Genomic DNA, 72,089 nt, shown 5'->3' with positions numbered 1-72,089 from the left:
CAGTGAGGGGATCATTTCCCCCTCGTTGGGAACGACGCCAGACAGTACGTATTACAAACGGTAAACCTCGGATTAACCATTGTCGAGGAGCCAGGGGTCACTTATCGGTAAACCTTGGATTGTTGTCAAGGAACCGGTAAGGGGATTGAGCTTGCTACTCTGCCCTTGCGTGCTGTCGGAGTTTAGACTGTTCCCCCAGGTGTATTTGTTACTGTTGGTGACCTTAGTGACCATAATCTTTAGGGTTCTACCGAGGTGACGGTGGAGGGAAGGTCCCACTGTACCTGGAGCAGACGTCGGTTATACTCACTTGGATTTTCCGGGGGGTTCACTTCACTTCGAGACGGTTAAAGTGGAGGAACTTGTGCCGGTCTATTCATTAAGCAGGTTGCCGGGGTAACTGTTCCACCCGCCATTTCTGTACTGAATTCTGCGAGGTTGGGCTTCATCACCAACTAGTGTTTTCGGTCCGGAGAGCTTACTGTTTGTGTGTGGTTTGACTCCTAGATTTGATAGCGCGTGTTAATTTGTTTGTTTTTACTTTTAGAGACCATAGGTGTGAATTGTGAATTTTAGTTGTTAAGTGTGAATTGTGAATTGTTAATTTTAGTTTTAAATTGTTAATAAAATTCACTGAAGTTGAATATAATGGCAAATGTTCCGGAATTTATCAACCTAGGAACCCCTCCTAATGAGAATCCTAGTACTTTTCCTTACTTTGGAAATGTTGGTCCTCCTTATATGGCTACTTTGTCATTACCTGGATTTACAATAGGATTACCAATATGGTTATTTTCAACTTCGTTGGCCCAAAGTTCTCCAATTGTTCCACCTCAACCGGATGCTTCACCTCAACAGAGTTCACCATCTCAACATCACCAACCTTCTGTTGACCCTTTACCTTCTTCGCCTAATTTTTCTTCCTCCATTTCTTCCTCTTCGCCTGGTAAAAGCCTTGATGCTAGTAACCAGGAGGTGAAGAAGAAGAAGAAAGGGAAGAAGAAGAAGAAGAAGAAGAAGAAGCAAGATAAGAAAGAAGTCAACCAACCAACCATGGCTGTAAGTGTTAGTTGTGTTGAGGAAAATTCCGACATGCATCGTAAACCCAAATACCCTTGCAGGCTTTGTAAGGGTGAACACTTCCTTGTCAATTGTCCTGGTATTCCAAAGGTCTTGGAAGTATGGTCAGAAAAATCTCATCAACTTTCCATTGATCCATCAACCAGTGATAGTCAGGTTCCTGGGAAAAAGGGTAAAGTTAGGTTTCCTTGTAAGTTATGCAAAGGGAGTCATCAAACTCACATTTGCCCTCACATGGATGAAGCCTCAACATTGTTGGAAAACCTTACTGTTCCACAGCAAGAATTTCCAACTGGTTACCGTAAACTTTCTCCCAACCTACCGTCAACTGACGGAGTGATTGATCTAAATTCAAGTACAGTCGATCACACTCTCCCATTGGAGAGTGAAACTCATGTCACTCAGGTTGATGATCCATTAGTTGATCAAGTGGTCGATTCAATTTCACATTCGGTCGATCACACTCTCCTTTTCGAGAGTAAATTTCATACCGTTGATGTTCTTCTTGTTACATCGGATTCTTCTATGCCGGGGGGCATTTCACCTATTTCTACAGAACCCCCTCCAAGTACTGAGGTCTTTTCCTTTGATTGGAATAGACTGACAGAACCTCATCTTCCTTCCTCCATCCCTTTCCAAATCATTGTCAAGGCTGGTGGTAGGGACATACATCGCACTCAGGTAGATGAAGGTGCTTCTGTTAGTATTTTATCCTCAGCTGTTTGGAAAGCTTTAGGTTCCCCTCAGCTTGCGCCTATTATGCAGAATCTGAAAGCTTTTAACAAAACCATTAGTGAACCTTTAGGGATCCTTCCTAAGTTTTCCATTACATTGGAAGGTAAAACTGTCTGTATTGATCTTATGGTAGTTCGAGGTCCCTTGGATTTCAATTTACTCCTTGGGCGAGACTATGTTTATGCAATGAAAGCTGTCGTATCGACACTCTTTCGCGTGATGTCTTTCCCTCACAATGGCAGTATTGTGACTGTAGACCAGCTTTCGTTCCATAGTCTTGTTTCAACTACCAATAATATGACACCCCTAACTGTTCCTGATTCTAAAGTGGTATCTACCCTGCCACGGGTTAATTATGTGGCAACTGATCCCATGCTTTCAGTCACCGATGTAAGTGCGCCTCTCACTGTTGATTTAGATCCGGTAATTGACATGGAAAACTCTATGGGATTACTTGAACACGATGTTCTTATCCCTTTTGAGTCCCTTGACATGTGTTCCTTCCAGAGAACTATTCTTCCTTCTGATGAAGACCTCTTGGAAGCCATGATCAAGGTGTGTCCATTGACATGTCTTTCTTCCAGTTGGAAGCCATGATCAGTGAGTACGAGGATAGTTTGTTCCTCTCTCAACCTCGTTAAAAAATGAAATTGGATGTAACGAGGAAATTTCCTTTTACTGTGTCAACCTCGTTAAAAAATGAATCAGTGTGTGTGAGGATAGTTCCTTTTACTGTGTCAACCTCGTTAAAAAATGAATCAGTGAGTGTGAGGAAAGTTCCTTTTACTGTGTCAACCTCGTTAAAAAATGAATCAGTGAGTGTGAGGAAAGTTCCTTTTACTGTGTCAACCTCGTTAAAAAATGAATCAGTGTGTGCGAGGATAGTTTTTTCTTGTATCAACCTCGTTAAAAAATGAGACAAGGAGAACGAGGATAGTTTGTTCCTTTTTCAACCTCGTTAAAAAATAAAATTGGATGGTCAGAGGAAAGTTCCTTTTACTGTGTCAACCTCGTTAAAAAATGAATCAGTGAGGACGAGGAAAGTTCCTTTTACTGTGTCGACCTCGTTAAAAAATGAATCAGTGAGTACGAGGATAGTTTTTTCCTATATCAACCTCGTTAAAAAATGAAATAGGCTAGCATGAGGATAGTTCTTTTTACTGAGTCAACCTCGTTAAAAAAATGAATCAGGAACGAGGATAGTTCTTTTCCTGTGCCAACCTCGTTAAAAAATGAAACAGGCTAGTATGAGGATAGTTCTTTTACTGAGTCAACCTCATTAAAAAATGAATCAGCTAGATTTTAGGCTAGGTAGATTGTAGAAAGTAGCGTTTTGAGGACAGTTCCTGTTACTGAGTCAACCTCATTAAAAAATCAATCAGGTTTGAGGATAGTTCCTGTTACTGAGTCAACCTTGTTAAAAAATGAATCAGGTATGAGGATAGTTCTTTTCTTGTGTCAACCTCTTTAAAAATGAAACAACTCCCTTTTCAAGTTAAATATTGAAAGTAAACCTTCATTTCATCCAGCCGGTTGAATGCAATGAAGCCTGGGGGGCATGTACCTCGCTTTGCATCATTACGCTGGGGGACATGCGAACTTTTTGAGGATAGTTCCTTGTCTTGTGTCAAGCTCGTTAAAAAATGAAACAAGGGTAGGTTAAGTAGGTAGATTGTAGAGCGTAGTCATGAGCATAGTTCCTTGTCTTGTGTCAAGCTCATTAAAAAATGAATCAAGGATTTTAGAGCATAGTTCCTTGTCTTGTGTCAAGCTCGTTAAAAAATGAATCAAGGTTTTAGAGTAGAGTTTTTGTTAGGTAGATTGTAGAGTAGTTACGAGCATAGTTCCTTATCTTGTGTCAAGCTCGTTTAAAAAATGAAACAAGGGTTTTGAGGATAGTTCTTTTCCTGTGTCAACCTCACTAAAAAATGAAACAACTCCCACAAGTCTTTCCAAGATCTTGAAAGTAAAGCTTCATTCCATCCACCTCATTGAATGCAATGAAGCTTGGAGGGCATGTACCTTGGTTTGCATCTTTATGCTGGGGGCATGTGAACTTATAACAAGCATAGTTTTTCGTTTCAAGCTTGCATAAACATGAAACTGAATCCGAGCATAGTTCTTTTCCTGTGTCAAGCTCGTTAAAAAATGAAACAAATCCTCCTCTAATTGAGTCAAGAGATTGACTAGATCTCGTAAATGTTAAGTGTTTAGGTTAGTTATTTCAGTTTTTTGCATAATTTTCTTACAGTTTTAGGTCAAGTCTTTCAAATGATCTCGTACTTGAACCTTCATTTCATCCTAATGGTTGAATGAAATGAAGCTAGGGGGGCATGCACTCTAGCGGTTATGCTTAGGGGGCATCAAGCATAGTTTTATCTCTGTTTCAAGCTTGTGAAAAAATGAAACTACTTTAAAGCATAGTTTTTATCTGTTTCAAGCTTTTGTAAAAATGAAACCTATCTCGAGTCACTTTCAGTTATTTTCAAGACTCGTTAAACTCATGAAAATCTCGAGATTATTTTGCTATCTTTCATTCTCGTAAAATAAATGAAAATGCCGAGTTCTTTCCGTCTTTTCTTGCTCGTAAATTAAATTGAAAGTCGGCCATATGAGTAAATTTTTATCATTTTTTCGAACTCATTAAAATTTACGAAAAAGTGAAAACCATGAGTACATTTTTATCCCTTTTTTGAACTCGTTAAAACTTACGAAAAAGTGAAACCTTGGAGTCATCTTTTAAGCCCTTTTCTGACTCCTAAAACATGAAAAGATTGCCGAGCGTTTCTTTTACACTCGTTAAAACGGAATTAAAAGACGGTCCCCTTTTAGCTCTTTTCTGACCGTAAAATCAGGAAAAGATTGCCGGGTTTTTGTCGTTTCAAACTCGATAAGGAAATAAAACGACGTGTCCTTGATCGCTTTTTACTTTTCAGGTCGACGACACTATTATGAAAGTACTCCTTCGTCGCAAGATCAAGCGGTTCCCCCAGGTATTATTTTATACTTTTTCGGGCTTGAGGGACACAAATTTACGAAAGAGTTCAACGTGGAGTTTCCTTATGTTTTTCAGACTCTCTAAAATTGAAAAACGCCGAGTTTCTCCTATACTGGGCTCGTTAAACTTTTACAGTAAAGGACCTGTTCAATTACAAACAGGAACGAACCACTCCTTCCTAGGGTTCGAATTTAAACTAGGTTGGACTCGTCCGAAGGATGAGCTTATAATCAAGCATATGTTATCCTCCTCAAGCTTGTTAAAAATAAAGAGGTACTTGCCAGAAATGGTGGGGGAAAAGAGAGAAGAATGAACCTGTTTGTTACCTTTTGTCTCAAAAGAAACTTTATTACCACTCTTGGACACGACACTTTTCATTCACCTGGGTTGGGAAATCTTTCACCTCACAGTTGATCAAACCACATTGAAAGTCTTCAGCCGGGTTCCGGGGATTAACTTTGAGTCATTTATCACCAAGCCATCTGTCGTGTCGTTATGTTTTCAAGAGGTCTGCAAGCAAAACTTTCATCTGCAAAATACTTGTCATCCATTTGACCATCCCTGAGTCAGTCCTTACAGCAACATTTCTTCAACTTGAACAATGATTTCGTGTTGCGGGCTTGCTTGCAACGGGTCGCTTTCTATCGACATCAGCACATTATCTAGAAAGATGACTTAGGAATCGACAGTACCTTGAAGTCTGCATGCATCAATGGCAGGTTTCTCGCCTTTGACGTCAGTTTACATCATTGACTTTCGATCAAAGGATTCCGTGAAGTGTTCGACATCAAAACATCTATTCACATTTCACGGGTTGTGCTTGGTACTTTGAGAACCATTGACATTACTGGTGGTCTCTCTCACGCTTGTTAACAGTTTACATCATCGACTGGTAATCAAGTGGTTTCTAACATGTTCGACATCAAATCATTTAATCACATGGCTAGAATCGTACCAATTCGGGAAGTAGAAGTGAAGACCCTGGATCTAGTTTCCACCATCCACGCTGCGAGGAGTTTTGTATTCATTATCTAAGTAGACTAATCATAAACAGATGGCTGCGTCCATACTGTGTCTACAAAAGTCTATGATTGTGATGTACTGCAAGATCATTCCTGTATCAGAGTAGTTAGTCTGTTAGTTAAAGTTTTGATCTGAGTATGGGAATGCCTACCTCAGTGATGATATAATCTTATACATGTATTTTGTGTTGAAAATTGCAGGTTCCAACCAGGTCATCCACAAGACAATCCTTGAAATGATAAAGCGCTTCACCCTTCCTAGAATTACAAACCCTAATCTATTCCAGGCTTCGCACTTTAGGGGGCAATCTGTTACACTAAAAAATGTCACCATGACTACTTACAGTTAGTATGGCTCAAATCAACAGTCATGCTACCCTCTTAGGCAAGTCTTATGCCTCTGCTATCCATCTCAAACTAGTCTTATGCCTCTGCTATCCATCTCAAACTCAAAGAAGAGAGAAAGTCTTGTAAAAAATTTGTTTATCTCTGGGGTCGCAGGTTCTCTCTAGCCTTACCTGCGGGGACGCTCACAATGTTCACAAAAGCTGCGTCCTTGGACGCTCTGTATGTTAAGGGACAGGTGCGTCCTTCTGTAAAAGGCAAAATGCGCGAGTTTCATCTTAAAAAAGTTACTTGTGGTTACTTCTAGAACTTTCTAGAGGTCGGTTTGATGAAATGGATGCGCCTCCAGTTGGTTCATGTATCCCTATTAAGGAGGAACTTATCCCATCAATAAGGGAGCTATCCCACCCAAAGAGGGGGATTATCCCATTGATGGTGGACCTGAATAACCTCTTTACAGCACTATAAATAAAGGCATTGAGCCAGAGGGAGGAGAGGTTGGAGCTATACATTTTCTTTGGGTAAATGCTGCAGGATTTAGGTCTTCCATTAGAGCCTTTGTGAGGAGAGATTGTCTTTACTTGATTCTACTTGGAAGAGGGTGAGCTTTGTCAAAGTAGAGGAAAACCCTTGATGGACCCTGGGAGGAACTTGCACAACACCAAGGCCAGGTTGTAAGAGTTTCTTTGTTTCGTTATTAATACAAACTGGTTTATTTTTCTCAATAGCTTGTGTTAATGAGTTATTTCATGTGTTCCTTGGTCTGGATGTTGAATATATGTTTTATTATATGAAATGCAAGTGCTTGGTAATTGTTTGATTGTTTGTGGTTGCAGGAATTGACTTGAAGGAGGAGCTCATCCGGATCGTCAAGAACGGACTTCAACAATAGCGTTTTGGAATAAGGTAAGCCTAAACACTTGTAGTTTTCATGTTGTAAAAGGTGTATTTAGAGAAAGATCACTCCATTTTGTCTTGTTTGTCATTAGAATGTCTTAGACTTCTAGGAAGGTCAGCTGTGTCTGCACCCTTGACCAATTCCGTGTGACAAGGACAAGCACCCCCCCGCCACCCCCTCTTCATGGATGGGTGTAAAGTCTTCATGGGATATACACCCAGCTGAAACAACAACAATATCCCACTTGGACACTAATTATAACAATTTCATCGATGTTTCATTTGCTGGACAATGCTTCCAATTTGGACCTGGTTGTTTCTCATATTCATCTTCATACTTGAAGACCAATTGAAACTGAGTAGAATCTCATTTTATCCCTGGTTACAACTTTTGTTAACGTATCTTCAGGATTCTAGCTAGTGTGTATATTTTCCATATTCAATTGTCCAACTTCCAACAACCACCATATGAAATGGTACTTTTACTTTATATCTTTAGTATTGGAATAGAATGTTGATGTCTTTGAAAGATGAATGGCACTTTAACTATCATTGTATAACCTACCCATCCCTTGCTTCTTGCCTAATTCATCCAGAAACCTTTGTAACAAAATCATTTCTTTACTAGCCTCTAAAGCAACAACGTACTCCACTTCCATTGTTGAAAGTGCAACAATGTTTTGCAATTTTGAAATCCAAATGAAAGTTGTTCCACATACAGTAAGCACATACCCTATGGTTCTCTTCCTGTTATCTCTATCACCTTCCATATTTGCATCAAATATCCCTACAGAGAAATGTTTGAACCACCAAAGCATAATGCTTGATTTGTGGTACTTTTCAAGTACCTGAGGATCCATTTCACTGCCATCCAATGCTCTTTTCCTGGATTTTTCATATACCTACTTACACCTCCCACTACATGTGAAATATGAAACCGTGTGAGACCATTACATACATTAAGATTCCAACTACTAATGCATACAGAACTTTACACATATAATCCATCTCTTCTTGAAACATGGGACACATCTCCTTACACAGTTTGAAATGGCTAGCCAAAGGTGTACTAACTGGTTTTGCATTCTGCATATTAAATATTTCCAGCATGTTTTCTATGTACTCACTCAGAGACAATGTTAATTTGTGATTTTTTCCTGTCTCTAGTTATTCTAATACCAAGGATTTGTTTTGCAACACCCAAATCCTTCATTGTGGATGAATTTTTCATTTTTCCTTTGAGAAAATTTATTTCCTGCATGTTAGACCTTGCAACAAGCATATCATCTACATACAATAACAATATAATATAACTCCCATCAATTTTCTTTTTAATATAAACACAGTGATCTAAATGACATCTAGTATAACCTTGTTCAGACATAAACCTATCAAATTTTAGATACCATTGCCTTGGAGTCTAATTTAAGCCATACAAGCTCTTCCTCAATTTTCACAATAATTTCTCCTTCCCTTTGAACTCATACCATTGTGGCTACTGCATATACATTTCTTCCTCCAAATCCCCATGGAGAATGGTTATCTTTACATCTAACTGCTCAAGATGCAAATCTTCTGTTGCCACTAGAATTAAAATAGTTTTAATTGAAGGAATTTTAACATTAGGAGAAAAAAATTCATCAATGTCTATACCCTTCTTTTGTGCAAACCCCTTCACCATAATTCTAGCCTTATAGCTTTGTTTACCTCCATCGTATTCCTTCAACTTGTAAACCCATTTATTCTGCAATGTTCTTTTACCTACAGGCAACTTGACTAAGTCCCAATTTTGGTTATGCATTGAGGAGTTAGTGTCTTCTTCCATGTATTAATCCCACTTCTTCCTGGTTTGTACCTACATTATTTCTTCATCTCTTTTTAGTTCATTAGAATCAATCAACAATACATAATAAAATGAAGGAGATTATCATTCAGGGGGTCTACTTATCCTGGTATTTCTTCTAACACCACTTTTTGGTGTCTGAGGTGCCTCTTTCCATTGTAGATTTTGTTGTTCTTGTTGTTATGGCTACTGATCATTATGATTTTCAGGCACCTTTACTTTTTTTGTGATCTCATCAAGCACTATGTATTATTTGTTTTCCTTTTCTTGTTTCTTTTACTACATCTGATCCTTATGCAAAACATTTTCATTGAATATGACATCTCCGCTCCTAATCATTTTGTGATAAGAACATTTCTTTGATTTTTCCTCAAGCTTTGTTCTATTATTTTTTATTAATGTGGACAAATGTTTCAAAACCAAAGGTCTTTAAAAATGAGTAGTTTACATTTTTACCTATCCATGCCTCCGCTGGAAGACCACCATCCAAGGAACTTGAAGGTCCTATGTATAGTAGATAAACATCAATATCAACAACATTTTCCCAAAACTGTAAGGGAGATCATGCATGCAATTTCATGGACCTTGCATACTCCATGATTGTCTTGTTCATCCTTTCTGACACACCATTTTCCTATGGTGTCCCTCGAACTGTTTTCTCTTTGTGAATTCCATGCTATAAATAGTAGTTATCAAAATTTTTGTTGCAATATTTACCTCCTTTTTTTGATCTGAGACACTTCAACTTATTTCCTATCACATTCTCAACCAAAGCTTTCCATTGCCTAAAAGTATTAAAGACATCAGATTTGTTTCGAATACAATAAATCCAAGTTTTCCTAGTTGCATCATTAATAAAAGTAACATAATAGTGAGAGACACCTAGAGATGATACTTGATCAGGTCCCCATACATCTGTATGCACAAGCTCTAGTTTTTCTCTCATATTTTCCTTTCCAACTCTGATAAATAAGATTATCTTATGTATTCCATAAAAAACAATTTTCACAGAAGTCTGCATCAATATGCTTCAAACCTGGCAATAAATTTCTTGAGTTAAGAACATGGATCCCCTTCTCACTCATGTGCCTAATCCTATGATGCCATGAGTGTTGTATCTACTCCTGTGGAGGTTAAGGCATTAAAAAAATTATAAATACTATTGCATAATTTCAACGTACCAACCTTTTCTCCTTTTGCTATTACCATGGCTCCTTTAGTGACCTTCCAGGTTTTCTCTGTAAAAGTAGTTACATAGCCTTCACCTCCCAACTTTTCTATTGAAATTAGATTTTTCTTCAAATATGGAACATGCCTTACCTATTTCAATAGCCACTAGTTTCTATTTTGTTTCTTTATAAAAACCTTACCCACTCCAAGGATTTTAAAGGGTTTATCGTCACGTCGACAAACCTATCCAAAATCTCCTTGAACATAGTCATGAAAATTTTTCCTATCAGGTGTGGCATGGAATAAGACCCCTGAATCTACCACGCAGGGATGAAAAAAAATATCTAACGAAAGAATCAAAACATCTTGCAACACATCACCTGTCAAATTCACTTCATTATTGTTCTCTTGTTGTCCATCTCCTACTTATCCCTTCTGAGATTTATAGTCTTTCTTCAGGAGTTCTCTCTTCCCACATTTCCATCACATTATCTCTAATATCAATTTGGATCTTCATTTTCTTAACTTACTCTGATTTTCTATACTTCTTCCTCTTTCCATTTTTCTTCCCCTAGTCTCTATAATCAAAGCGTTATTATGTCTCACCGAAGATTTTCCATTTCACTTCCTTGCTAAGGATGGCACCAACAACATCATCAAACTTTAAAGTACTATATCCAAAGACATAGTTACTAATAGCCATAATCGGGCCATTCCAACTTTCTAGAAATGAGCACATAAATAACAGAGCCCTAACTTCATTATAAAAATTTACCCCTACAAAAATAAGATGACTGGTAATCATGTTTAATTCATCTAAATAATTAGCAACAAGTCCACCTTCTAACATCTTCCTATTAAATAGATGCTTCATAAGAAATAACTTATTTGAGGCTGAGGATTTCTCATATAGTTTGGCCAATTCCATCATTAAACCTTATGTTGTTGTTTCCTTTGAAATGTTGAATGCTACCGACATTTCCAGACAAAACCATATTGTTCCTAGTGCCTTTCTGTCAAGAATCTCCCATTTTACATCTGTCATACTCATAAGATTCTTTGATTTTCTGCTCAATGGTAGGTATATGCATTTCTGATACAATTAATCTTCCATCTACATCTTGCACAGCTGGTAATTTTGGTCGTTAAGTTTCTAGACCCTAAACCTACCATCTTCTACAATTGCTCCCACTCGAAATTAATTAGGAATATAGTCAGGTTCCATAACCAGCACGCTGTGATCACTATTTTCTCACACCATACCATATAGTCAAAATGATCATTTACACCTCCCTGCATGTCTTACCAACTTCAAGGGAACCTACTTAGCAATATTATTTTCACGGTTGTCACTTGCATTAATGCTCCAAACTCAGACATGTGTTCTCTATCCTTAACGTACTGTTAATTCTCTCCATCATATATGTAGAACCATCCTATTGCAAATATTTGTGCAAAATTCTCATGGATTTCCTGGAACCATTTTTCATATGGTTGGTAATTCACTCTGTCGACATCAATACCATCTTCCAGAATCAAATTAGTACCTTGTTTACTCCAACCCTATAGGGATAATCTTAGGTGGCACAATGGGAACCATTATTTTCCCACTGATTTCATCGATGTCCCTGACATTCAACCTCAACCTAATTTTTCATGTTAGGCCAGTATCATACTTTGTAACCATTGCATTTTATTTCATTTAGTTGGAGACCCATGCATCCCATCACACCCCCTTTCAGTAGTTCCTTACATCAGATTCATGATCAACTTATTTTTAAGAGATTCCCTTGAGGGTGAAATCAGTTATCTTCATCAACTAGCAACATGGAAACTATCTTAACAATGATGTTAGAGTGAAAATTCTTGGAAGGTGTGCCAACAATCCTCACTTAATTCACTAGGCGACAAGTGACCCTAAAAAAAGTTTGATGGTTGTTGGAATTCTAGATCTGCAATACAAATGGGTAGTAAAAGAAAATTAGATCTAAAAAAAATAGTAGCAAAATAATGTATCCGTAATAACAACCCAATTGGAAATACAATTTTAAATGAATAAATCTTTATTGACAACATTTGGTGAAGGAGATCTACAGATTGGTCTGTAATTCCCCCTCCATGGGATGGGTCCTTTAATATCCTTGATGCTTTAGAAATAAAATTCCCTCTGTCAATCATGTGAAAAACCCAAAAAAATGAAGAACTCAAATGGGAGCTCAAGAAAATGATGATAATGTTGACGATGCTAATGATCATAGTGAGGAATGAATGAAAAACCCTCTTTATATAGTAAAGCATGGAGTTAATCTAAAAAATGTAGAATAATAAAATATTATTGACCAAATTCAGATGTAACTACTTGGAATAATTTATTATATTTATTGGAGAGGGAAAATGAATTTAAAATGGTTAAATTCCTTTATTTAGAAATAATTAACAAATAAAATGACTTATTAACTATTTCGTGAGAAACAAGAAAGGTGTGAAATCAAAATAATTATTAATTAGTGTTTTAATAATTATTCTAATAATAGAAATAAGGAAATTTAAATGAATAATGATTTATTTAAATATTCCTAAGGGATTTAGTCAATGTGACAATGAATAATTATTAAATAATTATTTAATAATAATTGCTAGAGAAAATTAAATAAATAATGATTTATCTAATTATTCTCATGGGGTTTTTTTATTTAAATCGGAAAATAATTTAATAAAAGTGGTTTACTAAATTATTTTTCATAGTGAAAGTGATTTTACTATGGTAAAATTAAATCCACATGGTGTATTATAATCCACCTTTTTAGAAATGACTAGGTGATCATTTTTTGGTGATAAAAAATTTCCCCCACATGTATGAGTATTAGGAGAAAATCGTAAGACCAAAATACGTTGTAGATTGCACTTCCACAAGACACCAAAAGGGGAGTCTAAGAGAGAGAGATAGAGATATCTAAAGCAAGTCAAGGATGGTCAAATAATGGAGGGGGCAAGACTTACAATACTGATAGAAGTCTCCTTTTATGTGGTAGTACCAGATCACAAATGAGGCGGGTGAGGCATACCCATACCCACTGAGATAACTGAGTACAAAGAATAATGGTAAGCCCAGCAATGTGGGACTAAGATACAAAGTACATGATATATGATACATTGGCATCAATGGGTCATAAAATAATATAATGCATCCCATATACATAATGTGCTTGGAAAAACATAAGCCAAGACTGAATATAATAATATATGAGTACATGAGATATAATGCCCCTCAAACTGACATGGCGAGGGGGGACCACAACTAAGGAAGCCTTGTTGAATAGGAAAGGGCTCTAAAAATATGAATGGATCATCTGGAGGAGACATGCAAGTGATGTAAACCAAACCCGTAAAATCTGTGGAACTGTATTTAAGGCTGAATCAACATCTATAGTCATCCGAGCATGTGGGAGGCTACCTGAAGGGATACCGCCTCATGAGGTCTGAAACATCTCACACACAAAGGGGAATCACTAGGACAATCGTATGGGTCACAAGCCGTCAAGTGTATGATTCTCAATTGTGTGATAAGGAGATGGGGTCAAGCATGTGAGAAAAAACCATGTCCAAGGGAAATAATGAGTCCCTTTTCCCGATTTGAGGCACCGAAAAAGAATGGAAGCTAGAAACAAGGTACACTACCCTCTAGACTACTCTTATCAAATAAATGTGTCGAGGTCGACAGAAGAGAGCCAGCTAGAGTTAAGGCAATGAGGAATCCTTAATAGAGGCACAAGGGAACATAACAGAGTGACTAATGGACTGACACTAGGGATGATGATGGAAGGAAACATGATGGATGGCAGACTAACAACTTCCCTTGTCAGAGGATAATAAAAATTGTTGACATGGTACCAACTGACTCAAATCTAGAGGGGATGGTCAATGACTCAAATGGGTGTTCAACAAAAATGGAGTGAAAGGAATCGAGGCCAAATATAAGTATAATAGAAGAAATGTGGCATGACGATGAATGAAACAGTATAACAAGACACAATATGGACTCAGAAGACTCCATAAGTACAAAGGTGACACATATCAGGTGCTCTGAACAAGGGTGACTTGATGATGCTACCACATGGGGGGAGACCTAGTGGGGACCAAAAACACATGAGTAAATGATGGTTACTCAAGATGAAAATTGACACGAGAGTTAACCAATGCAAAGGTAAAGTGGTACTAGAGAACGGGTGACTCAAATGAAGAGATTTGATTTTAAAGGGTGACAAAGTGAAACTTCGTTGGAAAAATGGCTTCTGGGTGAATTGTCAAATTACAAAAATAAGGGATACCCATTATAGAACTCGTTGATAACTTTCCAATGGTGCTAACGGTTCATCAAACAGAGCTATGGTTTGGTCGCAATGGGTGATAGAAAAAACAAGGGTTTTTCCTATAAAAGGAATTTTTGCCTCTAGATCCAATTCATTTGCATAGTGATCCGTGGAGAATTTGGAGAGGAGGATAAGGCCCTAAATATTATGGAGATTGTAGCGAGTAAACTGATCGTCAAAATTAGGATTTGTGAGTTGGAGGTAGGTGGACTAACCATGCTCATCAATTCAGTAGTTTAGATTTTCAGATTAGGTCCTCTATTTTTGCTCGGAGATCCATGCCTTATCTTATGGTCACAACATACTATTTTGGGCTAGATTTGTGCTCTAGAGCATAGAAATGGGACCAAAAAGTGCGTTCAGTGTAGTTTTTGAGGCAAAAACTACACTTTGGACTAATAAGGTGGGTATAATTGTGGTTTGCTAGTAACTAACGTTAAGTGCATCCATGACTGCCTTTTGTACTCTGAACTAAAAAAACTTAGTGGTGTCTTGCAGATATGGCAGAGTTTAAGATATCATGGCAAGAAAGAGAGTTGTATACCCTCTATGCTAAGATTCAGGGGTATCAAGCAGTGAGAGGGATACTGGAATGATGTTGCATGCTAAAGTTCTTGGAGAATCCACTAATGAGGGATGGTGATCCCTTTCTATCAAGGATAGTGAGCTATTGGGATCTAGATCAAGAAGCCTTTGTAGCACAAGAGCATCAGGTCGAGCTCACGATCCAGGACATATAATTTTTGGTAGTACTACTCCCCTTGGGGGTGCTAGGGGAGATACATGTAGTGCTGCCTCGTGGGAGGCATATTAAGGAATTTTATAAGCATCATTGTATAAGGGGTAGTCATGCGACAGGAAAGACCATCCGAGCTGTTGACATGGAGATATTGGAGACTTGAGCTATATCCACATCGGTGCTATGAATTTTTGGTAGCCACACCTTCCACCATATTAGTATAGGGCAGATGATGCTAGTGGAGAGTGTTTTGGGGGGGACCTACTATGGGTGGGCCCAGATGATGCTATCATCATTGAAACAACAATTGACATTGTGTAGATGGCGAGCTAATGATAACTGTTCATTTGGGACAATTTTGTGCTCTCTCTTCTTTGAGGAGATCCCCACGATACGAAGTCATGTACAGATCCGAAATGGGGACTCATAGGAGCCCAGGATGCGCCACCAGGGGAAACTACTGAAACAAGGAGGTGGCGAGGGAGTTGGATGTGTGTTTTGACCCAAGTTTTTTTTTCATTGAGACCATATGCTGATATATATAGACGACTATCCATATAGGGGTATGAACTATCCGGGGGATCCTGACTTGCCACTTCCACTAGGACAAGCATGGGGCCCAAATGGTAAGTGAAAGTTGCTATAGGTTTGATGCATTTATAGTTTAAGAAATATGTGTATGTGGTACTAATTTCTAAACTTTGTGGTATGCAGATATAGCACCGGTGAGGCTGGCAGGATATGCGGACGAGTTGCAGTGCCTAGGGCTGTAGATCATGTGAAACCTCATCACAAAAAAGACTAGATGATAGGGCTTTAATAGAGGATATCCAACGTACATGTGATGTACTATTGTCTGGGGTGATGGAGCATCGATGGCATGAGTTAGAAGATCGGTACACAGATCAGTGTACTATTCTACCCTCGGAATCGCGAGGGACCATGAGGTGCATGGCGATGGCTGGATAAGGTATACGAGATCTATGGGCTGGTGGGATGGAGCCGTTGGCTCGGAAATGTCCAGATGATAGTAAGTGGGAATAGGGACACTTGGGTCCCCATTTTTGTTTTTTGATAACATGCGAGTGGGAACGTTAGATGTGTTTAGAGTAGTGGACTCAAAACATTGTATGATGATACCTATATATATGATTATGAATCTTTTTGTGATATCTATGGTTCACCATTTGTTTCATGGATGTCATCTTACATGTGATAAATTCGAATTTAGATGTTATTACCAATGGTATCTACATAGTGATTTTGGGCTCTAGGTACATGATTGAATGAAATGGATTCAAATTAACGCATCAAAAGATTAACTCAGATATTTTCTAAATAGGTCAGGATTGTGCACACGATAAACACCATTCAGTTGCATGACAAGTAGCAAGGAATCTAGACAAACATGAAGGTGGAGGATGTGATGATCAAGGGCATCGACTAAAAAACCTATCACTGCATCATATTTGGCATGGTTATTGGTGGAAGGTCCAATGAAAATGCCACTGGAGTGGACTAATGAATGCATGGGGGTAAAAATGGCCCAAAATGCCGAGGCAATATTCTTGGTGAAGCGACTCACACCATTGGAAAAACTGATATAAGTTGTGGTTGATAGATCCATCTGAAAGATACGAGAAGACAATGTGTAAGAAAGTGGGGGATTCAAGCTACCTAAATGAAGGAATAAAGACAAAGATACACACACTTTGATGGGAAATGCTATGGGTAAAATTTCTTGAGGTATAGCGCATTCCAAGTATTAGGAAGGATTTGGCCCTCTGGATCCTCTAATATCTATGTCCCCATGCCCAAAACCTATGGATGATATAAGGCCCTAGCCATAAAGGTTCAAAATTTCCACATCCTAGGAAATCATGAGGTTGGTCATACATGAAAACAAGGTCGCCTTCATGGAAGGTATGAGGGTGGACTTTGCGGTCATACTGAGATTTGGTATGTTTCTTTGCCACCTCAGTGGTTTTCAATGCAACATGAAGTTCTTCATAAGCACGCTCAAGCATGATGATTCATTGTTCTAAGGGTTGGGTGTCTGGGAGGAGTTCAACGATAAGATGAAGGGAAGGGATTCCAAACTCGATTGGTAAAATCGCTTCCTCTCCAAAAATGAGATGGAAAGGACTGAACCCAATGGCAGTCTTGACAGATGTTCTATAGGCCCATAGAGTAGGGAAGAGAATTAAATGCGAGTTGGTCTTATGTTTATTCACCATCCGTTGAAGCATAGTCTTAAGGATCTTGTTGACAACTTTAACTTGGCCATTTCCTTGGGGATAATAATACGATGAATATTGGTGTTCAAAGCCCAAGAAAGAGGATAACTTGTGCCATATCTCATATTCAAAGTGTCGGCCATGGTCAGAGACCAATTGTTTCGGAACCCCAAATTGAGTGATAACATGGTTGAGAAATAAGTGGGTAGCAGTAGCTGCAGTATTAGTGAATGTTGGCATCGCTTCAACCCACTTGGTAAAATAGTCGAAAACCACGATAAAATACTTGTGGTTATTAGTGGATGGGGGTCGACACTCCATAAAGTCAATATCCCATTTACAAAGAGGACCGACTGTGACAACTAGATGGAGGGGAGTAGGTGGAGCTGTCGCCTTAGGGGCATATAACTGACAATTGGGATAATGTTTGATTGTTGCAATGTAGTCACTGAGGAGAGAAGGCCACTATGGCAAGAATTGAGCACTTTCTTAGCTTCAAGATGGGTGAGACAATGACAAAGGACAACATCAACACTATGACGATAGTGATCATCACAGATGAGGAGGTGGCAGGGGGCTTGATGTTGAATCTGTCATCGATCATCACGAGTGAGATGGGGGGTGAATTCCTGGGTATTCATATATGTGAGGATGTCACCATACCATGGGTCATAAGAGGTTATAACAAACAAGTGTTCATCTAGGAGATCGCCATTAACTGGCAGATCATGCGCAACGGTGGGGAATTCAGAAATAAGTTCGGTAAGGGCCAAATGTTTCTTCCTTGTGGGGGTGAAAAACTCAAGATCATATTCTTGGAGGAAGACAATCTAATGGGCATACTTCCTGTTGATGATTTGTCAACTCAGTAGGAAAGACATTGGGTTGGAGTTTTTCACAACTTTAGTGGTACGAGTGGGGATGTAATGGAAAAGTTTCTCGATGGAGAACACAACATACAGTGCTATATTTTATTCATGTGAATAGGACATAGGGGGACTATTGAGGCTCTTATTGACATAATAGATGATGTGTTCTATTCCTGTTGAATCTTCCTGTATTAGGACCCCAGCAATCGAGTAGGTGGATGTAGAGATGTACAAGATGAAATCCATTTCAAATTTTGGTGGAATAATCAAGGGATCACAAGTTAGAGCACATTTTAGGGTCGAAAGACTGTTGAGCTTTGTCATCCCATACAAATGGAATGGTATATCTAAGGAGTCTGAGGAGCCCATGAGCCATGGTGGCATAATGAAGGATGAATCGATAGAGGAAGTTAGCCTTGCCTTGAAGGATTTGTAGCTAGTGGAGAGTATGGGGGGGGGGTTCAAGGATGGATTGAAATTTTAAAGGATTAAGAGTAATACCATACTTGGAAAAAATGAAGCCCAATAGGAGGAAAAAGGGGATGAAAAAGACACACTTTAGGGGATTAAGGCAAATGTTATACTTGCAACATCGTAAGAATACAATTCCAAAATCATGGAGGTGTTGCGACCAAACTCTAGAATGAGTGGTGAGGTCGTCGATATACACAAGGCTAATGTGGGACAAGTATTGAAAGAAATAGGACATGGCTAACTAAAAAGTGGCCCCAACATTATTTAAGCCGAATGGAATGACCTTGTATGCAAAGGTTCCCCATGGATTAGTGAAGGCAGTTTTTAACTGATTTTCATTATGGATACGAATCTGATTGTACCTGAAGAATCCATCCCTAAAGGAAATAATCTCATGCCCCACACAGTCATGAATGACCTGGTCAAGAAAGGGTGTGGGAAATTTTTCTTTGGGACAATCTTTGTTCAGATCACATGGATGGTGCCTTGTTTTTTAAGGATAGGAACTAGATTGGACATCCATGTGGTGTATTCAATAGGATAAATGAAGCCTTCCTGCTTCAGCTTATCAATTTCGGCTTTTATGGAATCGCGCTTGGAAGGGTGAATAGGTCATTTCTTTTGATAGATAGGTATGGCATTGGACCAAGTGTTTATGTGATGTTCGACAGTGATGGGATCAAGTCCTAGAATTTCAAAATAGGACAAGGAGAAAACATCACAGAATTCCTTGAAGAGCTTGGTGTAAGCCTCAATTTCTTCCGGGGTGTAAAGTGCCCCCAAGACAATGTTTTCTTCAACCCCTAGTTTATTTGAAATGATTATTTTTATGGTGGGGGAAATGTCGGACATATTTCCTTCTTCGAAAGCATCAGGCATGAGAATGGGGTTTTTTAACCAATTGACTTCACCATGAATGAAGTCTTTGGATTCCATAGCATATTGGTCATGGGTCTACTGTGGGAGGAAGTACGCACGATGGTGCATATCATCCCAAGGGTAATCGGGAGTGGTCATGGCTTCCATGATGTCTTCTTCAGAGTGGAAGATGGGTGGATTGGAGGAAGAAAGATCACATGGCAAGGAAGAGATACTTGAAGCATCTTCATGAGAAATGAGGTTCACATACGCATCGTCACAACTGGGAGACATATGACTAGTAGAGGGGACATCTACCGATGTTGAGACCGATGTGTCTACTGAAGGAGGTTCAACAGAATCATGAGAGGATATATCTAGGGAGTTCTTAGGGAGAAATCTCATGAATGATGATAGGTAGAGGATGAGAGAAAAATTGTTTGTCATTTCGACATGAGGGGGAGAGATCACGATGGGTGGTTGGAAGACTTCCTATTCTGGAGTAGGGGTGGGACCAAACTCCACAGGTAAAGGAGAAGTGGACTCATTACGAGCAACCACTATTTTGCGAAGTACTTGAAGTGTATCATGAAAATATTCAAGACAAGGACAATGATGGGAATAATGGATGTAGTCATCACACAAAGCGCATGGGTGGTTTGTGCATAATGAGCAGATTCTCTTAGCCGATTCAGGCAAGGTTACTTGGACCTCAAGGATGTTAGGATCAAGAAAGGTGTCAATGACAATATTTTTAATGTGAGGGAGTTCAAGACATTTATTGGTGCAATGACTGACAACATCACACAAAGCGCAAGGAGGAAGAGGCTTTGGGGGCTTAGGGGCAGCTGGAGTTGCTAGGGGAGGCTTGTATTGAGATACCTTCTTTCGAGATTTTCCCCCCCACTAGATGATTTCACAGTAGGAGTAGGCTCCTGCTGAGTTTGTTGTGGAATTGAAGTAAAGGTAGGGGTAGGAATGACCATTTGACCGGGGTCAAAGCAATGTAAGGTTTCAACTAATGAGGTGGAGTGTTTGAAGGGGGGTTAATGTAACAGAATGAGATCCCTAGGGTGATATTGGTAGACTTAGTGTAGCCATGGAAGGTGTAGAATAAAAGCGAGGAGGTGGAAACAAGAATGATATCTAACCAAAAGGGTAATGACTTGGAGGAACAACTCCCGCATGGTTAAGGGCTGGGGGAACGAAACTGGGCGAAAAGATATTAGGAGAGACGCGAGAAAAAAGGAGGTGGTACTTAATTAGTTGTACTGTTAGGCATGGTTCAGTCAGGTACAATAGGTTGGGAAGGTGCAGACTGCTGGAAAGGCATAGCGTCCCATTTGTGGGTGGCCCACAATGCTTGGAGCATGCAAACAGTTGATGAGCTAGGCTCAGAAGGAGTAGTCGAGGGGCCATAGGAAGCACCAAATAAAGAGAAAACTTTATAGAATCTTGGAGAAACAGACAAGAGGGTATTATTGTTAGCCATGGAAGAAATGTTGGTCTGAGTAAAAGTCTAGGATTTTGGATCATAATATGTCAACTGATTGATGATGATGATCTTTCCATTGTGGGGAAAGTACATCTTACGGTGAACTGAAAATGCGATGATTGACATGGCGTAAGTATAATTATGACTTAAAAGGATGTTATAGTCAAGGGGAACATCAATGACTTCAATGTCAATATAGATGGTCTTGCCAGCAACTGTGACTGGGCAGTTGTGATATAAGCCAAGGGACTGTGAGGGGTGACCATCCCATGCATGCAAAGCGATGGTGGATAGAGATAGGTCAGGGAACCCAGTTGTTTCTAAACATAAGAAGCCATCACATAGGTGGATGTGCCTTCGTCAATGATACACTGTTGGATAGTGGCATTTTGAATGGAGACTGGAAATTGAAAAGCAACAAATGAAGGTAAAGGAGGGTTTTCCGACTTGTTAACATGGAATACAATCATCTGATCGTCTTGAGGATCTATGACACCAATAGAAGATAGTAGAGATTTTTGTTGTGATGGGCATGTCTGGATGACTTCCAATGTTGACATGGCAGTAGGAGACTGTGCCAAGTCATCTGATATGCTATATGTATGGGCGACTTTGGCAAAAGCACATTTCGACATAAAAAACCTTTGGGGATCTTTGGTATGACCTCAACCTTTGGTTGATGGATCTGTATGGTATTGTTGGGTGATGATAGAGACTCGGTAGACACTTTGGGTTGGGACTCAGTTGTAGACTTAGCAGGTGGCTTGTCATACTGACACAATTGAGTCTAGAGGTTGACTTGTTCGGTGTTTACCTCATTAGAATTCATCATGAGAATCTAATAATCATGGTGAACAAATGGAGGAGCTAGTTAGGTAGCCTGACCTTGCAAAGGTTGGGCAGCTATATACCCTTGGTGGGGAAAAGGGTTGGTAAACATAACAGGTTGATATGAAGTAGAAGGGGGAGGAGGAAGAGAGGGTTGCGATCCTTGAGAGGTTGCTTAAGCTTCTCACTCTTGACACATTTGAGGTAATACGGGACACTCATGAGTATAATGACCATAGACTCCACAACAAGAACGAGGTTTGTTCGTACGAAGACCCTTGTTCTGCTTGGGTTGACTGCCCTGTTGCTGGGTTGTGGGGTTAGGTGGAGGACCCCGAGGGGCATTGAGCGGAGCACCCTAGTTTCCTTAATTACCTTGTTGTTATTGGTCCCTATTTCCCTTCTCCTTATTCCTTTCCTTAGGATTCGGGGGATTGGGACCACTCCGATGAGCATACACTTGTCCTTATGGAGGAGGTCCTTGCTACGGTGGAGGGGGAGCAGGTATGGGGGGCTGGGGTTCTGGTATTGAAGGAGATGGAGTGCTATGTTGTGCGTACAAATAATATGGAGATGGGGAAACATTTGTATAAGCAGGCAGTGTAATAGCTGGCCCTGGAATCAATTGATGCAGATGGGGATATGCATTTGGTGTGCTAGTACTTGGATAAGGAGTGTCTTGATAAGGATTGGGGGAGGGATAATTGTACATGGGATTGGTCCCTCCCTGAGGTTAACCATAACTCATCTAAGGAGGAGAATAGGGCTAGGGGTGTGAAATATTTACAACAATGCCATCCACGACATGAGATGCCCCGCATGCATTAACAACACCAAGTTGAGGTAGATAAGGGATTACAGTGTAAACGTAACCTGACTGTGCATAAATCAGGTCAAATTTGAGAGCTATTTGGAGAGCTTCTTCTTCGGATTGAGGAAAGTGAGAAGAAACATCTTTCACAATTGGGGCCAATAGCGATCTAAGAAACCAATCCATATAGACTTGGTCTTTGAAGTCAAGAACTCGATATATGCTCCTCCTTCTACACCATTACTGAACATGGTTGGAAAGGTGAGTAGCAAAAGTTTGACGGAATGAAGTCAAACGTTTAGTACTGGTATCATAATGGAGAGGTAACTAGAAATATGAAAGAAAGGTTGTGGCAAGAGTCACTAAAGTGGAATGGGTTTCCTTGGGCTAGTCTACATACCACTTTGTAGCAGCTCCAATGAGCGTCTGTTGGAACAATCCAAGATGAATGGAGTCATCAGTAATAGAATTGGATGAACACCACATATGGAAGGAGAGAACATGATTGGTTGGGTCTTCTCCAGGATTACCCTCAAACTTCAGGATGTCTGAGGGGAGTTTTGTAGGCATTACTAGCCATGTGGGATTGTGGAGAAGGGGATAATTGATAAGTTGGTTAAAATCTAGGAGACTTAGACCAATGACAAAAGGAAGTAAAGCAGTGGGAGTGACCACACCAATTGAGGTTCCTCTAGTGGGGGTACCTTGGTTGGCACCAGGGTTACCACCTTGGGTTCCTGCACATACATTGGTGTCGGGCATGATGGCGATATGAGGATGAGGGGAAGCAGAATCAAAGGATGAACGAGACGAACCAACAAAATTAGAGTTAGAATCAGTATGACGACTTGATGGAGGATTGCAAGGATGAACTCGCACCCAGTGGGGAGGAGTGATATGGCCTAATGGGAATTGAGGGTGAAACCCTTGAATTCGACACGACAAATGCCTTGGAGGCATTATGATGTCTAGACTAAGTGATAACAATAGGAAGAAAAGAGTGAAAAACAACAAAAAAACACATAGTGTAGCGGTTCCAAGTATAAACTAACTATTTTAATGATGTTACTCTAATGCAAGCAAACATGTTCGATCAAATAAAAATACCTCTATCGTATAATCCTCAAACAATCCTAGATCTATTGTTTTAGATGGTCTTCCAAATAACTTCTTACTTGACGGAATCTCATCCCTGCAAGCAGAGCTATCCAGAGAAAGGTGGCGTAGAGGAACAACTGCTTCCTATAACTAGTCCTATAAGGTGTTTTCCTAATATTGGTCACTATGGTTACCTTCGTCCCACAGGGGTGGTCGAGTCTTGAGCTTCTTTGTAGTCAACCACCACACAGAATTCCCTGCCATTGGTTGGGTAGACCTGAGGAGAACTTCTCGCACAATGACCTAGCCTAACCCCCTCTAAATTGGGTTTTTAACGCACTCCATATGGGATGGTGAAGGATTTTAAGCTCCCTAGTATGACAACTTTTCTGTTTCAATGAAAAGTGACCGATGGGTGCTATTGGAACCCTATCCCACTGACCTTACACTTGCACTACAAATATTGTTTGGCCCTAATGCCCAAGTGTGATTAATCTATGTGTGTTGATTTATTAAGGTGTAGTGATTAAAGTCTTGGCCTGGTGGTGTTAACCAAGCTCTCGTTTGCTTAAGGCGTGAGTGTGTGAAAAATATGTGTTAAGTGGATGAGTTAATTAAGCATGTTTCATGATGCCATATGTTGTTGAAAGTAAAATACTGAAACACTGTAAATGAATATGAAATGAAATAAAATTAAACAGTCGATCAAGCATACACAACCCCACCCACAAGGGATACTAAGAAGCTAAGCAAGAGAAGACAAATAGTCTACTCAAAGACACATAAATAGGCCAATGAGATATGATTTCAGGGGACTAGGATCTAAAGACCCTTAGCAACTAGAAATGGTGCAAACAAACAATAACAATCAAAAGTGAAAACTGCTATAAGGGACAGGTATAAAGCTCTAAGACCTAGGATGCTCAAGGGGATCAAAGGGGGAAAGGAAAACACAGTCTCTGAAGCAAGAAAATGTAAAATAAATGTATCCAATGGATATGAAAAGTAATGGATCAGATCTGAAAAATAAAGGCTAAAATGCTGAAAACCCTAAACTCCTCACTCAACAAATGTCTTCCTAACAATGTGGAGGAGTACTGTAAACCCTAGGGGGATATTTCCTTCATCAAAGATACAAAACTAGTCGATAAGGCCTAAGGGGGGTTGATTAAAAAAGTTGAAAAGACCAAACCAATCTATAGACAACACTCTTGGCAAAACTATAAAAAAAAAATTGAAAATTTTTCAGAAAAGTTGCAAAACGCGGGTACTGACCTTCTTCAGTGAGAACATAGTTCCTAGGCCAGGAGTGCACTAAAGGGGAAAAAAGTGTGCTCTATCTGAGGGATTCTTGGCCAGTATATCTCAAACAAATGTTGTTGTCTCCTGCTTGGCTAGTAAATGTGACCTGTGAAAAAGACCATAAACACGCCAAAATATGAAAGTTGGACAAAAAGGGTTTAATAATGGAAATGAAAATTGGGAGGCTTGAAAAATGGCTAAAGGAACCCTGAAATTTTTGAAACTGTAGTCACCTAGGAATGTGATTATTAAACCAGTCGAGTCACAATTTGTTAAAATTCCTGGAAGGTTTACCAAAAATACTCACTTAAGTCAATAGAAGACAAGTTACCCTAACAACAATTTGATGGTTTCTTTCATTCAATATCTCCGATACAAATGGAAAATCTGCAGTAAAAGAAAGTGAGCTCTAAAACAAATAACATCAAAATAATGTATCCAGAATAATAACCCAATTGGAAAGACAATTTTAAATGAATAAATCTTTATTGATAACACTTGGTGAAGGAGATATACAGATTGGTCTGCAAGTCCCCCTCCGTGGGATGGGTCCTTAGATATCCTTGATGCTTCAGAAATAGAATTCCTTCTCTCAATCATGTGAAAAACCCAAACAAAATGAAGAACTCAAATGGGAGCTCAAGAAAATGATGATAATGTTGACAATGATAATGATCATGGTGAGGAATGAATGAAAAATGTTCATTATATAGCAAAGCATGGAGTTAATCTAAAAAATGGAGAATAATAAAATATTATTGACCAAATTCAGATCTAACTACTTGGAATACTTCATTATATTTATTGGAGAGGGAAAAGGAATTTAAAATCGTTAAATTCCTTTATTTAGAAGTAATTAACAACTAAAATGATTTATTAACTATTTCGCGAGAAACAAGAAATGTGTGAAATCAAAATAATTATTAAATAGTGATTTAAAAATTATTCTAATTATAGAGATAAAGAAATTTAAATAAATAAAGATTTATTTAGATATTCCTAAGGGATTTAGTCAAATGTGACAAGGAATAATTATTAGATAATGATTTAATAATAATTCTTAGAGAAAATTAAATAAATAATGATTTATCTAATTATTCTCATGTGTTTCTTTATTATTTAAATCAGAAACTAATTTAATGAATGTGGTTTACTAAATTATTTTCCATAGTGAAAGTGATTTTACTATGGTAAAATTAAATTCACATGGTGTATTTCGATCCACCTAGTTAGAAATGGCTAGGTGATCATTTTTTGATGATAACAACTGACTTGACATGATGTTTTCCTACATATTTGTACTATTTCAATCCTAAGGCATCATAATGAGCATGGGACATGGCTAACTCATATAAACACATTTTGTATCATCATTCCTTCAGAGAAATGGTTTGCTATGAGTTCTCAGTCAAGGACATCTACCCAATTGTCTTTGAAGTGATCTCATCTCTCTCAAAAATCATGTTAGACCCATCACCAAGTAAAAAAAACATGATATATTAATACTATATGTTTCTCCTAGTCTAAAACATTAGGGGGAAACTGTTAACATGGAAAATTGTACACACATTTGTATAGGTCAGATGACACCCATAGTCAAACAAGAGCATGTACAAGTGAATATTTTCCAACTAAAGACATACTTTTTTTTTATAAGGTCATATTTAAAAAATCACTCTGCGAAGGCTATCCAAAGGTAGAAATTCACTATCGCACGACTATTTCTTCGATAGCCACGTGGGTAGCCCAAAGTCTAGTTAGTAGTTTGGGACCACTCCACAAAATTTTGACTAACTACCCTTGACATATATTGCCGAAGGACAAAAGATTTCAATCCTACTTGGAGATATGCAACCCCGAAGGGAGTCCTCTTTTCCTTCTCTCAAGTCATTTTCTCATTATTGAGCCAAGGGAGGGAAAGAGGAGTTCAATTTCTATATAAACAAGGCATTGGAAGACCAAAGAGAAGAAGAAGTTTGTGGATTGTTATGCTGGAAAAATTTCTCCAAAGCAATCCAAGATTACATTGTTGAGAGAGTTCCACCACCATTAAGATTTCCCTTGGATTCTTTTAGAGAGAGTGAGTTTGCATAGGAGATTGAAGAAAGGAGTTCCTTGCTGAGAGATCTTCATCACCATTGCTCAAGAATGTCTCTTCAAGTGTATTGATATCTTATTTCTAGCTCTTCTACCAACAATGAATAAGGGGGATTATGTTCCTATATCTTTGTTGATGTGTTTATGCTTCATTAAGCACCATTTCATGTTATTTTTTTTACTTTTTATTTAATATTTCTTATGTATTTTTATTCTCACACTCCATGCTTTCTTGGTTCTTATTGAAGAACTATCATCCAACTATTTGTATACTCTTTGTAGGTGACAACCAAACTACAAGGAGAGGTGTTTTGGGACCCCTGATCAACAAAATACCAAATACACTACCTTTAGTAGATTGTTTCTTTATTTTTCTCCTCCATTGAGTACTTCTCCTTCTTTGGTGTACCTCTTTCCCTTTGTTTGATGAGATACCTTATTTTACTTCTACCCTTTTGATATAAATTAAAAAGAAAGAAATGTTCCCCCCATGCAACCTTGCTCCCTCTGTCTTGTTGATCATGTGGACTTGACAAATTTATTTTGATATGGTGAATATATAAGCTACTTGTTCTCTTTTTGGAACATACTCCAACTTAAAATCATATTTGCAAATTTCTCTCCTAAGAAATGGTACTTGATTGGAATATGCTTTGTCTTTGAATGAAAAACAAGGTTCTTGGACGTTATTATGGAACTTTTATGATTGCATATGATTAGTATAGGTTGATCATATAATACGTGTACATCCTATAAATTTTACCTCATACATAACAGTTGAGTGCAATGGGAAGTTGCTGCTATGTATTCCTCTTCAGCAGTAGAGAGTGAAATTAAGGCTTGCTTCTTACTCAAACATTAAACTAGACATTCACCAAGAAACAAATCACCACCACTAGTGCTCTTACAATCACCTACATCACATGCCTAATTAACATCAGTGAAAAATATTTACCTCTGGGGTACCAAATTCCATAGTCCACCGTGCCTCTGAAATATCAGAGGATCCTCTTTGCTGCTACGAGATGACTCTATCTTAGGGCTTATTGAAATATTCCAACAATACCAACTACCTGCATGATGCATGGTCTTGAGGCTATCAGATATACGAGGCTTCCAGTAATAGATCTGTATAAATTATCATCCACTTTTGGTGATTCATGAAACTTGTTGAGCTTGCAACCTATAAGGTCCATTGGAGTGCTTACCAAAGAACATTCCTCCATACCAAATTTCTTCAATATTTTCTTGAGATACTTGCTTTTTGAAATAAATATTCCTTTGGATGAATGTGCAATATGTAAACCAAGGAAATAAGAAAGGCATCCAAGAGTATAAATCTCAAATTCAACCTTCATATTAGTTGCAAATTGGCATGTTAGTTGATCTGAATCACTAGAAAAAATAATATCATCAACATAGAAAATCACCACTAATAATTTTGCATAATTAGATTAAACGTACAAATTACTATCAATTGCACCTCGTTTAAAACCACACTTAAGCAAGTAGTTGTCAAACTTGTAACACCAAGCCCATGGAGCTTGCTGGAGACCATACAAGGCCATTTTTAGCTTGCAAACATAATTACATTGGTTTGAAAAATAAAACCCATCTATCTACTCAATGAAAACTTCTTCCAGTAACTATCCATTCAAGAAAATAGATTTGACATCCATCTGATATATCTTGAATTTCTTGAAATTAGAAAATGCCAAAAAAATTATAATCAACTCTAATCAAGCAATAGGAGAAAAGGTTTCATCAAAGTATAATAATTCAATATATGCATATCCGTTGAAAACTATACATGCCTTATTTCTTACAACTTCATCACACTCATTAAATTTTTTCTTGAAGGCCCAATTCTTGCCAATAACATTCTTGTTTGTTTGTCTAGGTATAAGTTGTCAAGTATGATTTTTATCAATCTGATCGAGCTCTTCATGCATGTATTTAGACCAATTATCATCTTGGATAGCCTGAGTAAAATCCTTTGGTTCCACCATAGATATCAGAGCTACATGGACTTGAGCAAGGGGATTTAACGATCTTCTTCTTGTCTAAACACCGATATTTAAATCACCAACAACTTGATCAGCTAGGTGGTGTTTTTGCACATACCTTGTTGGATCCTTGGATTGATGATTGAGAGATTCTTCATTGTATTCATCTCAAAGTGGATTATCAACCTTCTCCTCGTTGTTTAATGGATCAATGGAGTTGGTATTTACTTGTTGATAGACTTTCAATTCAATGTTCTCATCCACTTTGACACCAATACAATCAACTATCCTTTTTGTATTCTTGTTGTAGCATATATAGCCTTTGTTATTTTGAGAGTATCCAAGAAAAATAACTTCATCAACCCTTGCACCAAACTTACCAATATTTTCATCATTCCTTTTGATATAGCACATGCTTCCAAATACTCTAAAATTATTGATTGTAGTAGGTACTCCATACAAAATCTCATATGGAGTCTTATCACTATTTGGTCTGAAGTGTGCTTTGTTGAGAATCATCATTGTTGTGTGAATGTTTTCAACCCAAAATATATGCCAAACATTTCTTTCTCCCATCATGGCTTTGGACAACTATTGAACTGATCTATTTCCTCTCTCTCCTACACGATTCTGCCATGGAGTCTCTACTATTGTAAACTACCTTTTCATGCAATGTTTCTTGCAGAAGTTATTAAACTCCTTTGAGGTAAACTCACTTCCATTATCATACCTCATCCACTTGTTTTTATAGTTAGTCTGATTTTCAGCCATGACCTTAAAGTTTTTAAACTTGTCAAAGTCCTCTGGTTTTTATCTTAAGAATGAAACCCATATCATTGTACTATAATCATCAATAATAAGCATGAAATACAATTTACCTATGGGTTTTTCTGTTCTTGAGGGTCCAAATAAGTCTATATGGAATAGTTGTAATGGCTTGGTTGATGAATCCTCCTTGGAATTGAATGGTACTCCCACTTGCTTACCCAACCGACAAGACTTGCAAATAGTATTCTCAAGATTTGAAGACTTTGGTAGATATCTCACAACGTTCTTCTTGCCCGACTTGAGAATCTGATCAAAATTTATATGTCCAAGTCTTCTATGCCACAACCATCTCTCATTAATGTTTTACAAACAACATCTCTTTGTCTTCTCTTTTAGGACATATACATTACTATCTATTCTCACAACTTCAACTACTATTCTCTAGTGCCTACATACTTGATTTGACGATTTTTAGCCTTGAAAATCACATCATAACCTTGACCACACATTTGAGACACACTTAGTAAATAATTCTTCATCCCATTAAAATACAACATATTCTTGGCTTTTCCTCTGCCATTTGATAGACTGACAACTCCTTTACCAACAACCTTACCAGGTGCATTATTTCCAAAAGTCACATTGCCCTTCTGAACTAGTTTCCATGTTAAAAACTTGCTTTTGTTTCCTAACATGTAATTGGAACAACCACTATCAACATACAAATAACTACCTTTATTATGATCATATAAAAATATTACATTTCTTTGTGCTTTATTTTTCTTTCCAGAGATTGGACTCCTGGATTGTTTGCTCAATAATTGGCTCAAGCCTTTTATTCTTAAATCTACAGTAAATTTCTCTATGGCCAAAATTCTGACAATTATAACATTGGAACAAATTATTTAAAGGAGTTAATGGATTGTTGTACTTGGGTCTTCTTATCCTTTACCTGATCGACTCATTATTTGGCTAATAACTTATTCTTCATGGCATGAGTTGTATGTATGATAAATTCACACTAAGATTCACTACCTTGTGCCAATAATTTGTGCATGTAAAACAATATCCTAGAAAATTATCTTCATTCCTAGGAGAAAATTGGTTTCTGAACATTTGTTGGGGTTCCCTCTATGCATTTCGATTTGCTTTTCTAGCGTTGCTTGACTTTTACGAAGTGAAATACCTCCTTTAATTTCATTGCTAATAATTTCTCTCTTGCTACATATTGGACTATGTGCTACATTTGTCTCTTTGTTGTTTCATTGATCAAACTCTAGTTATCACAATGTATTCATTTTGGGCTGCTTGTACAAAGGTAATTGATTTATTTCCCTTCAAATCAGTTGTTGAGCTTGAATTGACCTTAAGTCTAAGACTAATTCTGTTACTTGAGACCCTCTATGATTCAAGAAGCTCATTCAAACTTTTAGTCCCCTTTCCAAAGTTTGCATTAAAGCTCAGCTCTGTTTTTTCCTTCTCTAGCTCTTTCCTTAACAAAACAATTTCTCATTCCAACCTCTCACATGCTTAAATTTCCTCTCTGAGTTGTTGATTTAGAGTCTCTTGAATATTCTTACCTTCTTCAATTTTCAAGAGCAAAGGTTCTATGGATTATGCTTTGTCTTTAATGAACAACTCCCTTTGGGTTTTATTTTTCTTCCTTGGCCTTTCAATATCTTCAAGAGCATTAACCAAATCTCATTCTAAATCATCCTTGAACTCTTCTAAATTATAATTAATAGTTTTTGTTTCCATATTTTCTATGTCCATGAGCATAAATTCCTTTGGACCGTATTATGTTTTTCCTCATCTAAATATTGGTTGCCTTCACTTTCAGAGGAGATGACATCTTGGTTGTATAAAGTCTTCTTTTTAGCCTTCTTTATCTCCCTTTGAATTTTCCTGAACATCTATCTAGGATCATATTCCTTGTTCTTCTTTTCAGGACACTTGGAAGAATAGTGACCAACTTTACCACAATTAAAGAATTTAAAGGGAAGCATACCTTTGTACTTGCTTGAGCCTCGCTTAAGCTTCCTCACGAACATGGCTTCCTCTTCATTTGATTGTCAACATGAATCAAGATGTTTTTCCTTGGGATTTTTGTTTGCTTTGAATTATAACTACTTTGTTGTAGGCTTACCATTTCAAATTCTCATCTCATAGGATGTGAGAGTAACATGTACTTGGTCCAAAGTGAGAGTATTCAACTCTGTCATCTCCTCAATAGATGGAACCTTGGGATTAAATCTCCGAGGGAGATATATTAACAAATTTTGTACTACTACAAGCTCTTCTAATTTCTCATGAAGACCTCTTATAGTTTTCACAAATTCATCAAATCTCAGAAAGTATTTTGTAATATCTTCATCATCATGCACATTTAAAGACTCAAATTTCATTCTAAAACATTGGAGTTTAACTTGCTTTACCTTTTTTCATCTTCATATAAACTGCTCATCTTGTCCCAAATAGATTTTGTAGTAGATAAGTTCATGACCTTAACTAGTTTAGATTTTGGTAGGCTAGCAAGAAGGTCATTCATAGCCTTATAGTTACATGTAAACTCCATCTTTTGATATATTGCAATAAATTCTAGAGGATTTTGATATTCTTCTTTCACTACATCCCATACATCACCTCCAAGTGATTGAATATATGTATTCATACTTACTTTCCAAAACACGTAGATTTTCTAATTGAACATAGGTGTTCTATTGGTGTATCCTCCTTCATGGGTTTCCATGACCCTTGATATTTCTTCTAGTTGCTAAACTAATCTAAAGTAACTTGGTTTTTCTCTAATACCAATTGTTAGAAACTAGGACAATCTTGAGAGGGGGGTGAATCAGTATTGAAGGGATTTAAAAAAATTATTTCACTTGTAAAAGATATTAGGAAACCAATGAATACTTCAACAATTAATTCAAATGAGAATGGAGGGAATCAACATAAATAGCACAAACAATACACAAATTATTCAAATTATTTCTTCAATTTACTTCACAAAGGAAAGAGACTACATGTTGTTACAAATTTCTATGGCTATAAATAAAAGGAAGCTACTACTCCCTAATTTATTAGCTACAACATAAAGGAGAAAAAACCTCTATTTTATTAGCTACCACTGAAAGGAAATCCAACCCCTAAATATTTACCAATCACTACTAGAAGAAGATACAACCCTTGATTTGCAAGCTACCACCTACTTGACCTCAATGGCTCATCTTTCATACATTTTTCACACTCAAATCACGAAGGCAACTTCCTCACATAAAAAAATAAATTTCTCACTTCAAACACCATAATATCACCTTCAACAATTTCTGATCATTGAACAACTCATCGAACACACAAACAACATCAATTCAACACACACACTCACAACCACAATCTTGCTCAACTGATTATGTTTATACATAAATTTGAGCTAATAATTTTAGTCATTTGAACTCTAGTCACATTGTACCTTTATGCTTGCATGAATCTTTATTTTTTCATTTTTCCTGCTTCAAACATGTCTTTTGAATGTGCTTTTCAATTCCCCAAACACTTTCTACCTATCTCTATAAGAAAAACTTAGTTAAACTACTCAATTTTGCTATTATGGAATTTTTATCAGGCTTTAGCTGAGCTTTCTAAATCTGGTGCACCAGCAAGTTTAGCCATTATGCTAAATATGCCTTCAAATTGTCCATGCTGCCAAATACTTCCACTAACATTCATGCCTTTATTTTTTCAATTTTAGTGGTTCATTGTCTATGGCATAAACGCCAAATTTAAGTACTATCAACTTGTTCATGTTAAGCCTCCAATATAGCCCAAAGTTCTTTAATCACCACATATAACTCACCATGGGGCCCTTCTAAGATATCTCATTGAGGGCTTTAATAAACACTACAACTTCTCTCTGCCCATGGTTTTATGCCCATTTAGAACCAAGTTTAAGTGTTTTTCCTTAGCTCCCGACCTTATATCTATGCATTATTGAAAATGCTTCCAAAGACTATGGTCTACGATTACATGTCCTAGAGGGACTATGCTCTCCACATGCACTCTTTTCATTAGTCTTTGGTTCTGGCTGTACATGCCACATTTTCCCGATGCTGAGTCAGCCTAAAGCTACCCACATGCACTCTTATGTCTCCTTTCAGGCCAACACCTCTATGATGATGTGTCTTGTGAGATATTTTTATTGGTTCCACAACTCCAACTGTAACTTCCACCATGTACTCCACATATCCCAGAGCCTAATCATCCCATACAGTCTCTATTTTGCACTTTTTTTTTCTTTCGAGGTGGCTCCTCTACGATGATGTGTCCTAGTTGGACCTATGCTGCACTCATGGAGTAATCACAAACCTATTAGGGTGATTTATACTTCCACATTGTCTATTACCTTGTCTTGGCATTGTATCATCCCGGATGCCTTAACCTGTGAAAATTTTAACCCTTATGGGGAAGCCCTTCTAGGGTGACCTATCCAGAGATCATCATCATTACATCATCATAGCCACATGGTGCCTCCTAAGTGGTGCCACATGTTACTCATATTTGACCCACTTGGCCACATGAAAATGTTGAAAATGCATTCGAAATGTCCTTTGGTCTGTAATGACACATCACCTATGGTTACATCATACTAACATCATTTGCCATCGTGACTTCCACACTATTTCTATGAGACAATATAATTATGCCAAGTTTGATCCACATTGTCATGAGTACGAAGGTAGACGTGTTACCAGATCATGGTTTTGCAACAATTTGCTTTGTTAAAATTTATAATTGTCCCAGACCTTTTTACTGATGCATCGTCTGCCATATATACTCGATACCAAGACATCATGGGAGTCTTCAAACTGTGCCTAACCATGGCTCTTCTGAAATTAGACCTTCTAGGGTGACATGTTACATATGGCTCATTGTAACTCCTTTCCACGAATCAACTCTTACTGACGTCCTCTTGGAGCCCTCTTATCTTAGGAGTTCACCTTTGTGAAAATTCTTATTTATTCCAAGGAAAGCCTCTCAGGGTGATGTGGCTCTAGGGAACATCGTAATAAAAACTCCATTAATCCCCAATTATCACACTATTGTGTTAATTGATTCACGTCAACCCAGTACATTATCATCTTGAGCTTCTTCTATTGCGTGCAAATTTTCACTTTTGGGAGACCTCCATTGGGATTGCATGGACATGGGCTCCACCATCATCCAATCAAATTTTACTTTGTTTCTATGTTGTTGATCTATGTCCTCCTAGCAATATTTTTAGTTGATCCACCAATGGCTCCACTAAGTTTGGAAAAATCACAAAACTTACAAAATTTTGACCCTACACCAACTTTAGTTGTGAAACCTTTGAGTTTTGGGTATTGATCATTTGATTGACAATAACTTCTAGTCTAGGAAGCCATTTGTAGACTTCTATATACCACTGGAAATATCTTTTAGATATATGTCCATATAAATAGTTTGCAACTGCATTTAAGATAATATGATATACCAAAAATGGCTCTAAAGTCTCTGCACCTTCACCATATTCTCCTTTGCCATACTTTGAGTTGATCTTCATTCTTCTTGTAGCCATCTCTACTTTTCCCATCATCACCATTTCCCTTTTCATCAATGACTACAAATTTCTAACATTGATCTATATCTTCTGAGAGTTGAAATACTCCAAGTTGTTCAATGTACACTTCCTCCTCCAACTCACCATTAAGGAAGGCCGACTTGACATCCATACGATAAACTTTGAAATTATTGACTTGCAAATTCCAAGAACATCCTAATAGCCTCTAGTATAGATATAGGTACAAATGTTTCTTCAAAGTCAATACCTTCTACCTCAGCATACACTTAGTAGACCAGTCTAATTTTGTTTTTTTATCACCCATCCTTCTTCATTCAACTTGTTCTTGAACAACTAGTTGATACCAATAATGTTCTTGTCTTTTGGTATAGGAACTAGTTCCCAAGTGTTGTTGCTCTCTATATGGTCTAACTCTTTATCCATTGCTTTAACCCAAAATTAATCTTCATTTACTTCACTGAAGTTTTTGGGTTTCGTTTGAGATAATGGAGCAAACTTTATGTGTCTAAGACTGCATGTAAATATTCATCTTGTCTGCAATATGATGTCTCTATCTCCAATTATTTTACTATCAGGGTGTTTCTTTTGTACATACGTTGATGGTGTTTTGTGCCTCTTATAGGTACTTTATTTTTCTTCTTCTACTACTTTTTTTTGGTTCTTCATATTTAAAAGCACAATCATCATCCTCATTTCATTTCTCATTTTCCTAATATTTTGATAAATGAGGCCAGGCTTCATTAACTCTAACCTAAATGCATTCCTTGATATTCTTGAACACCTTTCTATAGCATTTGTACCCCTTAATTTTAACCAATTACCCAAGGAAAATACTCTTGTCTGCTCAAGATTCAAACTTAGCTAGATTCTTATCATTCCTTTTTATATAGTATTTGTACCAAATACCTTGAGATATTTTACTAAGGTTGGCCTTCCTTTCCATAACTCGTAATGGGTTTTGTGACTATTAGTTATGAGTTGAGTTCTATTGAATAAATAAATAGTAGCTTGAGTTGCTTCTCCCCATAAGGTTTTATCAACCTTTCATTCATCCAACATTGTTGTATCCATTTCTTGAATGGATCTATTCTTTCTTTCCAACACCCCATTTTGTTGATGGGTTCTAACAACTGAATAATTCCTTATGATCCGATGTTCTTCATAGAACTATTCAAACTCCTTTGAAGTGTAATCTCCTCCTCTGTCAGACCTAAAGCATTTGATTTTCAAGTCTTTCCCATTTTATACTTCATCCTTGAACACCTTGCTGATTTTTCTTTGAGTAACATAATCCATGTAGCTCTAGTACTGTCATAAATGAACAAAATTAAGTACATCTCTCCTATTGTACCTTATGTTCTTCTAGTACAACATATATCAGTGTGGACAAACTTTAGAGGTATAGATGATGCGTACCCCTTTATTTTGAAATGCACTACCAAACTAATAGGCATTACATATAGAGATGTTTAACTTTGACAATTTTGGCATACCTCTTATCGCTTTTTTATTGTTGACCTTTACTAAATTATCAAAATTTACATTCCCCATCCTTCTATGTCATAACCAAATTCCATTTATATGGCTTAGGTAGCATTTGTGGAAATGTGGGAACAAGAATATTCCATTTTTAATTTGTCCTTGAATTAAAATTGAGAATTAAAGTTCAGATTTAGTCTCACCAACTATTTGGTAAAAATAATTAATTAATTCATCTTGGCTTAATGAGTTGGAGAAATTCAAGCTAGAAGCCTTTGTGAAGTCATGCAATAGTTATCCCTTAAATTAAGGAGATTATTCCTTAATTAAGGAGATAATGATGAGTTGTATTTGAGTTGTAATTAGTTAGCTTAGTTAACTACGTTATGTCGAGTTAAATTAGTTCCAAACAGTTTGAGGAACTAATTGTGAATTCAGTCAGTTAATGCATGCATGCATCAAACTAGTGTACTCTAGATAACTGAGGATTTTCTCATAAATAACTCATGCATATCTATTCAGAGGAAGACACAGTTGAGATTAAAGACAGGGACAATGTACTATTAGTTGCTAGAATTTTCCTATAAGGAAAACCCTTGCATGTAGAAGGAATTAATTCCTTGAGATTTGCACAGTTTTACAGGTTGTAAGATTAGTGTGAGTGATCATTGTTACACATGGTAATAGCTAGATCACCCAGGAAAATGTACACTAGGAAATAGGAGCTTGGATGGAATTGTGGAGGGCTTAATGAGAAATCTATTTTGCTTGAGAGCATCTGTGAGGATTGTACCAAGATCTGGCTAGCTGTGAGAGCTAAAGTTGTGTGTAATATTGAGATATTTCCACTTGTATCATAATACAAATATCGGGGTTTTTAGCTGAGACTTTCCCCAAAGTATTCTTCTGTGTTTCATGTGCATTGATTATGCTTCTGGTTATATGTGTTCTGCTAGATCTTGCTAAAATCTATTAAGCTTTCGCAAGTTGGATTGTAGAAGTAGATTAAGTATTTTGCTTTAGTTGTATTGCATTATCAGGTTAATCAACACTGAGAATTTCTACATAGTATCAGAGCTATGAAAAATATATGGAGAAGAGAATTTAAAGTTTTAAGTTTGGGATTGCAGGTACAAATCGAATTCATCTCATACATCAGGTTGGTCAATGGTGTTCTATGGCTTGAGACTCAAGTATGCCTTGGAAGGAAACTTGAATTACATAAAATGGAAGGATAGAATGGAAGTGGTATTAGAAGACAATTGTTTGAAGGATTTCATTGATCAAGAAATCCCCAAGCGAACTGCAACTAATGCACAAGAATTGGCTGAATGGAAGAAGTGTGTGGCGAAGGCGAGATAGATTCTTCTGGAGGGAGTTTGAGATCATATTGTCTTGAGTCTCCATGGGAAGGAGACTCCGTTTTCAATGTGGAAGACATTAAAGGACCTATACCAGAACAATAGCAACTAGAGGAAACTGGTGCTCAAGGATAAGCTTTAGAAAATCAAGATGGAGATGGGTGATACTATTTCTACATATCTGAAGAACATCACCACTTGCAGAGATGAGCTTGGTAGTGTGGGAATAACTACTTCCAATGATGATATGGTGAGCCTTGCTCTCCTCAGTCTTCCAAAGAGATGGAATAGCTACTAGGACTCTGTGAATGGAAGATAGAAACTGTCGGATTGGGAATTACTGTAGTCGGATCTCATGTAGGAGGAGATTAGGAGGAGCACTCGAGATGGTTCTTAATCAAAGAATGATGATGAAGAAAATCTGGCCTTAGCAACTAAGGCAAGGAAAGGGAAAGGGAAGGCTTCCCATTCCAAATTGAATTCTTCTAATGGAGGGAAGAAGGGTGACAAATCTAAAGTGAGATGCTTTAAGTGTCACGAGATGGGACATTATGCAACTAATTACCCATCAAAGAAGTCCAAGAAAGGATCCTCGAAAGGATCAAAAGGTAAGGCATTAGCCTCTTAGTTCAAAATGGACTTCACCGTCATCTCATGCATGGTTTCATCGATGGTGGGTTGTGTTTGGTATCTTGATAGTGGAGCCTCATTCCACATGACCAGCGATAAAAGTTTATTCAGTACCTTGGAGGAGAAAGACCTCAAGATGTGCACAGAGATGGGTGAAGACGGAAAGTATTGTGCTTTAGGAGAAGGCACAGTTGCTTTTCAGAGGGAGCATGGAGCTCCTCTCACCTTGACTAATGTGAAGTATGTGCCTGGACTGAAGAAGAACTTGGTATCGGTTGCGATGTTGGAGGATAAAGGTTATGATGTTGTCTTCAGTAAACGAAAGGCATTCCTAAGACACATAGCCATGGGTTAAACCAAGAGGATTGGAATTCGAGTGAAGAATCTCTATAAACTAGAGGTAGATGACTGTGCTGCATTGAGTTTGAAAGTAGAATTGGTGCAAAGCCAAGACATTGGCAAGTTATGGCACAGGAGGTTCGGCCATTATCATCATGGGACCTTGAAGATAATGCAGCAAATATCTATAGGACTTCCCAAAGGTAAAATTGAGCAAGTTGACACAAGCAAAGGTTGTACCTTGGGAAAGTATACCAAGTCCTCCTTTCATGATCGAGACAGTCGAGCAGAAGCAATCTTAGAGTGAGTTCATACTGATTTATGTGAACCATTCTCGACAGCATCCACTGTGAAGCAAAGGTATTATGTGATTTTCATTGATGATTTTTCTCGTAAATGCTCGATTTATTTCATGTAGAAGAAGGACCAAACCTTCTCCAAGTTTTGTGAGTTCAAAGCTTTGGTTGAGAAAGAGTCAGGGAAGAAGATCAAGGCCTTGAGAAGCCACAACAATGGAGAATATGTCCCGCAAGAGTTTAAGGACTTCTGTGTAGTGGAAGGAATTAAATGAGAATTGAAGGCACCTCATAACTATTATAGCTCCGATACCACTTGTTATAGATCTAACCTGGAAATATTATAGATTTGATATGAAAATATAAGATAGTGCAAATAAACCTAGAAATAATATGAAATGATTCTTTATTGATCAAACCCTTAAGGTAGGGCAACACCATACATTCACTCCTTGAGGAAGGAGAACACTCCACAAGCCATATGCATGTTCATACAATAATCCTTGAAAATATTCCTTCATGTAGAGTCTCTAGTCTCTGTATAGGCCTCATACATACAATACCATGGGTCATTACCATGGTTCCCTCATACCATCAAATTAATACCATGGGCCCATTACATTGTTATTAACTACTTGGGGTCCCTTACATGATATGGGTTAACCACCTTATTCATTACTATGGCCCATCCCATTATTACACTATTACCTTGGGTACTTCCCTTGGTACCCCATATTATCTCCCCTAGGTATATAACATTCCACCCCCCTTAGCATGTTTCGTCCCGAAACATGGGAAGAACACAAATAATAAGATCTACTCAAAAGAGTAGTCCACTAGTACCATGCACGTGCATCTAGCCATCCAAGAGAAAGGTGAACCCTCAATCTCGCTAGTGCCTCGCTCACTTGAGATGGAAGTTGACCGTGACAGCTCTTCTGTGTTGATGTGTAGTCAGTGGATCTTCGCTCCTCGCTATCCGTGATACAGGGGTTGTTGTCCTTGTGGCTAATTGGTTCCCATCTTCTTGGTTGTTTTCTTGTGGGGTGATGTGGGTGATGATATGTTGAAGTTTTAACCCATGGTGTCTTTTTCTTTAATTCACCCTGCTATGGTGCCTATTGTGGTGTCTTCTTTTCCAATATGACTTCAACCGTTGTAAGAAGAGCTTCGGCGTAAATCACATATTGAAAGATCTTTGTGACGCGTTTCGAACCAGCAAGTGTGGCTCATCGTCAGGACAAGTTGAAGAAACAGATCCAGCTTTGCATGATAAATAGTCTGAGCAGGGCCTCCAACAGCTATCTAGATCAACGACTAGCTATGAGTTAGGGACAGTCAAAAAGTCAAATTGAATATTTAAAGGGAAGATAGTTAATGACCATACCTATATATAAATATATAATTACATAAATGAAATAATATTAGAAGGGGTTTACATTATTAATTAGTAAAAATGAATAATTTAATAATTAAAAATTTACTTAAATCGGAATTAGTTAAAATGGAGACCTCGCTTTTATATAAATAAGGTAAATGTAAGATGATAGTTAAATAAAATAAATAATAGAAATAAGCAAATAAATAAATAATAATAATATATATTCCTTAATAGATAAATAAATAGATTAAAATATATAAAAATAAATAATAATAATATATATAAATTAGTTACGAAAGGAATAATAAAATAATCAATGTTCCACCAAGGTTCCGGGACGAGGGGGCGAGGGAGCGAGGGGGGGCGGGAGCGGCCTATGCAAAAGCTCCCTACCATTTTTTAGGAAAGGTGGGGGAGCGTGAGGGTCTTAAAAATTTATAAATGTAAAATATAATTTATCAATTGAGTCCACTATGACAATTTGGTTTGAATTGAAAAGCTGCAAAGCATGATCATTGATATGAATATCATTTGACATTATCCAAATTTATAATAACATATAAAATAATAAATTTAAAAGTCTAATTCAGCTTGGTCAAATTCTAATTTAGATTTTGGTCAGACCGAGGGAGAGCTTCAGCTTGATAAGGTAGCCACTGAATTATGTGAAAAGGTAAATGAATAGATCAGGAACACTGCATTGGCAGTAGAAGGGGCAACTACAATGGGTTGTCCAGCTGTATTGGATCCAATAGCTAGAAAGTTTGTTATATTATATATAATATAGACAGTACACCATATGCTGAAGGAAGAGTTTTAGTTCTAGGAGAGATGAGAAGATCAGATGAAAGAGTTTCTGACAGTTTACTATCAAATGACATTGACTGCAGGATGACCATCTGCGAACCAACTTGGGTGACCAACGATGGCATGGATAATTTGTCTACCTTATTAGAGCAATGCCATGGAGTTCAAACTTCAAACTAGCAGTGTATTTCAGGGGTGAAAATAATTTTCAGACCCGAGAATTCAAGCTGAGCAATTGTTCTTTGTGTAAATTTTGTAACTGTATAAATTCATATATAATGACAGTTCTTGAGATTTCTTGCTGCCCATAGTATTTTGTCATGCTTGCAGTAAATGCATGTTAGTCTATAGTCCACCCAATTATTTCCACATGACATAGGTGCTGCTTCCATAGTTTGTATGTCAAATGTCATGCAAATTAAAAACACAAACTGAATGTCTCATATTCTTTGTCTGTCACTCCAGTTATCTCCCAATTGTAATTGAGCCATCACTTGAGAAAAAAAAGGAGAAGTTTTAAAAGGGAAAATTCATTTACGTGCTATATGTTCCAACAAATTTCCATGATATTGACCCTCTAAAATAATGCTTCTTGAACCCAAAAGACAGCACAAGATGTTATCCCCATACAGAACATGAGTAGCTTTGTACCACTTTAGGTCTATTAAATCATAAACTATAAGCAAGGCCATTTTTTTGGGAGCGTGGGGAAACGTCCCCTCAGGGAAAGGAAACGTTTCCCTGGCACGTCCCCCTGAGTTTCCTCCATTTTGGGAGCATGGGGAAATGTCCCCTACTCGTCCCCAAGTCTCCGGAGCGCGGGGGAGTGAGTAAACTAGACCCCTAGGGAGGGGGGGGGGGGGGGGGGGGGGGGGGAGTCCTCGTGGAACACTGAAAATAATAATAAGAAAATAAAAATGATAATAGTACTAATATATATTCGCTAATAAATAAATAAATTATAAAATAAAAATAATAACAATATATAAAAATTAGTTACGAAAAAATAATAAAATAGATAATAATAATAATAATAATAATATATATTCGTTAATAGACAAATAAATAAATAAATTAAAATATATATATATATATATATATAATAAAATAAAAATAAAAATAAAAATAAAAATAAAAAATAAAATAATAATAATAATAATAATAATAATAATAATAATAATAAAATAAGTAAATAAATATTTGTTATGACTCTAAATACTAATATTAGTCAGGGAAAAGGGGGACGACTCAAAGAAATAGGCAAATAAATAAATAATAATATATATTTTTTAATAGATAAATAAATTAATTAATTAAAAAATATATAAGAATAATATAAAATAGATAAATAAATAAATAATATTAAAAAATAAGTAAATAAATATTCGCTATGGTTATAAATACCAATATCAATCAGGGAAAAAGGAGTGACACAAAATAAAAGGGAGAAGGACTTGAAAGAGCCCATAGCAAGAAGGATAAACAGGAAGGCTCCACGGGAACGACAAAAGAGAAAAAAGATGAAAGATGGGGGGGGGGGGGAAGAGACTAAGATGAAAGGGCAGGGATCCAACACCTACTCGTCTTCGAGCCATCATCTCTATTGAGATTGTTAGGCCTTCTTTCAATCTCAATAGCTTCCTTGAGTTTACGATGATGGAACTGGGCAAATTTTGCAACAACCTTAGCCTCCTTAATACAAACGTGATGCTTGGTCTTAACCACATGCTCTACTAGCGCTGAAGACTTGGTTCTCCCATGTCTTAGGTCAGCTGCATGTTCGCTGATCCTCTTATGGATGGAGCGCCCCGTTTCCCCGATGTAGGGGGTCCCACAAGAACAAGGGATCAAGTAGACACCCTTCATGTCCTTGGGGTTAATGGGATCTTTTACCGATCGAAGGGAATTACAAAACCTGAGCCCTCATCTGATGTACCTGTGACCTTTTCTGCTTTAGCGTCAGTTTGTGTTTGATTGTCGATCACCAAAGGCTCATCATCTGATATGTCAGTCCCTGAAACATCTTCTGCTTCAGCCTCCATGTACTCTACCTGTTTATTGATGGAAATATCCTGTAATGTAATTTTCTTCTTTTTATACCAGAGCTTCAGGAATTTCTTCTGTACATTAATATTGATAGTACCCGTAGATTCCATCCAAGGATATCCCAAAACAACATCCATATTACCCATCTCTGAAGTATAAAAATCACCATGCAACACATACTTATCCATAGAAATCTTAAAATCCTTATACACTAGAACATCCTCATTATCCACTTGTGTGTTTTCAATGTGTTTTGCAGGAACTTGCAATTTTTTTGCCAAATTAACATTGATGAAATTATGCTTGCAACTTGGATTTATAGAAACAATGATCTTCTCTTTCTGAATCAATCCATGAACCTGCAATAAGGAGATACCAGAAGAAAATAACCCTTTAGGTTACTTGGTTTCCTTCTTTTCTATAAAATCTTTGCTAAGTTGTGTGTCTATCTGTCTGAGCTTATCCACAAGATTAGCTTTACGGTCAAATTGGTCCATAAGATCTTTTGTGAATGTGTCCCAAGTCAAGGGCCTTCGATAGCAACGTTGATGCCATTGCCGTCTTTCATTGTCCAAGTACATTATTCCCACACTCAACTGAGTCTCATCATCCACGATGTAATTCAATCTAAAATATTTCTCCATTTGTGATAGCCATTTGGCTAGATGAGAGCCATCAAATTTATACAAGTCCCTGAAATTCTGACCTAGGGCTGCCATCACAAAAAAAATTGCCAAAAATTTGAAATGGCCACAATTCTGTCAATATTGCTCAGAATCCCTATTATGCCCTATTTTTGGAAATGAAACAACCATTCTGCATCTGCCCATGTGATAGAAATCTTGATCCAGACACTAGAATTTCATATCTGCTGCAACTCTCCCGTCGTCAACCAAAAATCCTTAAAAAAGAGCTAATTTTAAATCAGCGATATCTCCCTCATTCGGACTCTGATTCAATTGATTTTTTTTTGAAATCGGGTATTTTTTCACACAGAATTCATATCTACAATCAGATTTTGCAGAGCTTGTGCTACGACATCCATATCTGCGCCGCAAATTTGCTGCCCCGAAAAATTGTCTACAACACCACTGATTTTTAGATCAGTGATATCTCCTTCATCCCGACTCCGATTCAGCTGATTTTTTTTTTGAAATCGGGTATATTTTCACATAGAATCCAGATGTACAATTAGATTTTATAGATATTGGACCAAAACATACAGATTCGATCTTCAAGCTCACTGCCCCAGAAATCCTGCAAAAAATTAAAAAAGAAAAATTCTCCACTTTTGCCCAAGAAAGTGCTCTGATACCACTTGTTATAGCTCTGATACCACTTGTTATATATCTAGCCCAGAAATATTATAGATCTGATATGAAAATATAAGACAATTCAAATAAACCCAGAAATAATATGAAATGATTATTTATTGATATCAAAACCCTTATGGTAGGGCAACACCATACATTTACTCCTGAAGAAAGGAGAACACTCCACAAGCCACATGCTTGTTCATACAATAATCCTTGACACTCTTCCTTGATGTGGAGTCTCTAGCCTCTATATAGTTCTCATACATACAATACCATGGGTCATTACCATGGTTCCCTCATACCATCAAACTAATACTATGGGTCCATTACATTATTATTAACTACTTATGGTCCCTTACATGATATGGGTTAACCACCTTATTTATTACTATGGTCCATCCCATTATTACATTATTACCTTGGGTACCTCCCTTGGTACCCCATATTATCCCCCCTAGGTATATAACAATAACCCACAGCATAATGGGGTGGCTGAGAGGAAGAACAGAACTATTGTAGGGGCAGCATGGGCGATGCTATATGACCAAGGCCTACCACTTCACTTGTGGTCTAAGGCATGCAACATAGCGATCTATTTGTAGAATAGAAGCCCGCATTGCATACTTGGGATGAAAACACCAGAGGGAGCCATCTCTGGTAAGAGACTAGATGTGGGTCACTTCAGGATCTTTGGCTCATCGGTATATTTACATGTGACAAAGGATGCACAAAAGAAGCTTGAGTCGACAGCTGAGTTGGGGATACTTGTGGGGTACATTGATACACCCCAAAACTATATGTTGTACTTGCCTACCAGTCATATGACAGTGGTTCACAAATATATCAAGTTTGATGAGTAGAAGGCCATGCGAGTTTCCCTTGAGAGGGAACTCCAACTACAAGATGTGGAGGAAAATTTGGTTCCTAAGGAGGAGGAGCCTCAGACTGATGCGGAGCAGCTGTATGCAAAGGTTGCAGGAGTGAAGACATCCACTCAAGCAGAGTCTTCCAGATATGGACGAAAGTGAAAAAGAGAACCTGATAGATTGTTGTGAGATGCGAGAGAGAATGTGGGAGAACCATCTTCTTAGCGCAGACAGAGAAGGTCACCTGAGAGGTACACTAGATACATGGCTCTTTTTGGGGAATGTGTTGAGATTGAGCCATCTTCCTTTAAGGAAGCAATGTTGCAGCCAATTTGGGTTGATGTTATGGTAGAGGAGTATGACTCCATAGTTCAAAACAGTGTTTGGGATGTGGTTCTAAGACCGAAGAACAAGTCAGTTGTGAGTTCCTGTTGGCTTTACAAGGTAAAGCAAGTTGTTGATGGTAGTGTGGAGAAACATAAGGTAAGATTTGTTGCCTTTGGTTTCTCACAAGTCGAGGGGATCGACTATGATGAGACTTTTCCTCCTGTAGCAAGGTACTAATTGTTAGGCCCCTATACTACTAGTGTAACCCCTTATTGCTATTAGTACAACCCACTTATTATATTGATGTACCCATGTAGTGCCCATATTGTTACTATTGTGCCCCATAGAAGCCCCCTATTGTTATTATTGTGCCCTTACATTATTATTGTTATGTCGGCTCTGATTATGTTATGACCCCTTAGACTCCTATATATAGAAAGGAGGTATTTTCATTTGTATCATCCAAGAATTGTTCATTTATGTAATGTAAAGGAGGTTGCCCCCTCGAAGAGGCTGAATTCTAAGGCGTGAAATAATCTTTTCTATCTTTTCTTGAGCTGGTTTCATAACATTTGGTATCAGAGCTTTGGATTCTAGGGTTTCGCTGCTCCAAATAGGTCATCGTGGCATTTTCGCTATAACATTTTGTTTGTGAAGTTTCAGAAGTCGCAAAAAAAACGCATTTGAGAAGAAATCACGCTCAACCTTGGGTCCGAATTTCAGAGCTTTTCGCGCGATATTTTTGGAGATATGATCTGAGGAAGTTGGTCTTTTTGCAGACTCCTGAATTACACTCAAAACATGTGACCTGGGGAAAATCGTCATAACTTTCTTTCTGAGCATTGGATTGAAATTTCGTTGGAAGGTACAGAAAGAGCAAGGACTGTAGTTTTCTTTTATATATTTTTCAGAGTCAAAGGTTGAAACAGTGACACACGACACTTCATACAAGTTCGCTCTACTGAACTAGTCTATAATCAGGTAACTGTGGGAGATTGTGCATAACTCTTTCTTGGAGAATCCTATTTAGATCAGACTAGTGGCATTGTAAAGAGGACACAGAAGGCTACTAAAGGTTGCAATTTCAGAACTTAAAGATCTAAAAGTACAGAGTTACAGTCGTTTGAATTTCAAGCTCCTAAAATCAAGAAAAAGCAAGATGAGGAAGTTTGATGGCAAGGATCCGGTAAATTGGATACTTCAGATGGAGCAATATTTTGATCTACATGGTGTACAACTATTACAAAAGGTATGTATTGCATTTTCATATTTAGAACCAGATCAATTTTTATGGTACAAAGGGCTTTGTTCTCATAAAAAACTTGTTACATGGTCAATTTTCACGGAGGAAATGATAGCACATTATGAGGATACAAAGAGCAACACCTTCTTTAGAGCAAGACCACAACAATTGGAAAGAGTAAAAGGGCTTTGTGACATAGTGGAAAGCAAAATTATGGAAACCAGGAAGTGTACCCCTCACAAATATAAAGATGGAAGTGTTCTTTCTCCTAGCCTTCCACAACCTACAAGGGTTACACCACAACAATTGGAAGAAAAAAGAGAAAAAGGGCTTTGTTACAATTGTGATAGCAAATGCACTAAAGGTCATAAGTGTGCTGAGAAGAAATTATTTTACATAGAATATGAAGAGGAGGAAGAAAAGGATCAAGAAACATCAAAAGAAGAAGATATATGCCAGGACTCCACCCTAGAGAAAGAAGAAATGAATCAGACCATATCTTGTAATTCATTGTTCGAAATTACGACTCGTCAGACTATCAAGATAGAATGACGTATCAAGATGAAAAATGTTTAAGAAGTGAAAGATCACATTGAGCATCAAGAAATGAATCCGACCATATCTTGTAAAGGATTGGAAGAAACTACCACTCATCAAACTCTAGAGATAGAAGGACATATCAAGAAGAAAAAGGTTCAAGCAGTGAAAGATCACATCGAGCATCAACAACAAGTTCTCCAACTTTTAAAGGATAATGACACTTCGGTGCAAAATCAAACGAAACAACAGGTAGATCAACATCTAGTGAAAAATGTTTTTATGATTGGGTATTTTTACTGCTACATCTCAAGCAAGCTATTTATGAGAAAGAAATGTTGGCAATACTACATGCACTTAAAAAATGGCGACCTTACCGAATGGGAAGACTCTTCAAGGATGAGGATGTGGAAGCATTGTTTTGTGCTATTTATATTATCCAACCAGATTGGATAAATGAAGCAAGGGATGAATGTAAGAAGGATGAAGAAGTATGGCCACTTATTCAAAAGTTGCAAAAGATCCCAATTCAAACAATATTTCCAGAAATTGAAGAGGAACGAAAAATCATATTGGAACCTGGAGCAGTCATAGAAACAAGAACCCGACAGCTACGAAATCGATCAATTTCAGAGTATCACATCAAGTGGAAGAACTTACCCACTGAAGATTCCACATGGGAGGACAAGAATTTTATACAGAAGCATCAAGAGCTACTCAAGCATTGAGGACAACGCTTTTTGAAGGAGAGGGGCATGTTAGGCCCCTATACTACTAGTGTAACCCCTTATTGCTATTAGTACAACCCACTTATTATATTGATGTACCCATGTAGTGCCCATATTGTTACTATTGTGCCCCATAGAAGCCCACTATTGTTATTATTGTGCCCTTACATTATTATTGTTATGTCGGCTCTGATTATGTTATGACCCCTTAGACTCCTATATATAGAAAGGAGGTATTTTCATTTGTATCATCCAAGAATTGTTCATTTATGTAATGTAAAGGAGGTTGCCCCCTCGAAGAGGCTGAATTCTAAGGCGTGAAATAATCTTTTCTATCTTTTCTTGAGCTGGTTTCATAACACTAATCTATCAGGCTGATGTTGGCACTATCATCACAGATGGGCTGGAAGATCCATCAGATGGATGTGAATATTGCATTCCTCAATGGAATGATTGACAAAGGGGTGTACATAAAGAAACCGGAAGCTTTTGAGACCTTCAATTGTGACTCGCATGTGTGCCGACTCAAAAGAGATTTGTACGGGCTAAAGCAAGCACCTCGTGCTTGGTACACCAAGATCGAGAACTACTTCACCAAGTTGGGCTTCCAAAAGAGTGAAGCAGATCTGAACCTGTACCACATCATGGTGAAAGGTAACCAGTTGATCATTGTACTTTATGTTGATGATCTCATATTGAAATGTGATGATCAGTTGATCATGTCTTGCAAGGAGGACATTGTAAGAGAATTCGAGATGAAAGACATGTGTCTCATGCATTACTTCCTTGGCATGGAATTATGGGGGGTTGTTTGTGTCTCAGGGCAAGTATGCCAATGAGATACTCAGGAGATTCGACATAGAGAAGTGAAAGCCCATGCAGACTCCTCTAGTAGGTAGTTGGAGGAAGGAGGATCCTACTTCAAGACAAGTAGTAGAGGCTAGTGTGTGCATGTAGCTTATGGGTTCATTGATGTACTTAGTGAACACACGACTAGATTTTTGCTATGTGGTGAACCAACTGAGTCAAGCTATGGTTCAGCCTACCATGATGTTTTGGAAGGAAACAAAGCATCTTTTGAGATACATCAGAGGCACATCTCAGTATGGATTATGGTACAGACAGACAGAGGGAGTGAATCTCTAGGGCATCAATGACGTAGATTGGGAAGGGAGTCCATCAGATCGCAAAAGCACATTAGGTGGAATTTTCAACCTTGGGTCGGTGGTAGTTTCTTGGTATAGTAGGAAACAAAGGTCAGTTGGACACAGCATGGCGGAGGCTGAATACATGGCTGCAAGTTAGGCGGCATGTGAGGTGATCTGGATGTGGAAAAGTTTAGTTGGTTTGTTTGATTAGAGGAGGGATCCAACTGTGATCTATTGTGATAATCAGAGTTGTATCAAAATCCCTGAGAATCTAGTATTTCATGACAGATCCAAGACCATTGAGAATCGGTATCATCATCTCAAAGACTGTGTGGCTAGGACGATCATGTTGTTCTAGTATATTTTGACCAAGGATAAAGATGCTAACATTTTGACTACGGTATTGTCAAAGTGTAAATTTGAGTTCCATAGAGACAGGATTGAGGTGGTAGATAATCCCTTTCTTAGTGAGAGGGAGTGTTGAAATGTGGCAACAAGAATATTCCAATTTTAATTTGTCCTTGAATTAAAATTGAGAATTAAAATTCAAATTTAGTCTCACTAGCTGTTTGGAAAAAATAATCAATTAATTCATCTTGGATCAACTAGATGGAGAAATTCAAGCTAGAATTTTTTGTGAAGTCATGCAACAATTATCCCTTAAATTAAGGAGATTATCCCTTAATTAAGGAGATAAGGATGAGTTGTATTTGAGTTATAATTAGTTAGCTTAGTTAACTAAGTTATGTCGAGTTAAATTAGTTCCAAATAGTTTGAGGAAATAATTGTGAGTTTAGTCAGTTAATGCATGCATGCATCAAACTAGTGTACTCCATATAACTGAAGATTCTCTCATAAATAACTCATGCATGTCTATTCAAAGAAAGACCCAGTTGAGATTAAAGACAGGGACAATGTACTATCAGTTTCTAGAGTTTTCCTATAAGGAAAACTCTTGCATGCAGAAGGAATTCATTCCTTGAGATTTGCATAGTTTTACAAGGTGTAAGATCAATGTGAGTGATCAGTGTTACACATGATTATAGCTGGATCAGCCACAAAAACTGTGCTAGGAGATAGGAGCTTGGAGGGAAGTGTGGAGGACTTAATGAGAAGTATATTTTGCCCGTGAGCATCTGTGAGGATTGTATTGAGAGCTGGCTAGTTGTGAGTGCTAAAGCTATGTGTAATCTTCAGATATTTCCACTTGTATGATAATACATATAGAGGGGTTTTTAGCTGAGGCTTTCCCCAGAGTATTCTTTTATGGTTCATGTGCATTGATTATGCTTCTGGTTATATGTGTTCTGCTTGATCTTGCTCAAATCTATTAAGCTTCTGCAAGTTTTATTGTAGAAGTATATTAAGTATTTTTCTTTAATTGTATTGCATTATCAGGTTAATCTACAGTGATAATTTCTGCAACATTGTACTGTAAAGTCATAAAAAACATATACATTGCTAGGGATCTGATTGCTTTCCCTACCAAGTTACCACTCTCTTCTTTTCTTATTTCATAATCCTTGGATCAAAAGGTCACATCATAGCCATTGTTACACATTTGGCTAACACTTAAATGATTGTTCTTAAAACCATCCACATATAGAACATTTTGGACTTTGGTCTTCTCATCAAATATGATTGTTCCTTTTCCTTTAATTTGTAATGGAGCATTATTCCCAAATTTGACATTGCCTTTCCTATCCTTTCTTATAATTAATAATTTACTTTTATATCCAGTCACGTGTTTGGAACACCCACTATTGACATACCACTTCATGGTCATGAACATGTAGCGAAACACCACATTCTTCAATCCTTTCTATCTTTTGCTTCCATTTCTTCATTTTCCTTTGAGGTGTTGATTGTTCAAAAGTATGCACTCTAGGAGGATTGAATAACCTACTTCAACATTCAATGGCCTTGTGACAAAAAATGTTACAACTATAAAATTTAGTTTCATTCACAAGAGGAAAGAATGAGTTTCTCTTTCTAGAAGAATAATTTATAGATCTATAATTTTGAAAGTAGCTCGATCTAAAAATTTTCATCTATTTCAACTTTATTAACTTTAAAATTAACGGCTTTATGCCCAAAATTATGACACATATAACATTTATCATAGAGAAATTTTGGGTACTTGAAATTTGAATATCATTGCACTTGAATAGATCTATTGGAACTCGATTGTCTTTCCTGTTGGTACACAATTCTATGCCGGGCAATATTTGAAGTTTGAATAGAGTTGATTCCTTTCTTATTTATTTTTTGATATCTATTTATTTTATCCTAATTATATTTCCCTTTAAGTGCTTTTGCATAACTCTTATAACCTTCGTTTCTCGGGGACCTCGGGATGAACTCACTTTTTGAGAACCACTATGTATCTCTGTATCCTAGACATCTTTTAATTACTAGGGATATCTGAACGCTAGGAATGTCGTTAAGGTTCTACAAACCTTTAGCTGATTCGAGATTCAAATTCATTTTGTCTTTGGATTTCTCCAAATCCATTCTTAGAGATATAAGTTAATCATATAGCTACTAGCAATTCATTTCCCATTCTTCCACCTGATTCATAATAACCTATTATTTTATTCTTACCTCTTCAAGCTAAATTTCATAGATATAAAGTAATCCTCATATGCATATGAGCCTATCTTTTCTCACTTCTTGGATAATTCTATCTTTAGAGCCTCATTTTGTCTTCCAATTCATCATGACTCTTTTTTTTTTCTTCTAAGTGTTGAAATAGAAAGTACTTAACTTTAAAATTGTCTTCTAATTTTACTTTTTGAATATTAAAGTATTCATTATCTGAATGGTACATAGCTTCTTCAACTCTTAATAGTTGTTCCTTCAACTGTTTATTCTTCTTTATGGTCTTCTTTAGTTCTTCTAACACACTGATTAGATTTACTTCAAGATCCACACTTCTTCAACTTATTCTTTAGAGTGTGATTTTTTTCTGAAACTCTGACTTAGAGTCAAATACTGTAAGAAGGCATTCATCATGCTCTCATGCAGATGGTTCTTCAGTGTTGGATACAAATGAATAGTTGTCCTGTTTAAGGTAGAAGCTCTTCTTCGTTGTTTCATTCTCTTATGATATTTCTGAGATTGATCTCCATTATTTTTCTCTCTCTCTTTCTTATACTTCCTATATTCAGTATAAGGGTATTTAGAAGAAAAATGTCCAACTCTACCACAATCGAAACATTTAACGGGAAACTCCTTTACACTTTCTCGAGTCTCTCTTTAATTTTCTTATAATTGTGACAATTCTTGATATGAATCATAAATGGATCATTCTTGATGCTCTTTAAACTTCTTTGAGGCTTTGAACGATGCTTCCTTTAGATATGACTTCTCTTTTCCAATTCTTATCTTATAGACAATGATATTTCCATGAAGCCGCTCCATTGTGAGAGATTTCAAGTCTGACATATTTTCTATAGGCGACATGTTAGCATTAAATATAATTTGAATAGATCTTAATACTTTGTGAACAACTACTTCATTTTTAAGTTCTTAATTAATTCCTGTCATCATATTTGCAACTTCATCAACTCTAAGGAATTATTAAAAAATGTTTTCATCCTTCCTCATCTTTACACTTTTAAATCTCATTCGATAGATTGAAGTTTGCCTTCATTTACCCTCTCATCTCCTTCATAGATTTTCTTGAGTTTTTCCGAGACCTACTTGGATGATTCACAGTGCATTACCTTGAATAGATCATATTGGTTAAGACCAAATAGATTTTTTTTCTTAGCCTTTGCATTGTTTGCATAGGCTCTTCTCTTATTAGGATCTGTAAGAGGAGTTGTTGGAACTTAACTTTGTATCCAACTTTTACATAGCTCCATAAATCCACACAAAGGGACATGATAGAAGATTCCATTCTAACCATTCATAACACATAATTGGTTCCATTAAATACTAACACTCTACTCTATTAAACATCATGATTTTTCTGACTTTCCATGATTCCTTGTAGATCTACCTTCCATTGGTTAAATTGTTCTTGAAGTAACGTGCTCTGATACCAATTGTTGGGAATTGGGAAATATTGGGGGTGAGGGGAGCGGCTAAATAAATATTCTATAAATTTTTACACTTATTTAACAAATCATTAAATTGATTATAATTAGAAAACAACAAGACATCATTCACATGAAATTTGTACACAATGATTTTAACTTGGGAATCCTTGTGGGAGAAAAATGAAAAAATCTTATTTTTATTATAATATAAATAAAAAGAACCAAATTTGATTATATATTTTTTTGTGGGCACCCACTCAAGGAGGTTCCAACTCCCTCAGATCAACAATCACCAATTTGCTGGAGGCACCAACCTCTAATTTATACAAGCACCAACCTGTTGTAGCCAGCATATCTACATGTCATACATTTTCATACTCAGACCTTTGGAACTGTTCTTTAATTCTATATTAGACCAATATCATTGCTCTATCATCAACAACCTTTTTCCCTTCTCCAATTTAGTCTACTTTCTCGCACTCAATGTTACTAGCACAACAATTATCTGCTTCAATTGAATTCACCTAGTCTCATTCACAGATTCAATTCACATTCTCTCTAATGCACTGCATTCACCAAACAACACATCAACCATTACAAACTATTCAGAACATTTTTCCTTCAATCTCATGCACAAATCTCGAAAAAATTAAATAAAAATAAATAAATAAATAAATAAATAACTTCATTAATTCACATACAAGTCAAGGAAGAACTTTTGTGAAACTCACAGAGCTTGAAGATGAACTTCATTTACTCTTTCATAGCTCAAGAAGAAACTTCTCCTAAAGACCATAAACAAATCCTCTCATTTTTCATTGATTTCTTATCATTAAATTTGAAAGACTGTTTCAGCTAAAGCTTGTCATCACAACGAGAAAAATTGTTTTTCCTTGAACTACCACTAAATCTAATTGGGAGTTTAGAACACCAAATTTGAAATGCAGCACACCCTTCAGTTTCAGCTCTTTAGTGTATTCTACTAAGTGTCGAGATCAACCACTTAAGCATGGAGAATGCTTAGCCTCACAATGGTTTAAAACCTCCATGCCATTAATTTTTAGTGCGTAGGCTTATGTGCTTGAGGGTTAGAACCATTCCTTTCCACTAAATGTGCTTGTCCAACCAACCTAGATGATCCTTAAGCCTTTTCTGGGCCCAAAACATAAAAAAATCATTAACGTGGGAAAAGGATTACAAACACAACCCTCTCACGCAAAACTTAATACTTTTCCTTGTCAATTATTGACATCAACATTTCCCACATGGTAGCCTCTGAGTGGTGCCATGTGTCACTTAGATTCAACCCACTTGGTCATGAAAAAGTCGAAAAACACTTGCCGTGTGTCACACTCCCGAGGTGCCCCACCATCATGCTTGATATGTCATCACCACCTGTCACTTTCTTATTGTGCCACGTCGGATATATGTCACATCATTGCCAACTTTCAAAATCTTTATTTCATCCATTAAATCATATATATCACAAAGCATATTATGAGATTATTAAATCTAGAAAATCCATATAAAATAAAAAATAAAAAAATAAATATTAGAAAATCTCATTTTGAAATAGATGGTATCTATCTAAATAATAAAGAAAATAAAATTAATATTTTTTTAATATGGTTTTTAATATATAATAATATTATTTATCATATTCTTTAAAATTAATAAACAAACCCAATTAAATTAAAAAAAAATTAAAAATATGAATTTAATATCTAAATATAAACCCATTAAAATTAATAAATAAAAAAACTTAAATGAATAATTTTCAATATATCAATTCTATATTTAAATATAACGAAAATTTTACCATACTTTTGTTTAGAACAAATTTAAAATGTTGATTTAAACTTATTTGTTGTTTTTAAATTTTATAATATAAAAAATAATATCATATATTAAACCAACATTAGTTCGATTGTCTTTTTCTCACCTCTCAAATAATTTAGAAAATCCGCTTTAACTTATACCTATAATGTAAAAAATAATATAATACATTAACTATTACTTTGATTGTATAATGTACAAAAATAATATAATACATTAACTATTATTTTGATCGTATATTCTTACGATCAAAATAATTTATTAAGTTTTGGATTCTTAAGGAATTCTGTGCAGGGGACTTCCCTCACCGTTTGTTTTTCTTGGTGTCTAACATAGCCAATAATTGAGTAAAATATTCATATTTCTAACTAATTCCCCGGGCCAAAACATATATTCATATTTGGGGATGGGGATTGCCCTCACCGTTTCAACTTATCTCAAATAATTGAGTTAAGTTTTAAGATATTTTAATGAATCATGTTCTGACATATTTTAGAAAATCCATATATATATATATGAACTACCATCACCGCTCCAGCTGTAAATCGTTTTTTTTCTTGTTGCTGCATTTTTTCAATAGTATTTGGATAGTAATTTTGCATTATTCAATGATATTTTAATGGAATGAAGGCGGGGCAGGAGAGGTGTGAAGCAGTTTAAGTAAACCCGGGGTATCATCAAATTTGAAAAGTAATTTTGCATTATTTAATGATATTTTAATGGAATGAAGGCGGGGCAGGAGAGGTGTGACGTAGTTTAAGTAAACCCGGGGTATCATCAAATTTGAAAATCGAATTGAATTGATAAAAGTTTAAAGAGTTTATAAATTAGTTTGAAAAATAACAGAAATTTCTGTAAAATTATGATAAAAATTTAATAAAAATTTTTGAAAATTTGAATTGCACAATTATTAGATTTCAAAATTTTAAATATTTAAATGTATTGAATCTATTTCCACTATTAAAAAATGATTTAAACTATAAAATATTCTTTTTTATTTTTTTTACCAAATTACCCAGATAAATATGCTATCGAGACAATTTTTTAAATATATATACGAAGCCAATTGATATAATGATATAAATTTTTTGACTTGAGCAATTTTGACAGTAGAACAAATTCAAAATTGGATTATCCAAACTCATAACTTTATTTGAGCAGTGATCGATGTATATGGACAAGGAGAGATTACATTCCATTAAATTTCATATATGTATATATGAGGTAGAATAAAATAGTTTTATTTATATTTATATACTTTTATAAAATAAGTTAAAAAAATATGATGATGGTTTATGGACATTTTTACATTATCATATTTTTGATGAATTAAAATATCAAAGGTGAGTATGGTAATAAACATTATGAAATTGTAATTTTATAAAATAAGTTAAAACCTTGTGATGATGGATGATGGTATCGTGAATATTTTTACGTTATTATATTTTTTTGATGAATTAAAATGGTAAAAGCCAGTATTGACCATATTTAATATGGGTTCTGTTATAATATTATAAGAGAATATTTTTTTTTTAATTTTAGTGTATGAACAAATATAATTTTGATTGGTTTGGTTGGTTTTTAATAATTTAATAATATATAATAAAAGATTTTTTTTATTTTATTTTAACAATGTTGATTTTTTATTTCATTTTAGTAAGAGAGAAATTTTCTTAATTTTTTGGATTAGAATTTGTTCTTTTTTCTATAGTATCATAGTTTTCTTCTATTCCATAACTATTTATCACACCAAAATTTTTCCTTCTTCAATTTATATCTTTTCTCTTATCGAGTAATAATTTAGCCAAAACCTAATTTTCCATGAGCCATAAAAGATTCTAGTTGGAGTTTGGAGCAATTTTCACTAGCTTTTCTCTTGGTTTTTATCTTGTTTTTCCAATTAGAGACTTAATCATTGTCTTACTCTAAATGAGCAAAATAGTCACTTTTAGTAATAGGGTAGAATAGGTTGTGTTAAATTTAATTATGAGATTATAAGTTATTAAAGATTTGAGTTAAGATGCTTTTAAGTTGGTTTTAAAAATAATATACTTTATATATTTTATTTCATATCTAAAATATACTTAAGTATTAGTGTTTTCTTTGTTAAATATTATTTTTATAAATTAACATAAATTATAATACATAATAATAATTTATGTTGAAAATTTAGAAAAAAATATAATAAATATTTATTTATTATTATTATTAAATTATTTATTTTTATTGGTTGAAATTGAACTTGTAAATTAATAAAAAATAATATTATATTAAACTTTTTTTTTTCTAAATTAGGCTAAATCTATTAAAGTAAGAAAACTATCATACATAAGGCGGAAGAAGTACTTAGCTATGCAAGAAGAGAGGCATCAACCAGCAAAAAAAGCTAGAATTGAACTCACGAGAAGGGAAACAAGTTCCTAACTCAAGGTTTTCAAAATATAGTTTTGCTGCCCACTGAGGGGAAACCAACAAATTAACAAGTTTTGCATGAATGTATGTGAAAATACTCAAAAGGAAAACGGAGCTGAAGGGCTTAAGATTGTAGTGTTCCCCCAAAAAAACCCGTTAAAAGGCAAAAATTGAAAAACAAGTCCCAATGCACCTAAGACACATGGGGGCTGAGTGGCACGCACGTGGTCGCCACGTGGCACATTGAAGGTCCACAAGGTGGTAGTCCACGTAGCGAGCACAAGTCATCGAGGTGGCGGTTAGGGACGTGGCGACGATGGAGGATGCTCCTCCACAATGAAACATTTGTAATCTTCCATGGTGCCACTTGCGAGTGGTTGAGCTTCTGTGTCACCCACGTGTCTCTCGCGTTGCTCTTCCTCGATGATGCAACAGTAATCATCGATGACCCAATTCCTCTGCTTAGTCGGTTCAACTTGCTTCCCTGCGCATCTGGTTGGTAGTTCTCAGTTTCTTCCCCTGCACCGTGAAGACTAGAGTGAGCCAATTACATTTTGGCCTTGGGTCCGCTACTCCAAGCAGTGGTGCTCCCTCCCACCACAATACTATAGAGCCTCATGGCTTCTGTGCGGCTCTCACCCATTGCTCTCTGTTCCTTAGGTGCAACAAATGGAGCACCATCCTCAGAGTCTTGAGCCTCCAGATTTTGCTTCTCCTCATGAAACCTAATGGTAATGGTTGCAATGATGAGAGGCTCGTTCAGGGTAGAGGGAAAGGTAAATTGAGAGTTGTGGGAGTTTGAAGAGGAGCTAGCAGTGTGCTGCTGGGAGAAGGGTTGGAGGTGGAGGGAGGCATAGCAGAGGCCCCTAAATGGAAGCGTCCTCTGCCACTGTGAGTATTGGGGTAGTGGCTTGAGTGCTGCTCAACCAGGGAGGAGGTGGTCTTAGAAGCCGGTGAGTGCATGGAGTAGGACACGCTACCTGTGTTCCCACCTCTACTGCTTTGCATCCTATGGTGCACCATTCTTTCAGCACTAGAAGGCTAGTTGTGGTCTGAGAGGGCTTTAGCGTTGCAGCGGAGCTAACACGCAAATCAACAAAAGGATGAGCTATGAGGGCCAACAAGATGTGAATTTGTAGATTCAAGCTGTGGGTAAAATGGATGCCCCAACCAAATTAGATGGAGCAATAAATATAGCATTATATACCAGTGGTTGTGCGGGAGCTGGGCGCCGCCATTGCATGAGAGGAGAGGCTTTGCACTAGCTCACGTTGTAGAGGAGGAATGGCAGGAGGAGGTATTTTCCCAAGAGCCCATCGTTCCTTTGATCTGAGGTTGAGGTCGGTTACAGGGTGGCGGTAATATTCATTCAAGGCACATTCATGGCTGTAGTTAATGCCGTCTTTGAAATTTTGTGCTGCCTTGTGGGAGGCCATGTGCATTCTCCACATGACAACCTAGCTGGCTGCCACCTCAGCTACCGTCATTTCCACGGGCATGTGGGGAATAATTTAGTGTATCCTAACAAATTGTAACACCCCCTATGTCTTTGCTTTTGAAAAATTACTATTTTGAGACATTAAACTATTATTGCAATGAATGGTTATCCATGTTAAAGACTTATGTGATGATGTAATTATTATTTTGTTTTAATCGTGTTAATAATTTATTTTTTTTGGAATTATCCACTAAAGAGCACTAGAGTTTAGAAGATTCATTGCCAACTTAACGAAAATTGTGGTAGTTAAGTCCACATGATGGACCTTCCCTAAAAGTCTACTAAAAATCCCTAGGAAAAAAAAATTAAAACAAATAAATTAACATAATAATAAATTAACATAATACTAAATTAACATAATATTTAGTAGTTGGAGATAAATACTAAGTGGGTTGGAGTAAAGCACTTCATGAGAGAAAGACATGCTTTAATAAAAGTAAAATAAAATATTTTTTTTATTTCTAACTGGGCCAATAATTGAGTAAAATATTCAGATTTCTAATCAATTCCCCGGCCAAAACATATATACATATTTGGGGATGGGGATTGCTCTCACTGTTTCAACTTATCCTGATCTCAAAGAATTGAGTTAAGTTTTAAGATATTTTAATGAATCATGTTCTGAGATATTTTAGGAAATCCTTATATATATATATGAGAACTACCATCACCGCTCCAGCTGTAAATCGTTTATTTTGTTGTTGCATTTTCTCAATACTGTTTTGATAGTAATTTTGCCTTATTCAATGATATTTTAATGGAATGAAGGCTGGGCAGGTGAGGTGTGAAGCAGTTTAAGTAAACCCAGGGTCTCATTAAATTTGAAAATTGAATTGAATTGATAAAAGCAGTTTAAAGAGTTTATAAATTAGTTTAAAAAATAATGGAAATTTTTGTAAAATTATGATAAATTTTTATCAGAATTTTTAAAATGAATTACACAGTTATTAAATTTCAAGATTTTGGATATTTAAATATATTGAATCTATCTCCATTATTAAAAAATGATTCAAACAATCAAACATTCTGTTTTTTTTTTTTAACAGAATTACATAACAATTTTTTAAATATATATACGAAGCCCATTGATAATGATATAAATATTATTCCACATTTCAAAATTGGATCATCCAAATTCATAACTTTATTTGAGCAGCGATCGATGTATATCGACAAAGAGAGATTACCTTCCATTAAATTTTATATATGTATATATGAAGTAGAATAAAATAGTTTTATTTATATTTATATACTTTTACAATATAAGTTCGAAAAATATGATGATGGTACAGTGTCGTCGTGAACATTTTTATATTATCATATTTTTGATGAATTAAAATGTCGTATGGTGAGTATTATAATAAATATTATGAAATTGTAATTTTATAAAATAAGTTAAAACTTTGTGATGATGGATGATGGTATGGTGAATATTTTTACATTATTATATTTTTCTGATGAATTAAAATGGTAAAAAGTGAGTAGTGACGAGATTTAATATGGGTTCTGTTATAATATTATAAGAGATTTTTTTTTGAAAATTTTAGTATTATGAAAAAATATAACTTTGTTGGCTCTGGTTTGTTTTTAATAATTTAATAAAAACATATAATGAAAGAATTATTTTATTTTATTTTATTTTAACTTAATAATGTTGAATTTTTATTTATTTTAGTAAGAGAGGAATTTTTTAATTTTCTAGATTAGAATTTGTTAATTTTTCTCCTTATAGTATCATAGTTTTCTTCTATTCCATAATTATTTATTACACTAAATTTTTTCCTTCTTCAATTTATATCTTTTCTCTTATTCTATAATAATTTAGTCAAAACCTAAATTTCCATGAGCCATAAAAGATTCTGGTTGGAGTTTGGAGCAATTTTCACTAGCTTTTATGTTGATTTTTATCTTCTTTTTGCAATTAGACACTTAATCATTATTGTCTTACTCTAAATGAGGGAAATAGTCACTTTTAGTAATAGGGTAGAATAGGGTGTGTTAAATTTAATTATGAGATTATAAGTTATTAAGGATTTGAGTTAAGATGCTTTTACATTGGTTTTAAAAATAATATAATTTATATATTTTGTTTCATATCTCAAAGATACTTAAGTATTAGTGTTTTGTTTGCTAAATATTATTTTTATAAAGTAACATAAATTATAATACATTAATAATAATTTATTTTGAAAATTTTGAAAAAATATAATAAATATTTATTTATTTATTATTATTATTAAATTATTTATTTTTATTTGTTTAAATTTAAACTTGTAAATTAATTTAAAAAAACATTATATTAAACTTAATTTAGTGTAGCCTAACAAATTGTAACACCCCCTATGTCTTTGCTTCTCAACAATTGCTCTTTTCACACATTAAACTATTATTGCAGTGAATGGCTATCCATGTTAAAGACTTATGTGATGATGTAATTATTATTTTGTTTTAATTGAGTTAATAAAATAATTTTTTTGGAATTATCCACGAAAGAGCACAAGAGTTTAGAAGATTCATTGCCAACTTAATAATAATTGTGGTAGTAAACTCCACACATGGACCTTCCCTAAAAGTCTCTTGAAAATCCCTAGGAGAAAATAATGAAAAGGAACAAGTTAACATAATAATAAATTAACTTAATACTACATTAACATAATACTTAGTTGGAGATAAATATTAAGTGGGCTCGAATAAAGCACTTCATGAGAGAAAGACATGCTTTAATAAAAGGGAAATATTTTTTTTCTAAAAAAACTAAGATAAAAGGACCTAGGCAAAAGGTGGGCATACCTTAAAGGAGGACACTGCTAAAAATCTATTGGGAAGAAAGTTATAAAAGAAAACCACATGTGAATCAAATAGGTTGTTGATTTTAGAGGGAAATGAGATCTTATCTTGGGGGAAGTAGCAAAGATAGTTCATGGTTGGTTAGGACGTGCTCTATTCCTGAATATTCCCCAAGGAATCTATTACATTTACACATGATTATGTTCCAATCAATGTGTTTTTCTAGTTTTAAATTAGTAAAGTTTTCACATTATAAATGATGCATGAGTTTACTGTGTAATTCTATTCTTAACATTTTGTGCAAATTAGAATAGATTTGTTAGTTGAAGTAGTGATGGATTAGATGTTATGTTCTTGACCAATTTTGCTTGCAGGTATAAGTTATGTATATGAACAATTACTATTTTTAGACATTAAACTATTATTGCACTCATGGGCTATCCATGTTAAAGAATTATGTGATGATGTAATTATTATTTTGTTTTAATTGTGTTAATAATTTTTTTTTTTGGAATTATCCACAAAAGAGCACTAGAGTTTACAAGATTCATTGCCAACTTAATAAAAATTGTGGTAGTCAAATCCACATGATGGACCTCCCCTAAAAGTCTCCTAGAAATCCCTAGGAAAAAATAATTAAAACAAATAAATTAACATAATACTAAATTAACATAATACTTAATTGGAGATAAATACTAAGTGGGTTGGAGTAAAGCACTTCATGAGAAAAACAAATGCTTTAATAAAAATAAAATAAAATATTTTTTTTTGGTTTCAAACCTGGACAATAATTGAGTAAAATATTCACATTTCTAACCAATTCCTCGGGTAGAACATATATACATCTTTGGGGATGGGGATTGCTCTCACTGTTTCAACTGATCTCAAATAATTGAGTTAAGTTTTAAGATATTTTAATGAATCATGTTCTGAGATATTTTAGGAAATCCTTTTATATATAAATATATGAGAACCACCATCACCGCTCCAGCTGTAAATTTTTTTTTGTTGTTGCATTTTTCCAATACTATTTTGATAGTAATTTTGCATTATTCAATGATATTTTAATGGAATGAAGGCACGGCAGGAGAGGTGTGAAGGGGTTTATTTTAATGGAATGAAGGCAGGGCAGGAGAGGTGTGAAGCAGTTTAATGAAACCGAGGGTCTCATGAAATTTGAAAATCGAATTGAATTGATAAAAGAAGCTTAAAGAGTTTATAAATTAGTTTAAAAAATAATGGAAATTTCTGTAAAAATATGATAAAATTTAATAAAAACTTTGAAAAATTTGAATTACACAGTTATTAAATTCCAAGATTTTGGATATTTGGATATATTGAATCTATCTCCACTATTAAAAAAATGATTCAAACAATATACCAAGCGAATTGATAATGATATAAATATTATTCCACTTCAACAATTTTGACAGTAGAACAAACTCAAAATTGGATCATCCAAATTGATAACTTTATTTGAGGAGTGATATCGACAAAGAGAGATTACCTTCCATTAAATTTTATATATGTATATATGAAGTAGAATAAAATAATTTTATTTATATTTATATACTTTTATAATATAAGTTCGAAAAATATGATAATGGTATAGTGTCATCGTGGACATTTTTACATTATCATATTTTTGATGAATTAAAATGTCAAAGGAGAGTATCATTATATTCGCTTATGTATGTACACAGTTGGATAAACTATGATTAAAGGAATTTAGGACCTATCTACTCTCTATGATTGAAGGAATTTAGGACTTATCTACTCTATTTGTGAGCCTATCTTGTATAGAGAATGGTTATGTAAAGTTAAAGGGAAGCAAATTTATATATATATATATATATGCATTTCCTATCTTAAAACTATAAGGTAAGATGATGTAGCTTGGAAGAGAATAACTATAAATAGCATTATTATATAGGACACTATTCTCATAGTTTATTATGGATTGAGAAATAAGAAGCTAAACATTATTATGGAAAAATGATGAATAATAACGTGAATACTAGATATTAGTTGATAACTAGTAAGGAAACATGGAATACTAATGGTATTCTATTAGACTATTAGAATATTATATCTCACGTAAATAGTTAAAAAAGTTTCATCCACATAACATGATGTTGATGTTCACGAGATTGAACATATCTAGTTCCATAATTATACAAACGATATAAAATTATTGAAGAACATAAGTAGTACTCAACTCGGAACGAAAATCTAAAATCAAACTGATAATAAAGTTTGTGAGGAGATGTGTTAGCTACAACTACTAAACAAAAACAAGGATATGTAGTTACTATACTCACAACCTCAGAAATACTAGTTTATCTCTCTCTCTCTCTCTCTCTCTCTCTCTCTCTCTCTCTATATATATATATATATATATATATATATATATATATAAGGAAATTACCTAGTAATTAAAGGAAAATTAATATGGAAACAGGCTGAATTGAAACCCTCCACATGATTAACAAAAGTAAATTGGTGGCTTATATATATAAGTAAAGCTACAAAATTAATACAAAAGTGGATGCCAGTGAGAAACCACATGGAGTTTGATATTTTAAATAAAATGAAATGACCTAAATATTTATTCCTTATAAAATTATAAACATGAAAGTAGGAGAGAGAGAGACAATTATTACAACTATGTTTTCATTAAGCATTTAAGAAAAGACCCAGAAACCTAAATTGATGGTTTGTAATGATCATACGAAAATAACCACCATTGAGTTAATTTAATAGTAATACAAGATTATACATAGAGATGCAAACATATAAAGAAAATTCAAGATTGGTAATAAACCTAGTATAGGTATATATTAATCAACAAACAAAATTGATAGAAAATGGTATTGTCCATATAGTCGCACCGAGAACCTAGGGCCAAGCTAAGTAAAATTCCTCAATATCAAATAAGTAGGGGGTCATGCAAGGCCATATAGAAATAACCCATAAAGAGCACAATAAAACTTCCCAAGCAACATAGAAACCCTAGATAGGGTTTGGAAAATTGATCCCACAAAGTACCAAAACCTTTGCATAAGGAAAATGAGGTGAGTCTGGTAGGAGGCCAACATGAAAAGTAAAAGCAGTGCCACAAGTGAACTTTGGACCAAGAGAAATGAATACCCTTTTGCACCAAATTGCAGGAATACTATGCTTACTTGCAACCCATATAATGATCATGAATTAGAATTATGGAGTGCAAGAGAAACCCTAGGTAAGAAGAAAAAGATATAAAAGAAAGAATCAATTACTTGTAAGGGTGACTAGGTCCGCAAGATAATATGGACCTGAAAAACCCTGGAGCTCAATATCGAGGGAAAATGATACACACAAGAAAATAACCAAGAAACGAAAACTAAAATGAAAAAAAAATTAGCTATGACAAAAAATGGTTCCTTTGAACCAAAAATTATGTTTTTTCTTAGGATAACTATACCCTAATCCTCTACTTACACAATAAATTAAAGAAACAAAGGACAGTTAAGAAATCCCAATATCCACACGCCACTATTCGACTATGAAATGAGAATAAGTAAAAATATTTCTTCCCTATGTTCATCTTATTACATAACAATGTCGTCATAGTCTCTTCTACATGAGGAACTACAAGACCTACAATGAAAAAGGAATAAGTAGTGATAAAATAAACCCTATGTATTATTGAGAAAACCCTTGTTCATTTAAATGCTAGTAAATTCCTTGTGAAGGAAAAGAAAAGTAGGAGTACTTACTAGTAAAAGAAAAATATTAGTTACCATGAAGGTAATGGGCCGAAGGAAAACTCCACCCTTGACTCATCACATGAAACCATAGAAAACCCTCATAGAAATATTCATGTTGTGTTGTACCCTACAGGCAATACAAGAAACAAGTTAATTAACAAATGAAAATAAATAGTGGAAAATTGCAAAGAATATAATGATAAAAAAATCATTCTATGTTGAGTAGCGAAAGGAGGAATCCTCTAAAACAGGCGAAGCCATGAGTAAGAGAACCCAATAAGTAAATTAGAGCTAAAAAGCCACATAAATTGAATTGAAATTGAAACAAACCCTACAAATGAGGAAACCCTTGGAGTGGCACTCCTCCATAGTCAAATTACCAAATGAAAAACCTCAACAAACAGTTCACAAATGAAATACAACTATGGTTCTCTACAGAGAATCACAACCGTTGATGCATAAAGATCAAATCACCATCGTTAACACTTTTGGCATGATGGCCATGTGAAGAGTGTGTGGGCCACGATGCATGGAGGCTAATCTATAGCCAAGGTGTCCTATGCCTACCACATTGATTATATGCACTATGAAAATATCCCAAATAGCGACCCTAACAATGTAATATACCAACATAAAAAGTCATGAAAATAACACAAGTAAATATATGTTAAGGCACTCAACTCTGGACTATATGATATGGGTTATATATGGTAGATAAAATTTTAATGAGTGGTGTGTTACATGGGTCGTGGTGAGGAATCCAAATGTAAAATTTTGTTAATAAGTACAAGGAAAACAAATGTACAATGGGTATCCACAGTGGATAAAAGAAAAGAAACCATAGCAAAAGAGCTCTTGAAAAATTATTCCATGTCAAGGAAATCATATTTATAACTTGAATATTAATGTAAAATAAACTAAGTGGGTTATGTACCCTAGTCATATACAATTTAAGAAGCATTCAAAGGATCAATAAAAGAGAGAAATAAATACGTTAGGAGCCTAAGATAGGAAAACAAAATTGTGACGAAAAGGGTATGTTACACTAATAGATGAAATGGATTTTTCGCTAGAAATATAGTTTCTAGCAAGATTGTGATCTATTGTTTTTAAAATACACTTTTGAATGCATAAATAAATTTTTCACCTTGAAAACCCCCGAGGAACTTGTTCCCTACAAATTAAACAACTTAAACATATGATTTTTAAAATTTGTACTACATTTTGAATAAAATTGACCAAAAAAATTACCTCGAATAGAACCATTTCATTTATTAATTAAATTACATGAACTTAATTCATAATATCGATGAAAAATGTCATAACCTTTAAATATTTACCCATTTCTAAATTATAGAATTCAATTTCTATTTTATTTATTTATATTCTTTTAATATCACTTCTAAATTAAGGTGGACATTTTCATATACATTATTTATTATAAATATTGTTAAAGTGTTTAATAGGTCTTTCGTATACAAATTCACCTATCCAAAATGCTAGCTAGATAATGGGAGAAGTACAATCTCTAATTATACTTGATGGGTTTATATCTATCATATAATATGGATAGACTTTCATAGGATGGAAAATCCATCAATGCGAATATCTGAGTTAAGGATGAAAATAACTATTTATCTCATGTTCGACACACTTTAGGGGATATTTTATTCTTTCACAAGATAAGGAAGTGGGATATACCTCTAAAGCTAAAGTGATTTACTTGGATGGTTTGGAGGAAAATAACCTTAACAAGTGAGAATTTAATTAAAAGAGGATACATAGGACCTGAGAGTTGCATCTTGTTTAGATTGTATCTGGAAGATGTGGTGCACCTTTTCCTTTATTATCCTTATGCACACTCTATTTGGCTAGTTGTTTTGAATATGCTTCATATTTCTACTGATTGGGATAAGAGTTCTATTGGGTCATCTCTTTAGTAATAGTTCCCGATTTATAAGGAATACCAAACCCTCCTTTTATATATTCTATGGGGAACATGAAGATGCTAACATTCTATCATTTTCGAAGGCACAACGAAAGACATTAGACGTACATGTGTGAAGATAGTTTCTTATTATAATCAAATTGGGCCTAAATCAAAGAATTTAGCGAGGAGAAACATCCAACTAGTGGATGTGTGGTCTAGATATCCAATTGGATTTTTTGATGGGGCAACATCCATCAATATTCATGGTAGTGAGACATACATTTTTCTAAAGCTCGATAACTTTTATTACTTTAGTTGGAACAATGGGGTTGTTTCTAATAATCGAGTAGAAATGATAGATCCTTGGGGGTCTTTTTTGTGCAAAATGGCTAGCAATTGAGTCCCTAGATGTCCATGGAGATTACAAAATGGTTATCAATCGGGTTATAGAGAGATCAAAGTTTGAGCTTCCTATGCTCACAAACTAGATGAAGCACATTAGAGTGCTGACTAGTAATGTCTAGAGACTAGCATTTTCACATATGTTTTTGCAGCACAACTCTAAAATAGATTATCTATCTAAGGAGGGATGTAACAAGTAGTCAATGCGGATCAATTACTCAAAAAAAATTCAATGAACCCCTCCAAGGTATAGGGAGTATTAATGTTTCATAAACAACCATAGACAAGATGTAATAACCAACACAATTATGGTGTTTTGTTTCTTGTTAGAGCTTGATGGAAACATTCTAACTATTAGAAAGATAAAATATAGAAAGTGATAAAATGTCAAAAGTGATAGAATGGAAAATTACACACATATTATGTTTTGAAAGAAGTTGGAGATGTGATTTTAGAAGCACAGTTTGAAAAATGTTGCAATATCTTTTGATGCCTAGGCTTTCCTAGAATTGTATCTCACGCAATATAAGACATATATGGGAAATCATGCATATGTAAACAAATTTTATTTTAATGAATGATTTTTGGTTATATCTATATATATATATATATATATATATATATATATATATATATATATATATATATATATATATATATATATATATATATATATTAAATCATTATTATACATAATTATATTTTATATTTATTATTTTAATGGACAACACACATAATTTGTATAATAAATTTATTACTATGTTAATTTTTTATGGTCAAAATTAACTACCTTACATTAATATTACATTTTATTAATCTTAATTATTGAAAAAATGTTATTAAATTATGAATCTATTAATTTTTATTTAATTAAATATTATATATGAATATTAATTGAGCCTATAACTTACTAAACCATTAATGCTATCCAATTTATTATTTTTTTTTGTTAACTTTTCTTTTATAGATTAAGATAATCGAGATAGATTATTGTCACATGATATTATTTTATGTTGGTTTAAATTTTACATTTTACATTTATATATGTTTTAATTTGAATATTAATTAAAATATATGATTTTGGAATTTATTTTTTCCATACATTTAAAAATGTTGACAAAATTTCTTACATTACGCCTACACATCTCCCCTATAGTGTGTTGTAGAGCATTAGTGGAGAAACAACAAAACACTTTTAGATTTGATCTATCTTGTTGTTGCAACTTTGAACTCCTCAATGAAATAAGATAAAATGAGTGATGAGTCTCAAAGATATTTTTTTTTTTATCCCACAACAAAAGTTTCTAAATCCACAATAAGCCTTAAGCCCTCCATCTATTCTTTTCTCAATGACATAATTGAAGTTAATATTGTGATGAAGGTAGATTGTGAAATATTTATATGAGTTCACTTCCTCCAAGTTTTTGTTGTCAGACACAAATTAGTAGAAGTGATATATATTTTTTTTTAAACATAACTTTAGTTTTATTAGTGTTAACCATTATTTTAATAAAAAATATTTTATAATTTATAATTTGTTATCCATATTATAAGAATGTTTTACCATAAGAATAACATCTTTAGTGTAAATAAAGTGATTGATGACTATGTCAATTGAAGTTTGGCGAAAAAATTTGTTTTTCCAAAATACCCTCTAACTTCCTCCATTAATATATATGAAAAAAAGTCTGTGGAATCCTCCAACATCCTCTAACTCATATATATATATATATATATATATATATATATATATATATATATATATATATATATATAATTATGTCCTTGCATCACTATTATAGTACAATTAATTTATTTTAGATGTTAGTATTTCTCAACTTAATACTATATTTTTTGCACGAGACAACTTTTAACTATGATTACACACACACACACATATTATGATCATGATTGAGGGAATCAAATCCATGTTCCAAATGTGAGTTAGAAATCAACAAGGGTAATGACAAAGGGAAGCATATTATTGTTGTAGAGCCTACTGCCACTATTCCCAACACCAAGATCCAAAAGGTTGAGCCTGAAGATATAGAGGAGAGAGAGAAACTCTTCTAGTCATAAATGTGGGTGAAGGGTTCTCCACTGTAGTTCATTGTCAACAGCGGGAGAAAAAAGAACCTCATTTCAGTAGAGGTCATGAAGTGGTTGGGCCTACTCACCAAACCACCCACATCCATACACCATAGGGTGGCTTCACCAAGGGTGATATCTCCACATCAAAAAAAATATTGCCTTTCTTACAACATGAAGCCCTTCACATATGAGGTATTTTGCAATGTTGCTCCACTTGAACTTTGTGATGTATTATTAGGCTAACCATAGTTGTGTAAGTGTCATGTTGTGTATGAATCTAGGCCTTGCACTGTCATTATCTCGTTGGGAATTAAGTTATACAGGATACCAGAGGTAGCACCACCTATTTTCATATCTTTTATCTCTGTAAGCTAATGCAGCAAGACCATTTCCCAGACTGATAAATTTGTCTTCCTTATGATTTTTCCTTAGGGTGAGAAGAATACTGTGGCTACATCAATAACCTCTAGACAGGGCTCCTCTACACGACAATAAAAAATGGACAAGGTCGTATAAGAGTATAGGGACGTCTTCACCTCACCCATAGGGATACCCCTACATTGTCAAATGAAGCACTCCATCGATCTAACCTCGAGTGCGCCTCTACCCACTGAACCGATCTACATACGATCTGTTTTAGAGAACGATGAAATTAAGAGGAAGATTCAAGAACTATTGCAGAAAGGGAACATCAGGTCAAGTTCATCACCCTATGGAAGCCCGATCATCTTGGTATAGAAGAAATATGACACATGCAGACTCTGTATTGACTATTAGGTGCTGAATAAGAGCACCGCTCGAAACAGGTATCCAATCTAATGGATTAATGACCTCTTGGAGTAGCTCAAGGCAGCAAAATATTTTAGCAAGATTGACTTGAAGTCCAGCTACCAAGAAATATTAATTTAACCCTATGATCTGTGGAAGAATGCTTTCAAATTCAAGGAGGGCCTTTTTGAATGGCTAGTGATGCCTTTTGTGTTGATGAATGCCCCTGTAACCTTCGTGCACCCGATAGATGACATCTTGTGGCCCTTTACCAACTCTTTCGTGATAGTTTATTGGACAAAATCATGATCTTCAGCCAGAGTTGGGAAGAACACATATACCATATCTGACAAGTCCTCCAAACCCTGTGATAACAGAAATTGTGTGCCAATTTGGAGAAATGCAATTATGGTATGACCTAGGTT

This window comes from Pinus tabuliformis, chromosome 2_2, assembly GCF_031772625.1.
Source record: "Pinus tabuliformis cultivar Carrire ecotype Pingquan chromosome 2_2, CPIR1, whole genome shotgun sequence".
Taxonomy (NCBI): domain Eukaryota; kingdom Viridiplantae; phylum Streptophyta; class Pinopsida; order Pinales; family Pinaceae; genus Pinus; species Pinus tabuliformis.
The sequence above is the reverse complement of the archived record's forward strand: the minus strand, read 5'-3'. Positions refer to the sequence as shown.